Genomic DNA, 60,948 nt, shown 5'->3' on the forward strand with positions numbered 1-60,948 from the left:
GAGGAGATGTATTGCTTTTGGGATCCACCAGCCAACGTTTGGTAACAGCCACAGAGGATCTACCTTCATCCTCACCAGTCCTCCGCCTCTTCCCCCCAGAGAGAACATGATATGATATGAGTCTAGACCTGTACATACGGAAAAGAAAAGGATACCAATAGTGCTCTCTGTCTTTTTTAATCAGTACAACCCGAGTACTTAAGAGGAAAAAGATATGGACAATTTAAGCTCGGGTAACAGTTTTTTTTTTAAAGAACTTCAGAGGGAATTCTACCCTGATTCACTTCTTAGGTTGATCTTCTGCAAAAACAAACTCCTCTACTTTGCCTGCACCCACTTTGTGCCAATAATCAGGGTTTCAATATTAGGTTTCATTTAGGTTCCATCTAGGTTAGCTCAGAGTGCACCAATGACCACACACGCATGCACACGGAAATGTGGTTTGTATTGCAGTAAGAACAGTAAGGTAATTTAATAAACTACAAGTACATTAATGGAGCTGCAACGGGATGCAAATCCCTGTGAAATTAAAACTTCCTGACACCGGCCACCGAGAGTCAAAACGTCTAAAAGTCGCCCAATGTTGAGAACGTTCAGCTGAGCTTGCACGGACAGCGTTGAAGGTTGAATTCAACGCCTCTTTTAATGCAATTGTGGTAAAAGCGGCAAACTAGAGACAACCAATTGCGCTTGATTTGATACCAGTGAGAACTAGAAACAATGTTGTTTTCTAATAAATTCAATCTAAATATAGAAAAAAGTTTTTGGTAGCTCATTGAATAACTTCAACAAGCCACCGGGCCTTGAATAGCAAAAGCAATGCATTGCTCTGGAAAAAAACTACTCAGTTGTGCACTGGTGTAATGGCAGTTGGTGAAAATAATTACCCGATCGAGTATGTCAACTACCGGCCCAACCCTAAACCTGTTTGCAGGCTTTAAGTTTATGGACTCTTTGTATTATCAGAATTAGAAAAGTCTCAAAAAGCTATATTAGTTATGTTCATGCCTATCACGTGTGAACGGAGCCAACAGGACATTTTGCTCGGCTTCACAAGCCCAAACTTGTGAAAACCCAAACGAGTCTTTTCTCAGTGATAGAGCCATTTTTATTGGGAAAATGGGGACGCCATCTTGGAACACAGTAGCCAACTCTCCTAACACCTACATTAAGCCTACCAGTTATTGTAGCCTGAAAGGAAATTAGTAGGACGCTTAAGCATTTGTTTGTATATCTACAATATAACTCCTCTGTTTTTGATTGCCTCAACATATCTTCTGTTACAGACAAATAAGGGCCAAAATCTGCAGTTCCTCAAATGGCCACTTGAGGCTGGCACCGAAAGCGAGTCCCCATAGACTCCAATCTTAAAACGCTAAAACTAACAGCGTTCCAGCCTGGGAACAAAATAGTGTTTTGGTCTCTATAGCTAATTTCCCCATTCATGCACATATACTGTGACGTCACGGAGACTACGTCCATATTTTGATCAGTCTCGGTTTGTTGCCTAAATCCTATAAGCAAGTGTTTTTGCTACGACTGTAGTGGAGCGTAATAGTTTGAAGAACTGGGCTACCAGGTGCGTTAAAAAAGTGACGCCAAGGGGTCGTGACCGAGCGTCAGTATGTGAGGAGTTAGGATGAGAACGTGTTGATATAGCCAGAATCAAACAAGACCGCTGAAATGTTAACGTCACTCAAGGTTATACGTTGATCAAGAAAAAGGTTATCCATCATTTAAATGCATTGTCAGAGATGGCTGAGGGATAATTCTCACATCTAAAAGTTATTAGCTAAACTCATGATCTGCTTAATATTCTGTACGTAACACAACTGTCACTACAGTTTTCTTCGGTGTTGTAAAATTGAGCAGCACTAATAGCAAAAGTCTGGTTTTGCATAATGTCAACCTAAAGTGGCAGAGGACCTCATCAGGACTCTAGTACAATTCTTGCAGATGATGCAGATGGCTAGATTGCAAATGTTCTTTTGTTTTTAGTTATTATCATTTATTTAGTTCATTCGAACACCAATAAAGAAACAACAGTGTAATCTTTGTAAGTTTAGAAAATAAGTCTTGTTTAAGAAACAGGTCAGACTGGTTGAGTCCCTTCTCTGCAAAAAAAGTTGTTGAATTAAGCCCACACCAGGGAGTGGGGAGAATACACAAATAGTCAGTTGAAATATCAGAAATTCATTAAGAACATACGCAAATATGATCATTTCCATACAGCGGATGACACGTAAATGACTTGAGGTGATGGGTTGAAATGGTGACACTGTAAAACGTTTTTTGCGTCGTTTTGATAACTTTATGTGACAATTCTTAGTCCTTAGCCCTGACAAAATGTATATCGGTGTGTTTAAGGCCTCTATTTACATTACAATTGATAGTAGTACATCATTAACATCCGTGTGGCAGACACAATCAGAACATGGGTGAATGCAGAAACTTACATTTTGGTGCTGAATATGTCGACGACAACATCTATTAGCTCATTCATTTGCCTTCAAAGTTACAAAACGCCACAAACAGACTCAGACGGGTGAACATGAAGCTTTTGATGAGCAAAATTACACAATCAATTTTTTAATAAACAAACATTAATTACTCTTAAGCCTGCTGGGAATGTGGGCATATATTTCGTCTCGCTCCCAAACAATTAGAGAAGAGCGTTTTTCTTGCAGCTTCCACCCTCGAGAGGAACGTTGCTGCAATGAACAATCAGCGCTTTGTTGACGTTGTTTAATTAATGCTTTGTAAAGTATCTGCTTACTGGTGTTCTACAGGTTGGATGTAGATAGATGGGGAAGTCACCACTGCAGCTTTACATTTCTATCTTTGTCTCCGTGATGTATCTTTAATGAAATCATTATCATGCAATAATAGTTTTATTTCAGCCACAGAGTCTGAACAGAATGTGCTCTGCTTATGCGCTGCTGATAGAAAATTGAAGTGTAAACTTTCCTCTTTTATTGGTCCTTAATTGGGAAATCAGCCCTCAATATATGTTTAAAGTTTGGCACAAAAGAACACTGACAAAAACACATTCCTTGGGTCACAGTAAGAGGAGTCAATTGATTTTAAATATAACAATATATATTATATACGTATATATTTGATGTATACAACTTTTCTAATATCAACTCATGTTCTAACTACCAGGCAGTCATTGATTAAAATCCATGATATTCAAGGTCAGGTTGTGAAAAATGATCCCGCATTTTTCAAAATCAGAAATTATAATGTTACTATTACAATTCAGCTCCTTCTGAGTTTGAAAGAGATTATTTAGAGACTACGTGAAACTCCTGGAATAAGTTATGGGGTAAAAACCCTGAATGTGCTGGGTTTGAATTACACGTCGAGTGATTTGTGGCTCCTGCATTCAGATTCTTTGAGCTATTTTCAAGGTGTTTTAAAGGGGACATATCACGAAAGACTCACAAACGTGATGTAAGACAATCCAGTCAACGTTTTGTGTTATTGAACAATCCATTAAGATTTAGCTCCCCATCTTATGGCCAATCAGAGCAGACTGGGCTATTTAAGGGAGGGGGCTCTTAAAGAGACAGGCGCTAAAACAAAGCATTTCAGACAGAGGATGAGAAAGGTAAATTCAGACAGACAGTAGGAGAAAAATAACTTGTTTTGTGAACATTAAAATATGTAAACATGTTCTAGTAGAAACCCAAAATAAAAGTTTGAACCTAAAAACCAGCATGACATGTCCCCTTTAAATCATAAAAATCCTGTGTATTCTCTTCGACAAGCACAACTTTATGACAGTAAACATGTATCAGAATCACATATGTTTTACATACAAAACACATGCCAAAAGACAACTTAAATCGTCAAACGTAATAGTCGATGAATCTGACTGCAGTGAAAATCACTGGCTAAGCGCGTCGTCGTCCACAGGTTACGCTGTGCAACTGAAAAAACTGCAATGCCTGGATGTTTCTTTTATTGCTTTACAAAATGTAGCTGATTTGTTTGGAAATAAATAGAGTATTAATATCCCTGCAACACTGCTACTGGCAAAAACAGAGGCCCCTTTTGCTAAAGTCTTTTTTTAAAGAGTAAAATCACTCCAATTTGTATGGTTTAATTAAACTATTAGTTGATTAGTAAAGAAGAAATTTTGTTCTGAAATCTTGCTTCAAAGTTAAGAAAAACAAAACTGTTGTATTTGTTATTGTCTGTGAAAAGAAACAGTAAACGTTGAATCTGAATCGCGTTGCTACATATGTATGTATTCCTCAATTAATGTCGGGTCTCAACCCAACGTACCGTATTTCATTTCTCCGCTTGCTCTGTAGCGTAGAGCTCATGCTTAGTCTTATCAAGTAGGATGCTAAGTTTTAATCAGTCATGCGGATGCTACCAGCTAATGCTACAATCTTAAGGTAACTAGCGAGGATGTCCCCTCCCTCCCTCACAGATTTAACATTAATCAACTAAGTTATTATAGATTAACTTTGGCTCACTCCAAAAGACACTAACAACCATAATATTTACACATAAAAAAAGAAATTAAGAATCATAAAGTGCCCAAATGAAATACATATACTGTTGTTATTCAATAAACTATAAATTTCTCTAGTGTGCACATTGTGTTCCCTTTAAATTCATCCTATTTTTGTGTCCGTTCTTTTTTTTTTTTAATCTGTAAAACCTGACGTCGGTCCAGACAGATCTTTTGTTTGGATGATGCAAAGTACATTTCATGCTTCCTTCCTCTCTCTCTTTTCCTTTTCCTCCCTCTCTTCCTCTCCCCACACTGAGTCGTAGCGCGGCTAATCACCAGGTGCCTCGGCGGTCTGTGGATTAGGGCTGTAATTTAGAATGGAAGGGGCGCTGCTCTGCACAGCTCTGAATGCTGCCGTCAGATGTTGTGAGCGGCTGTTTCTGTTCCTCCCTCACAATAGCTCTATGCCGCAAGGTACAGTAAGTGAGGATGAGGAAGAAGACACTTGCTGGTAGAAATTGGCACAGTACAAACTGTTATTAGACAATCTTTTTTTTTAAAAGAGAGGAGGAATCTTAAAAATCTACTTGTAGACTATTAGCTAAAGAGCATACCGAACTTCAATTAAACCGGGACGAACAGCAGGTTTTCAGCCCTAAACTGTCAGCCGGGCTACTATCCTCAATGCTTTTGGAAACGTCTGTCTCGGTGCTACAACACAGGTACAACATCTGCCCCCTCCTGCACCAACAGGTGGGTGTGAACAAATTTAGAACAATATCGAACGGAATTGAACCGAATGAGGACAAAACACCCTCAACATTTCAGACCCCATTCACACCTGGCTGCTTGATGCCAGTTGTATCCTGATAAGGTTTAACATCACTGCATTTGATAGTAGCATGCATCCAAGGTTAGCCGCTTGGAATTCTAATTGGGATCTACTACGATATATATCGCATGCATAAAATCCAATTAAGTTTGGCTGAAAAACCCGATATCTGTGTCTTCAACGTCATGCACCAAGGCGGGTTTAGATTGACACACAAAAAAATACTTTTATCACATCTGGCTAAAAAGTAATTAGCTCCTGAAGTCAGATAATCAGATTTCAAACTGTATTTGATGGTTCTTCTGTGACTTTACAGCTGCTCGCATGAGCCGGAAATCTCTATTTAGACGCAATTTGCTACGTAGTCAAAAGACAGCCAGGTAAAATGGGGTCTTATGTGGATCACTTTTTTCCAAAAACCCACAAGACTACATGTTTTCTGTCCAACCACACACGACTTTCATTTAATAAAGTGCCTTCCACGAGAGATGACAAAAATAAATCAGTGAAATCCGCTAACGTCGCGATTGATTGTAATGAAATCATACAGGCTCTTGGGGTTGTTGGGAACTCAGAACCTGCTAGTTCTTCTTCTAAACCATTAAATCCACTCAGGGACCAATCAACACCTGGCGCTGCAGCTAAATGTAATTAACCACGGTCTGCAGAAACCCAGCAGTACTCCGGATCCCCAAGATCAAGTAGAGATCTAGATCCTTCCAGAGGATGTAAGGGTCTTTCATTCATGCCTCCACTCGCATACACATAGTACCAAATGGACTGAACATTGAAGGGCCAAAAGTGTGACACAAAAGAACAAAAAACAGCTCCAGTCAGTGTTTCGAAACCAAGATGTCTTGGTTGGTTACAACAAATAAGCTATATATAGCTATAAAGCTATATATATATATATATATAATTACTTTTTAAAAGTCTTCTGTAGTCCTGCTGATCCATTCATGCTCCTGCAAAATGGAAGGCCGATGTCTCAAACCGTCTGAGGGCAGTCTCACTTTCGGGCTCCGGACCAGAAAGACACATAACACTCAGGAGCCGTCCAAGCTCCCTCATTGACGACGCAGAAAGACAACGAGCAGTCCTGGGAATGAGAATCAGATTGTAGGCTCGTGAAGGCGCGTATAGCTGAAGCGAAGCCGAGCGCCGCAGTGTGTTGCGGTCCCAATAGGACGAGATCGATGTCGGCAACCGAGCCCCTCCTTTGAAGTATCCTCATTAAATAGGTTTTTGTTTCCTCATCAAAGAGATCTGAGGAGAGCAACATTTTCCTGTGAGTCTGAGGGGCGGTCAGTTTGCAACAACAAAAGAAAATGTGCTTCCTGAGTCTCGAGGAAAACAGTCTGATACAATATCAAAAGAATAACGGTATATTTCCAGTGAGTGCCAGAATGACCTACTAGGTAATAAAGTAATTTCCCAATCAGGGGAGTGATTCATTCCCAAGTGTGGTCGGACCGACTCAAAGTGCCCTTGAGTAAGATACTTAACACCTACGTACCACCCGGCTGACCCAGGAGCAGGGCTACAGGCTATATAAAAAAAATGTGTCTTCGGGTTTGGTTGAGACAGCAGCGGAATCTTTGTCGCAACAACAAAAAACTTGACATTTTTTTTCTTGAGTCTTAGGATCGCTCACAGCAGGGCCCAATGGTGCTCTCCAGGGACATCTGGGAGGAGTGGCGGATGAGTGGCGCCATCGTCGGGTCCACCATGGAGGAGGTAGGGAAGAGCTTGTACCAGCCAATCACCATCGTGCTGAGGTCCAGCTCCTCCAATAGGATTCGAGCTACGCCCATGAAACATTTGCGGTCCATCCGTCCGTAGTTGCCCCAAACGATCACCTATGGAAGAGACATAGATATGAATTAGCAATCAAAATTATGTATTCATACCATTTTACCAAGACCTTACATTTTTTGCATTAGCATTTGTGTATAGACTGGATAAAATATGTACGTAATCTTCGTGACGTGTGAAGCTCAACGTGGGTGGTTTCGGACGTCGCCATCTTGCAGTGCTGACGCAGCCTAACTCTAAAAATAAACAGCAGAAGAACAAACCTGAGACCACACCCACCTTGAACTTTAGGCCTTGAGACCACACCCACCTTGAACTTTAGGCCTTGAGACCACACCCACCTTGAACTTTAGGCCTTGATGTATCAGAAATGGGTGGAATATATTAATGAAATGTACGTTCTGTACAGTTTCTTATGAAAAAGAATATTTGTTATAGAGAACGAAACGTTTTCTGTACCAGACCGTCAACGTGTTTATTTAACAGGGGGTGTACAGGGATTGACTCGCTTTTGGAGCCATTTTGAGGAGCTGCAGTTTTTTGGCACTCCAGTGTTGGCTTCATTTTTCGCTTGGTTTCATGTCGAAGTAGAGTTATTTTAAATAATAAAGAAAGCGTAATCGGTGCACTTTCTTTCATGCTTAGTTAAAAAACGAGAACAGATGTCAAAATCATCTGCTTGTACACAAAGTGTGCTACAAAAATAATCATTGATATGAGTGACGGATTTAATATTCTACTTGCAACACCTAACAAACATGCTGTGGTTTATCAAGAAACCCAAATGATACCTGGACGTTAACACTATTCCGAGCTATACTGTATGTATACGCTACGAGGGCCAATTCACAAAGAATGGATTGCAGCCGCTGACATCACCATGAATCCGCCCCGTCTCAAGGTCTGATTCACAAAACAATATTGCGCTAATAATATAACCGCGCAAACACGCCCATGTATTTTTGCAGTTGAGTGCAATTTGCCCGCTTTTTGTGTCGGATGCCAGTTATCCACGGCAGAGAGAAAGACTCAAAACTTAATTCAAGGAATTCAAAGTAAACGTGACAGAGAATACGCTTCCTTACCAACCAATGTTGTACTTTACAGTCTATAATACTCAGAACATTTTGTGATAGATATCATATTATCTTAAATAGAAGGTAATCATCAGCAATGTTTTGTCTCCAGGTAAAAATGTACTTCATGTTCCCCTCAGTGTTTCAGAAGAGAAATCAATTCTTTTCAAGGTATTAAGGGCCTAAACATGGCTTCAGAGGCCCTTGATTCGTGCACATAAAGCATCCTGGGGGTGAAGGAGGTCTAGAAAGATTAATTGACGAAGCGATGAGGTTAAGAGGGCGGGGGTTAATTAGCATTAATCCAGATGGTTTGGAAATCTGTTCCGAGGCAAAACTGTCTCTTGACGGTTTCTCTCTGTTATAGCAGCAGGCTGAGGTTTCAATTAGAGTAAATGAAGAGGGACAGTGTGTGTGAGGGAGTGAGACGGAGATGATGGTGGTGTGTGCTTAGAGACCTGTGTGTGTGTGTGTGTTTGGACGTTAGGTGTCCTCTGTCTCCTGACGACCCGATAACATCAGGGCTCATCTCAGACGGCCACACGTCTTGTCAAGCAGCGGGACAAAATAATCAATATCCGTCGGTGCGTCCAATCGTGCGGCCGCCTTGTGTGTCTGAGCGAGCCCGCATACCAATTGGTTTGGATGTGTGTGAGCGTGATTTCCACAGAGACTCAAGAGGCCAAATCTGCTTCAATCTATTCCCTCCATCTTTAAAGAAGGATAATCTATATCTCTTTCTGTCTGCCCGCGATCAGCTCTCCAAACAAGGCCCTGACCTCAACCATTTCAACTCAGGAGAGAGAGACACATCGGGAGAAGAAGAAAATCGATGGCAGAACTACAGAAACTGAGTGTTTAATGTGGACGATGATAAAACACAGTGTCCTAGATCCTCTCCTGGTCCACTTTCTAGAAAGTGGAACTAACACACAAACACACACTGCAGCTGCTGATGGAAAGACAAAAAGGGATTTAACAAACAAAAAAAAACCAGCATGTTGCATTGAAGTGAGGATAAGTGGATACAGACGATGGATGTACTTGAATTGAAAGGAAGAATAAAAGCTCTGAAACACCAGAAAGTGGGACAGCTCAACTCATTTGGAGATACTGATAAAATACACAATATGGTCAAAAGTACTTTAGTCAACTCTTGGTCTGGGGCATAGACTGTATATAATAAGTCATCGTGATGTGGACTGATGTTACGAAGCCTCGAGCTCTACGATTTCTCCGTCGCCATGTTGTTTTTCTTGCAACCGATGAACAGAAGTGACCATATTTGAAATGCGGTGGAGTGACGTAGAGACGCGGTATACGCCTCTGGTAGCTACAGCGACCTGTCAATCACAGTATGCCCCGCCCTAAAGCATCCCCTGCTTTATGGTCTGTTTGACTCTAAATGGACCATAATGTAAACTCATGTTCACAATGTTTACTGAGGTAATAAATCAAGAGAGAAGTAGAGTCATTTTCTCATAGACTTCTATACAACCAGAGGAGTCGCCCCCTGCTGGTCGGGAGAGATAGCTTTAAGACACTTCTGCATCGGCTTCACTCGGCAGAACTGGAGGTTGATGCCTGGTCTGGGGCTGTTTTTCGTAGTTTAATACCTTAGTTCAAATGAAGGGCATAGGATTACATTAGGAGTAGAACAGACTCACTGAGGGGAGGGTTTACAACAACGACCAAAACAAGTAACGTTACGGAGCGTAAATGAGTAAAATTTAACATTTCAATGCTTCATCCACACACTCCAGTCACAGCGTAGGAAAGCACATCGCTATCGCCAAATGACTGATGACTTTGTTTGGTTGTAGAGTAGCTGATGCTGGAAGCTTTGAGATGTAATGACTTCTTCTGTGTGGGGCAACACAGACACAGATGTCAAGATAGTTTGCAGTTGGTCAAAAACTGAGATACAAGAGTCAAAGTTCAACAAGTTGAACATACGAAACCCAGCACAGATTTACCTCATTTTGGGGAGTGAATCTATTGATTACATTTCAATAGATTGCTTTCCACCAGAAATGTTGCTGTTCTAATTGCTGGTGTGACTGAGCCGTAAAGTATTGAATCAGATAGAGATCACTTCAAATGCTCTGCATGTCTCTATCTGAGCCACTCAGTTTTGACACCACAAACTCCCCCTGGTTAGAAAAGACAGAATAATAAATAACGATGGGAAACAGAGAGATAAGAGAAATAAACCCTGGATTTAATGCTTCACCCGGCTCTGATAAAAAAACTCATATTTATGTGGACAGAGAATAAAAAAGCAGCATTAGCTGAAAAATATATCAACTGCTGTCACACGCTGAGGGAAATATTGTAAATATTATGAGCTGTTATTTTTTACATTATTATTTTTCCTATTCTTAGTTGACATTTATTGTTTAAACTCTGATCTACTGCCATTTACTGCATTTTGCAACACTGGTTATTACCTATATAAATATAACCTTTGAGCGAAAGATAACAGTGAATGTTTAAATGACAACCTGATAGAGATCTTTTGCATCTAAATACACTTTAGATGCAAAAGATAAACTGGCATTTAGCTTGCACTGAAGAAAACCCACAAACCAAACCCACAATAGCATATAGAAAGTAAAACTAAACTAAAGCTGCACGCAGCGATGAACGGGCCCTTGCTCAAGAAACTTGCAGCGGATTGGACAAAGTATGTTAAAGTTACAACAACTTCCTGTTTTATGCCAAAATGGCGCTTTTTTTTGACGCCACAGAAAAAGATTTAGCATGAAAATGCGAACTTTTGATACATTTTGATCACAAAGGTCATTAGATTGTTTTGACCAAATACAACTATGACGAAATCTGTAGGAGGAGTTGGTTAAAGTACAGCGCCTGTAAAAGGCTAAAAATGGGCAAAATTTGCACAATAAATTCAAAATGGCCGACTTCTTGTTTTTTGGGGTATACTCTCAGGAGGCTTTTTGGTGTGCCTCCACATGTTACACCTGCCTACTAAATGGCTTGCATGTCGGTGAAACATCAATGAGGGGCTTCATTTTGCCAACTTTTCCTGAAAAGGCGATTCATCAAAGAATTAAGAATTTCTCCAGTTTCTCCAGTCGGGTCCTCGTGTGACTGCTGGTCGGTGCCGATGAAAGTTTGCACGCTAGTCGTCAGAGAAGACGAGATGAGGGAGAAGGAAAAATGAGATGATCGGGGGGACGGTGGCAGAGAGTGCAGAGCGGAGGAGAAGAGAAAGACGGACAGCCAATAATTAGAAAGGAGGCGTTTGGTGACTAATTGCGCGTTGACAGCAGCAGAGCAGCCTTTGGCTGTGGCTGAACACAAAGAGGTTCAAACCTGCAACCTTCAAAGCCCACTGACCTCACCTCTGTTTACACACACACACACACTCACACACCTGTCCCAATGGCATGTGAGTGGCCCATTATAGACAGAATACCAAGAAAAAAACAATTTCAAACACTTGAATGCAAATTACTACCTTCTGCCTCCACCTTCTACGAGCTGTTTACGTCCATTATGTTGCTCTTTTTGTCTGCGCTTACTTTGCTGACGTTTACATTTCACATATTCAATAACTCACACGTCAAATGCTTATAATTAAAGTACATTTATCACACTAAAATATACACTGCAAAATACATAAAGATATACAAGTAAGAACACAGCTGATGTGCATCGGAAGTGAAGTCCCAGAACATGTAAATGCTACTTAACAAATATTCCACTTAATACGTGATCGTCCATTGCAGCAGTGTTTGCAAGTGTGATTAAGTGTTTGAGTTCTTTGGGCTGTGGCTGTTATCTATAGTCCTTTTTTGCCAGCTGATGCAGTATAAAGTGTGAATATAGGACTCTCACCCAGGAGATCGCTGTTGAGAAGAAACTAGAAGTTAAAGTTGACATATATTACGTCAGTCGCTAGTCACATGAGTCGCTCAGTAGTCATGTTAATCATTATTCAGTCAAGTTAAACGCCACTATGCATGTAATGAGTGCATACATTTACACTCCGTCCCAGACACGTCCAAAACCGACGCTACAGCGATACGTAGGGCGTCACAGTTTGAAGCTGAGGGCCGCGAGCAAATATCAGTTTTCAAAGAGTTTGTAGTGAGAATCTGTGCGTGTTGTTGTCATGCACCTACAATACTGTAAAACCTGCACCATCAATCCTTCACATTTAAAGACAATACTCTTTTAAAAAAAACATATATAACATCATGTGCTTTGAGTCAGTCATGGAGTGAGTTGATGAGGGATTCTGAATGAATCTCCAGAGTGGAGGCATTTGGCAATTTGCTTTGGTAAATCAGGAAGTGACAAATTGAAAAAACGCTGCTGATTTCAGCGGTTTTCATTATCCAGTGTGAATGAGTTTGATGAAAGTCGGAGGACAACGACACAGACAGCGGATAATTAAGAGGGAGGCGTTTAGCGGCTAATTACACGACGACAGGAGCAGCAGAGCTGAAGGCCTCTCCACTGAAAACACACCACTGTCTCCAGCTGATTACTGAGGAAACCAGCCATACATACAGGGTATAACATGTGTGCATGTTGGTGCTACGATATCGTATTTACCCATTATATTAAGAAACAATACACCTATTACAACGTATAAGAAAGGACAGTGAATAAATACATTCATTCATTATGTAAAAATAATAAAGGACAAGAGACGGAGGAAACTAAATATGGAGCGAAAGAAAGTAACAAATGATGGGAGGAGACGAAAAAGGCTTGGAGAGAATAAAGGAAGAGAAAGAAAGGAGATAGCAAGTAGAAAAGCAGGGAAGAGAAGAAAGTAGAAATAAAGAAGGCAAGGTGATACAAAAGGAGAGAAAGAAAGTAAGTGAACAAGGAGGGAAGGACAGTGAGAAACAATGACTTAAATACAGTTGAAAGGACAGTAAGGAGAACAGCAGCCAAGGCGCCTGGTAAATATGTTATCAAAAGTGGTATAAACGAGGTACTTTATTTGAACACAAACCATGATCTTAACCAAGAAGTGTGTTGTCTCCACCTGAGCAATCATTTAACAACGTTAACCCTGTGGCGTTGTGCGACACGTGACAAGAGGCCGATATGGAACGTATTTATGAAACTCTGTTTAGTTCAGAAACGTCAACAGTCAACGTGTCCCGGCGTTTACCAAAATGTACAATGCACAACTTCTTTCTGACAGCTCGTTCAAGAGAAAGACTGCAGCAGGAAGTGAGATAATAATCAGTCTCTCTCAGTTCACAGCTGAAGCTCCAACAACTGAAAGAACAAAATTAGCTCAAACAGCCTTCTGGTCCCTCAGTACAGATTGTCACTGTAAATGTCAAGCTCTTCTTCTGCTGCGTCTCCTCTACACCTCCTGAGCTCCTTCTACAGAGTCACAAAAAGACAGCCAGGAGCAATTTCTAACAAACAAGTGTTTACCAATCGGATAAACACTTCCTTTTGATATTTTATGGCAAATACTTGGTGAGATTGGTGTGTGATTGGGGTTATGAATTCACTTTTATCATCTATGAATGGCAACGTTGGCATGTCGGCTCGTCCACCACTTTGATTCAGATTGAAATATCTTAACTATTAGATGGATTGCCATGAAATTACTCAGAAGATTAATCCTAATGACTTTGGTGATCTCCTAACCTTTCCTCTACTGTTGGATGGATTGTCATGAAATTTGGTGCACGCATTCACGGCCCCCTCAGGATGAATTGCAACAATGCTGTGGATCACCGGTTATTTCATCTAGTGGCACCACAAGAACAAAAGATCAGTTTGTCCAGTAGTAATACCTGCAGAGCTAATTCCATTCCCGTCAGCTGTATTTTGTGCTAATTAGCATGCTAACGCTGTAAAACTAAGAAGGTGAACATGGTCATAACCTGCTAAACATTAGCCTGTTAGCTTTGTCATTAATCACATGTTAGCAGGCTGGTGTTAGCATTTAGCTTAAAGCACCACTGACTCCAGTTTCATTGTATTTTGCCGGTTTGTCTTGGTTGTGAATCAGTGGGGCCATGATGGTGTGTCTCACCTGCACCACTTTCCCCTGCGGGCTTTCGGAGAAGACCAGGACCTGGTTGTAGAGAGGATCCAGAGACTTCCTCACTGACTTGGTCTTCTTCTTGGCCACGCAGCTCCCGTTCTCCAGGAGGTAAACTTTGATGTAGGCTGCTGAAACCACAGCAGACAAAAAGGTTAAAGCTGAACTCAAGCGTTAAGCTCTTCAGAATTCTTCTAAATTACTTGATTCAACATAGCATTGATGGACAAGTTTGTCCTCCAACGCTTACACAAAAACAATGTTGAATGTTGGTAAGCTACGTTACGGTATGTTTGCTTGTTTGTCTGCATGGTGCTGAGTCAGAAGTGACACGAGAGGGTGGAACCAGAAGCTGAATAACACAATGTTTTAGGCGACCAAAATGTCAAAAGTAACTTTCATGAACGTAGGACACACTGTGAAAGGGTAGAAATTGTAGGATGAAAATACATTTAATTAAATTTTCACTGAACCACATGACTGTGAAACAACTTGTTAAAGAAGAACTACAGCTTGGCTTTCTAATAATGTCATTTCTATTTATTAATGTCACTATAGGAAACACCAGCCAAAACAATATTTTTGTACATTTCACAAACATTTCCACTTTTTTAGTTTTTCCATTCAGCAAAAGTTGTGGATAGTTTTTCAAATCACCTGTCGAAGCGCGCTGAGCATCGATACAAGAAGGTGAATCGTCACGACCACGACTCGTCCTGCACAATCCAATATTTAAACTGCTGCTGACATTTTTTTTTATTCACTTGACCCATATGAAAAATCTATACCTGATAACAAGATCAAAGAGTCGAAGCGAGGTTGTCCTTGGTATTTATACTATATACGGATTTCCTTCCACCTCTGCAGCTCTCTCCTTCACAACATGTTTTCCTTTCATTCACACTAAATTGCTCTCCACTCGTTTCTCTCTCCTCCGACTCTTGTTTGTGCTTTCCTCTGTTGATTATCCTCTTTTATCTCTCTCTCACGGCTTTTTTTCCCCTCTCAGATTTGTCTTTTGTTTTTTTTCCTATTTGCTGACACTGTATTGTTCTCATGCAATTAGGATCAATGGCTGGTTTAAATTATGCAACCGCAGTGTGTGTGTGGGGGGGGGGGGGCTACAATCAGTTAATGGTTTGTTGTTACACAATCCGACTCGCTGCAAAAATGACGGCAGAGTCATGTCGACATCGTGCCAGGACTGTTTCTAAAAGAGGGAGAGAAAGGTTAACTGGTCTGATTAATTAAGCAGCTGATTTGTTGGCGTGATCAGTTTAGTGCTCGGGTGATTGATTGCTGGGCAGCCGGCTCATATTAGCAGCTCTCCAAGTGCATTTTGATTATGATGTATTTCAGGTGAAACGATGCATGAAAGCTGAGAGTGAGCTGTAGTCTACAAGTGCAGAAAATGAGCCACTGAACCCCCCGTCGCTCATCTTCATCATCGCTCATCATATTCCTGACATTGTGTGGACGGGTTTGAAGCAGCATTTAGAGAAATTAATAAATTCAATTAATAAATGACAGAAATTTCGTTCCTCGTCGAACATTTGCGAAGCTGATATTTTCTCGTGTGAAACCTGGATTTCCTGCTGAAGCAGAGCCCCTCCTGCCTTTGGTGGTGCTGTGTTTCTGGGTGAACCTGTCAATCAGTGGAATGTGAATCACATGCGTGTCCTTGTCCATGTGCAGTAGAACAAGGAACACAGGGACCCACTCATGAAGTCACGGTTTATTATTTATCACCTCTATGACATGAATAAATATGGTTATGGCAGAGCATTCATTTCAATATAACAGACGTAACTAAAGAGCCGGGAAATCAATTATTATAGTTATTATGAAATAAAAATCGACTTATTTAGTCATACTTTGACTCATTTAATACATTTATCTATTTATTCCCTCGTTTATTTACTTCAGGATTTATTTCATAAAATTATTATTTATTTATTAATTTAACATGGAATAAAATGGCGTTCCATAGTCCCACATAGTTCCACAGGGCACCTTTGAATGAATATAGAAAATGAGAAAATAAGCGTTTAAGAGTTTTTCGGGTGGCTTTTTAAACATCGCTCAGGCCGGTATATTTGGAAACATGGCTTCTTGTTTCAGTCAGAAACCAAAGTCAGAGCAGCTTGAAACTGTGTTTCTCTGCAGCGTTAGCAGAGGGAAATGTAGATCTTACTTATTTAGCAGATCACCTCCCTCTACTCATGTGTATTGACTCCCCGAACAGTGAAAACAACATTTTCTCCTTTCCACTCATGCATCTTTCATATTGTCAGGGACGATTACTGTGTTTTCGGGGGATGTATCGCGTTAGGTTTCAAATGTCCGCTGCAGGCTCTTCTGTTTGTGAGTAGTTGATGCTATTGACTGTCTAGTGGAGCGTTCATGTTGTGTGGGACCCTGATGTTCTAAGACATGGCAATCGTTTGATGAACAGGAGTCTTTTTAATGCTTTGGCTCTGAACATCTGCAGTCATATTTAAACAATCTGTAGCGCATGGTCTACAGTGCGTGGTTAGGTGCCTTTGGGACGTGTTAATCTGGGTGCATAGTGGTTTTATTTCGTCTTTCAATTAATAATAGCTGTGTTTTGGGTCTAACAGTATTTTACTTAATCAGGGTGTCATCTCCCATTTCCTTGCTATATAAATGGCAGATTTGGCACATTGGAGAAGGCTAAACGTCAACAAATGTGGATTGAAGCAGAATATCTTGTCACATAAAAACATTTTGTGAATTTTGAAAACGATTACATCTTTCTTGTTCCAATAAATGTTGAATATTGGGACTTTACAATGTTCTTGATTTGTTGGAAATGTTTGGATCTCACAAGTCAGGAGCAATCCTCCGTAGTCACCGATGATACAAAAAGTATACTACTATTAATATTAGTGTAGCTTAATCTTTATCTGCAACTGTGCATTAATTAAATGTTTAAACAGAATAAATAGACATGAGGGGAAAAGAAGCTTCGCAGTATTCAAATGTTGATTTAGAATTAAAATGTTGATTTACTAACTTTATGAATTAAGCTTCGGAGGTTTGAAGGCTTTGAAGGTACAGCCCTGAAATGGTGTTACATTGATGAGTTATATATTCTGTTCACTCCATGGACGCGGGTTCCTGAATTAATGTTGCTGTGGCATATTGTGAGGGGGAGGAAGGGGACGTCTGTTCCTGCCGTCTCCCAATCCTCTGTGCCATCTACAGCTCCTTTTGACCGCATATGAGCTAATGTACGCGTACGAACGAGTGTACGGACGCCGTGAACCCGCCTCTGTAGGCACATCTTACTATCTGAACAATGTGCCCTTTGTGCCAGGTGTAATATAAAGCCCTTGAAGTTTGTGAGGAAAAGTGACATACAACAGCTTGATCAGTCGACAGAGCAGCAGCGGACTAGAGTGGTGTACCTGGAGGTCCCTTTGAACCTGGTTTCATGGTGAGTCCTCTGGCCTGGACGACCTCCACCTCCAGACCGCCGTTCCTCTCCATCAGACCGATCTCTATGTCACCTGGATGGATGGAAACACAGGTGCACTTTAACAATGAGGATGGAGGGGGAGCATGTGCCTATCTTTTCGAAATCATTCAACGTTCTTAAAAAGCTTTTCTATCGTGACTACGTTTTGTGACGTGTTTGGAGTGAAAATAATACTAATTTCTAACTAACTGGATATTGTGTGGCATTTGTGTGGGCGGGTCATCAATTCAAGTAACTTGGATAAAGCTGCACTGGAATTTTCTGAAGGTTTTTCTGAAGTTTTTTTCTGTCTTTCGTTTGCACGGATATGCTTACAAAACCCACTCGTACAAACAAATTTACAAACTTAAGGCAAAATGATTTATTCTGTTCTGCATCATCATGTTTAGCAAATGTTTAGATGTCAGGATCTTTTATCAGCCGATTCCCAACGGCAGGACTGAAAGCATCTTCTTTTTACTCTTTAGTGACATATTTGTGAATGAAACAGATCAATTTGTCAATCTTATTACGCTCATGACTAAATGTCATGACCTCCTCATGAACAGGTGATATTCATCAAGCCGGAACAAGCAATCCTTACGACTTTTGAACGCTCAAACACAGACAAAAAGGTATGAGAGGTTTGGGATAAGAAGATCTTATTGCATGAGGCTCATTAAATACAATAAACGTCCATTGGTACACGAGCCAATCACCAAATCTGAACTAAACCCTTTGCCGTGCATATCATTTCAGTATGTGGACGCATCAATGCATCGAACACAAGTGACGTCTTGTGAAAATAGTTTTCAGCAGACAGTAGAGACTTCTGAGATGGACAGGCAGAGGCCAAATGCAATAACTGCTGACAACGAGACAAGTCATAGACGTCAATTGTCTGGAGAGCTCAGAGCTCAAAGTTATGTTTTATCTTTTTGAACTGTTTTTTTTTTATTTTTCATCTCCATGCGGTGAGATGAGCCTCTTGAATTTGCACCCAAAGTGCTGTCAGAACTTTCCTTCATAATTTCACAATCAGTCTCCATAATTCTCGGCCGATAAAGAAGCAAAAAAGGTTTCAGAGAAATTAAAAAATGCCCCCAAATCACCGAGATGCCGATTTGTACTAGACTTACATTATCGATCACACGACCTCTGTGTTTGGCTGGATATGGTGGGTGTGTGTGTTCATTTGTAAATATTAATAACAATCCACAAATAAAAGATGGCACTTTATTCATTTACGGAACGTGCAAGTCATCGTATTTTCACAGTCTCGCAAATATTTCAGAATAAAAGGCTTGTGTTAAAAAGTGAAGGTACACTCTCCACAGTAAGACGCTAGAGGGCTTTTATTTTTAAACGGAAAAAGGGAAGTGATTAAAAGTACAGATATAGACATTGAAACGGTAGTAATGTTGATGGTATGAGATCATTTTCACTGTCTATTTTTGCTGTGAACCGCCAAAATAAAAGCATGAGGTTCAGCAACGCACACATGCTCACCCAGGCAGTGTTGCTCAGGCGTCACATTGAACTCATTGACCGTTTTAATCCCAAATATCCCATAAATATCCCCGAATGCATTCCTTCGAAAGCGACAGAAGGCAGATGAAGGCCAAGTTCTATTCTCTGATATTATGTAACGTTGGACTGGACAGCAGGTTTGGAGCGGAGCTGGTCCAGTCAGTGTCACTGTTGTCGGGCCAAGGACACTGTCTGGCTGCCAGCGAGGAAACTGACCCACTTACAGTAGCTCACAGCTGTGGAGGACGGGCTGCACATGATATATATCTCCAGTAGGCCTGGATATGAAGAAGTCAGCAGCCCTGCCTCCTAAAAGTGACATTCCCATACAACGAAACTGCACTTTGAATTACATTTTCGAGGGAAACATTTTTTACCCATGATTAGGTTTGTTTTTGACGTATCACAAATAGGTTTCTAATAAAAGTCAGCGTAGGAGAGAGGGCAATTGTGGACTGATGGGTCAGACAAACACCAGACTTTCACCCAGGAAACTGCTGTTCTTGTCCCGTGCAAAACCAAAAGTCCAGGTTTTATTTAAATTTTCGTCAGTAACTTAAATAATGTATCAAACGTACTTATTTCAAGCCAAACCATCATCTTTTTTCTAAACTTAACTGAATAGTTTTGTTGCGTTTTTGTTTTGTTTCAATTAACAAAGTTTACCGTGTGTGTGTAAAACTGTGGGAAAATTTATAAATTTGTAAACTGAGTAAACTAAACTGCAGTGTAGTTGTATGGAAACGTAAATCTGTAGGAGACAGGGTTGGTTGTGGAGAACAGGCTGGATAAGATCAAAACATCCAATATATATGGCCTGGATATGAATAATCAACGATGAGAGAAAAAAACCTGCAGTACGGAACAGCTCTGATTTATGAGGCACTATTTTGCCAATGTGAAATAATTTCAGTCATTTTTTCAGTTTTATGAGGAAATGAGCTGTTCTCATGGGGAGAGTTTCAGAGGCGTTTTACAAAATAGAGGTGATAGTTGTGACCCTCAAATCTGAATCATTCTTCTCAACTTGGAGATAAGAAAGTAAAGAGGGATGGATTAAGTTGTTAGTCTTGCTTTAGCCATCTGAGAGGCTCCGGCGGCTCTGCTTTGCTAAATGGTTGATGACAAATAAACGTCCTCTCTCTCACCCATCGACGTCGTCGCCAGCGTCTGTCGCCCAACAAACTGAGCGGGTCCCATCCCGTCCAGGAAGTCACTGAACTGTGCGTCCGATGCCAGACACATGCCGCTGTAGTTCAGGCTGCAGAGAGAGAGAGTGAAAGGGCTGCTTAAAGTTATGACCGGGCACTTCAATTAGAGAAGGTGAGTCAGAGACTGGGAGATAAAGAAAGCATGAAAGACAGCCGAGACAAAAAAAAACTGCCTGGAGGAAAGAAAATAGAAATACAGGAAGTGATCAGTACTGTTACTCCCAACTCTCAAATTGGCTCCCTGAAATCACCCACAGCCTTTAGAGTTTGACCCCCCTGTGTCCTTACTTTGTGTGTGTATGCAAAGGAATCAGCTCAGAGTGCTTCGGTGGCAGAGCGCCAGGTATACTTCAACTGTGTGTGTGTATGTGTGTGTGTGTGCGTGTGTGGGTGTGCAATGGAAGGACAAATCCACCCCTAACATGTTCTGATGCTGATGCATATCATCAATCTGTGTTTGCTCCACATGCGTCTGAACCCGGCTTCCTGAGAGCAGCTTCTTCCTGCTCTGGAGGTCCGGCCGAACCGTGGTCCACCCACACGGGTGTGCCCACTCACTTTGGCTCGCCAAAGCTCCTCTCAGGGGGTGTGTCTATGATTGATTGATTGGCACTTCTCTGATTAGCGCAGTGAGCAAAAATAACCGTTTTTAACATTTTGACTTGTCACAGTAGGAACAGCACAGGTTTAAATAATGAAATAATGAAGCCTGAATACCATTTAGCTGCTTTGATTACAAGTTTCCGTTTCTTCCGGCAAAGCTTCTACAGAAGTTGCCAACGATAGTGTTTTGAGTTTTGTCCACACCTCTAAAAATGAACGGCTAACACGCGGGTCCTGGAACTGGGCTGGTCGACTGCCACGAATGAGGAAGTTGGACCAGAATATGAGCTGTCTCTTTTAGAAGTGCAAAAACCGATGCCAATTCATCATGTTCAGGTTTGGCCCCGGGCCCTCTAGGGGTCCAAAAGGTTAATCAACCGAAGTGTTCTCCGTTGCTAAGGCTGCCTGGTTGTTGTGGCACCTGATCCAGAACAGTTTTCAGTCCGTCATGAGACAGGAACCAAAGTCTCTTGAATAAATTATCATGATTTATTGTTCATTTTGCGGTTGTGACCGGTAATGGTTGGGATTCCCAGCTGAAGAGGTGACCAACAAGCCCCACAAGTTATCACCACATCACCACACAACCGGGACCACCTACTTTGTACCACTTAGGTGCCCAGCCTGGAAATTAACATATTTGTTTTGTTATAATTAGTATTAGTTAGTGGCATAGCAATCCAATATTTGAAAAATTAAAAAAAAGTTACGAAATCTGGACAATATGATTGGCCAGAAGCAGCCAACTGGTCCCTTACAGCCGTTTCTACGTGGGCATGAGGACATACAGGCAGTATATAACACCATGCTTATATGAGCCTCGAAACTCTGCAAGAAAGAAACGTGAGTCATGAATAACTTGTGCACTGAAAACTCCAGCAAATGATTTTTAGCAAAGTTCAGTACTCGACTGTTTTCGGGGGAAAACAAAGGGTCCGTTCTTCAGCGCTGTTGATGCGGTTCGATGCCGAGCGTGCTGAAGACGCTCAAACGTTTTACTCAAAAGAGTCGAGTTTGATTGAAAAATGTTGTCCTTCAAAGTTGGTGAATTAAAGAATTGTCCATATTGGCGGTATTACCTAATCTCCTGCACTGAATTGTTTTTTTGTCTCGCAGAATAATTCAGTGTAACTGTAGCCTGTTGCTTCATTGATCTGAAATGTTGACATTTTCATAACTGTTACTTGGCGATGCGATTGTTTTATTCTTATTACATGTTTAGTATGTAAACATACGGATTAGCGTAGATTTCACAAAGTACCGATTTATTGTTCCCGCCCCCAAAAAAGTGATGCCCCTCCTTCCCAACAATCCTGCGGCCTGTTGACACTCTGGACCAGGGCTATTGAATTCCCATAGTTTGACTCTGGTGAGTATGTTTATTATTTCTTATGGCAGCTCTCTAATTCTTTCCTTCCTTTTCTTCCTCTCCATCTCTTTAACCTTCATTCTACTTTACAATCTCTATTCATCTCTGCTCCGATGAGAGTGCTTTAGCCGTGCGTTTGAGGAGACGGGTGTATTATATTTTACAGCACGAGTCGCTCCGCAAAGGACCGCGACCTAAATCACCAAACAGCTTTTTTTTGTCGTCGTTAAATGAAGGAAAAAAAAAAAGTATTAAAATATTTACTAGATTGTTGCAACAAAGTCACACAAAGGCACACAGGCTCACATTAAATATCGACTTCAGCCCGAGAGGCCAAACACGGCAGTCTGTCCTCGATATGATTAACACGCAGACCCACTTAGCCTAGATTAGTCATTAATGCAGACGTTAGCGAACATTGAATTATTGCAGGTCTTATTTAATATTTAACGTTAATGAAATCTCATTAGTTTTCCTTTAGTTTGTGCAAATGTGTGTTATTTATGTCAATGCATGTTTATGACTATTCACAGTTCCATTCTGTGTGCTGCAATATGTAAATTATACATGGAATTATTAAATCAAGATATTAGGGAGAAATCCAATGTGTGTGTGTGTGTGTGTGTGTGTGTGTGTGTGTGTGTGTGTGTGTGTGTGTGTGTGTGTGTGAGTGTGTGTGTGCTGACATGCAATAAGTGGAGCAACATTAGCCGAGTGGGTATTACTTGGTGATAAAATCCTGAGCTGTAGATTATATTGGTGTGTGTGAGGCACATCTGAGGGATTACACAGCGGCTTCACAGAAATGTTGGCGCTCAACGTGAAATCGCGTGCTGTTACACACATCCATGGTGCTGTATTATTCGCCATTTATGTTCTTGTCAAAACCTGAAAAAAATGGATGAACGTGTCATTCGTGTGGACCTCGGTCAACTTGAACTGGACCAAGAAGAATACGTGTCAACTTTGTTCGGGTTGTTTGAGTTAAACAGCCAAAGCTGGAAAACCTAAAGTCTATACTTATTTTTCGTTATAGTTGGTCCATTGTACCTTAATAGCAGGACTTACTCGCACTGTACTCTGCAACAACTTTATCCTTTTTGCACCATAATCATGCATTAACATGACATCGTGCATAAATACATCCTAAAGGCAGCCAGCCAAGTGACAAGTCTCCACCCTGCCGAGGCCACGCCCACTGTTGGGGGAAATAATCGTGCTTTCGCGTATGCAGAGAAAAGGGAAGATGCAGATAAAGGTGTTTTTAAAGCAGGTTAACCGAGTCTGAATATAAAGATGCAGGAATATTCACTGCCAGTGTGGTAAATGACTAAACGTCAGTTTGCGAACATTACGGAGCGAAAAAGAAACGGAACAAGTTTGATTTTTCTGAGCTTTTCAACTGATCACGTTGTGTGGAACGGGTTGATTTTAACCTATTTATGTTTTAAAACAACAACACGGAAACCCCGTAGTCCAAATCCATTTGTATTACTCCTCTCAACCTTGACAAAGGGAGCGCCGACCAGATCGTCTCCTCCAGTGCTTTCACAATAAAAGCCCTGGACATTTAATATTCGCATTTATCATTTGTGCGATGCATATTCTTTAAGCTCCCGTTGTGTAGAGGCCTTTAAAAGTACTTTAAGTACCTAAACATGAGCATGAAACCGTAAATCGAGCTTTACCAGGGGTAACAAATTAAATACAGTGGAACTTTTCCAGATGAATGACTCATTAAATCGACGTTCATCAGCATTACGTCTCCTTTAAAACATATTTGCCCTCGCAAAGAAGTAATCTATAAATGTTGCAATGTTCCCATAAACTCTATAGTGCTGCACATCACACAACAGTTGCAGTTTATCTGAGGTTCTTAGCCAAGAGTTAGTTTCCACCAAGAAAGGAATTTAAATTTAAAAAAAGGAAATTCCACTGGAACAACTTAAAACTAATAAAACGTCAACAGTGTCATTTCTGCCCATGTGCTTACAGTATATAGTATTCTCATTGTCCTTACACACACACACACACACACACAACCATTCCTGTTTTGCACCATCAGCACACACAAACACACACACACACACACACACATTTGCCTGGAACCGAATTGCCCGGGCCATAAATCGATAAGCTCATAAGTGTGATTGGATGGCGTTAGCTAACAAAGTGCTTATTCATGGCCGTGCACACACACGGGCACAGCAGCTTTTTCAATCAGCGGACTGAAAACGCAGGCGGACTGGAAGACGAGCGGCGGTTCTCTGCTGCCGATTTAAATAATGTCGCGGTGCAGCTCAGTTTAACGACCGTGGTTTCCCCTCGATGTCGTCGTGCTCGTAGCTTAGAGCGCATAAAGAGATTTACATTTTTATCACTCAGCTCCTCTTGTTTGGCAGAATCAAGAGATCATAAAAAATGATGATGTAACGGCGGCATTATTCAGACATTCTGTAACTTTTAAATTTAGCCGGAGAAGAAAGGCTTTGGTTGAGGCCACGGCCGTGATGCTTCCCGGCGGCAAACCGAAACCGGTTTAAGAAAAACTGTTTTCCTGTAGTTTCAATCCATCCGTCCGTAATCTATAACCGCTTATCTTGTGCAGGGTCACCGGGAATTAACGGAGCGTTTAGCTCGTAGAGAAAGGAGAGCGCTCACACGCTAGATGTTAAAGTTTACGGCTTTACGACACAAATTATTGAGAAAGAAATATAGAATTCACCTCCTCAATGACGAGAGCATTTCTGTTGTTGATATTGTTCTTGTGCACTGACTGAATTCCTTGTATTTCAAGGGATCAAGTTCAGCTTCAAGTTCAGGTAACAATAATGAATCATGATATAATTCTATTACATCGCCTTCTGTTCACAACAACTGTCTCTTACAACTCAATTGAGTGTCTGTGTGGTTGAGTTTAGGTCATAAAAATGTACTTTTTCAGTATTTAATGAAGATATTTCCCCAAAGTTATAACGTGCTGTGGTTTCGACACGCGGATATTGTCCCACAACAAATGAAATGTGTCGTCAGTGAACATTTTGCTGATACATTCAGTATCAATAAGAGAACATTTCTTTGTTATGTTAATAGAAAACGTAACCCCGGCTCCGTTATGTGTTTTTTTCAAAGCATATTTGTGTTTGCAAATAATTTTTTCGAGAGACAAGAGTTTCAATTGCGACTGTGACCGGACGAAGTGTGCGATCGGCTCGTGTTGTGTTTCTGATTTAGCCAACTGGGATAAAGGACGAAGACGAGGAGGAAGACGAGAAGGAAGACGAGTAAACGCGGCGTTGTTTGAACCAAAACAGGCTCAGTGTGAAAACACAGATCATCTCTCTCTGTTCATGGTCATTTTGTTTTTTCTTGTAGTAGTTTTGAGAGTATCTTTTTTACTTTTGGTCATTTTGTGCTTATTTTACATCTATTTCTAGTTATTTTGCATCTGTTTGTGGTGCTTTTACATCTCTTTTCAGTTGTTCTACGTGTCTTTGTGAGTGTTTTGCAATGTATTTTTATTAACTTTACGTATCTTTTTAGTAACTTTGTGTCTCTTTGTGTCTACACAGTCTTTGTGTGCATGTGTTTGGTCGCTCTGGTCTATTTTGTGTAATTTAGCATCTTCTTGTGGTCGTTTTGCATCCCTGTAGTCATTGTGTGTGTGTGTCTTTGTGATAGTTTTATGGTTGTTTTTTATTTCAGTGACATTTTATAGGCCCCCTGACCCCTTGAGTCCCCGGTCGGCCTGTTCAGTAATCCATTTATGAGCGGGGCAGACTGTTGGAAGCTGCTGCAGTACAACGAGAGGTTTTCTAAAGGCACTCTGGTGCTCGGAAACACAACCGCACAGGTGCCGCCAAAATCAACACAAAATGAAAGTTCCTCAGAGCAGCTTCAGACTGAATATAGAGTTTACATGACAGAATAAAGCGGAGAGCGTCGTCATATCTCAGCTCACATATTCCTTCCTGGTTCATTTGGGACGCCGGCTTAACAACGTTTCCATGCAGCAGCTCGTAAACAGAATATTTACATATTCCAAATATAAATGGATTATTAATATGCAAACACATGATGCAATCATCCTCTCTCTGAGTCTCTACCTCGCCTTGTTTTCGTCGCTCCTCTGTGTGTCTTTAAACCCTCCCAGCTCCAATCTGTCGGCCTCCTCTCGTTACGTAACTGCAGGAATTCAAGCTGGTAGCCAGGTTGGCACTGTGTGGGTGTGTGTGTGTGTGTGTGTGTTCAGTAGTAGTACACTAGTATTACTGATGTCACAGGCACTTTTCCACTGAGCTTCACTGTCGCTCTCTGTGTGGCATCCACCGCTGCTGACGGTTTCTGTCTGACGGATGATTGAAACACACATGCAGGAGAAAATCTACGGAGGAAAATAAAATGGATTTCCGGGTGCAACATCCAAAAAAAACAAATGCCAAAGAATCCTCCAAATGTCAGGGTAACTTTGTTCTTAAATGAATGAGACATGCTTCAGACACACAGACAGAGAAGATAGCTAATGGGAGGGAAAACAATGCTGGACAAACATAAGGAAGAGGACATAGAAAGCAGTCAAAATATGCATGAACTGCTGCATGAACTGTTGCATGAACTGCTGCATGAACTGCTGCATGAACTGCTGCATGAACTGCTGCATGAACTGCTGCATGAAGTGTTGCATGAACTGCTGCATGAACTGCTGCATGAACTGCTGCATGAACTGTTGCATGAACTGCTGCATGAACTGCTGCATGAACTGTTGCATGAACTGTTGCATGAACTGTTGCATGAACGGCCTCGATGTTTGAACCACCCATCCATCCTCTCGACGCAGACTTCATTGGACTATGATTGGAAATGTATTTGTGATGCATCAAAAACAAAAATTTTCCCCCGAGCTGTAATTGAAAATGTTTTGTTGAATGGGAATGTCATTTTAGAACACCAGGCTGCCCCTTGATTTCTTTCTTTCTCAACACTATCAGCTCTCCAATAAGAGGCAAAAGTCACCAAAAATAATGATTGTTGGCTCTGGCTTCCTGTCGGACTCGGGGTTGCGTCGTAGCAGGATGAGTTACTTACTTTCCCTCGGAGCCGTAGCTGTTCATGCTGTCCTCTATCGACTCGTGGCTCGCCTGCCGGACGGTCCGACTGGGCATCTCCACAGCCAGACCTGTCTCCGTGCTCCTCTGGATGCCTCCCTTCAACTTCCTGCCCTCTGTGTCCACTGCAGGGAAACAGACGTACAAACACTTCAGCTGCTGGTTTTTACCCACCAAATAAAATAAAAACTGTTTCAAAAATATTGAAAGGAATCTCCAGGTTTGTGTATAAACTGTTTATTCAAAGCTTTTTATGTGTGTGTCCCGCTGTGACCTCAGAAAAAGGACGACGACAGTGATGAGGACTCATTTGAACAAGAACAAGGACGAAAGCACCGTTTCCTCCTCGGAGTGGAGACATTCATCTTGTTGCAAAATTGACCACAAAATCGATGCGCGACACACTTAATGGGACCTTTCCCTGGCGGCAAGGTGTCCTGTGAGTGTGTGTGTGTGTGTGTGTGTGTGTGTTTGAGTGTGTGTGTGTGTGTGTGTGTGTGTGTGTGTGTGTGTGTGCGTGTTCATAGAGGTTGAGTTTATAATGAAGTTCTCCAGTACGAGGTCTTTGACCTTGTTTTCAGGACAGGACGGGAAAGTTGTTTGCCTTTAATAGTGAGGACAGAGACGCACGCACACAAACACTATTTTTGTAAAATGGTAATGCAATCCGTCTCATAATGGAGCTATATGGGTTTAACTGGGAGTCTTCTTACTGAATAAATGCATTAAATTCCTCAAAGTTAGTGGATTAAAGGTATTTGAGCCCCTCCTCCACCTGCAGAGGTGTTTGCGATCCTACGTTACAACTGATCAAATCCAGACGATGTTGTTCTCTCTCTTTGTCCACAGACAGCTTCAATCAGAAAGAAGAAAGAAGTCAGTCACACACACACACACACACACACACACACACACACACACACACCAGCAGCACAGTGGCATGAAGTTAGTTCTGCAGTTATTAAAGGGCGACCTAGAACGGTGCTATTTCTATCGCTCACGTGGGACGTTGGCACATTTGGGTTACTGCTCCTGCTTCTTCACTGGTTCCATATTATCTCCAGTGTCAGTCTGTGGAACAGCAGCACTGTCTACATATTATTTGTGGTAATATTTAATATCCAAAAAGACAACTATTGGTGGACGGAAGGGAAGGTGGAGGGGTCCAACAAACAGGACATCAGGCATTCAACACCGCGTTGTGGTTTTATGGTGGTGGTTTTCTCCAGACTGTTCATCGCTGTTGTTGCCTAAATCTACCTGTTGGTTGTGTTGCCGAAACCTAACTAATCATGGTTTTGTTGCCTAAACCATGATGTTTTTCCTAAATCTAACTTTCATTTTTAACATTACGTCGTCCCAAAGAAAGTCGTTCTGAGCCAAACTAAAAAAATACGGACTATTCTCGTCCCTGTAAAGAAACCAATTGATTGCATTTCATGACTACTTCACGCACTGCCGTGAGACTGTGTTGTGTCTTCATGTGTATGCAGTACACACCAGCATTGAGCGTTTTTATTTACCTGACGCTGTCATTCAGACTGATTTACGCTGAGCTTTAGAGCGACATGAGCCTAAAACTCTGCAGATTACAAGCAATACAAAATTGGGGCAGGATGCACTTTTGATGCTTGTGAGACTCGGTGAGCAACCTGGACAGCCACAAAAAAAAGGTTTAGTTGAAAAACAAAACTCCTGCGTCTGGATTTACAGGCAACCAAATCTGCTTTACTCATCAGCAGCAACATTCAAAGGTCTGCACTAAGTCAGACTTCTCATGAAACATTAAATTCTTCTGTAAAACTCAGCCAAGCCACAGAAACACACGGACGCATTCTTTGTTTGCGACGGGGACACAAATGAAACCGGTAGACACTTCAGACCGTAAAGCTCTCGATGAGCTCACACTGGAAGACAAATGAACAGAATGACAGGCTTCACAGTCTGTGGGCGACTCTACAAGTCTGCACAATTACCACACCGAGGCTCAGACACGTCAGCTTTCTCTGACCGTTAAAGAGAGAAGATAGGCTCTTGAAAGTGACACAAATATAATCACTATTAACTGCTGCAATGCACCTAACATCCAGAGGGGGTGACAGATAAGATAAGACTCACTTTATTGCCCCACAAGGAAATCTGTCTCGGGCTTAAAGCCGCTAACACCCTGCCGTTTTATTTAAATGAATACAATGTTCAAAAAGACAATCATTTCAAATTAAACCAGGTATAATCGAGCCAGATAATAAATGATCAAGTCACAATATATTAGTACCCAATAAAATCAGAACATAACATAATCCAGTGTGGGAATGTAAAGCTGCTTTCAAACAGAAAATGTGACATAAATTGCTTTACATTAAAATACATTGAATCTTTATACAACATTTAGACAAATAACACAAGTTATAATGTAATACAACAATTCCACCAATGAAATGTGTTTGTGTGGAAAGGAAAAGTCGTCTGCTCGGGTAGGAATGTGTTCTTATATGTATGCACTTGTGTGTGAGTGCATGATTGTGTGTTTGTGTGTGTGTGTGTGTGTGTGTGTGTGTGTGTGTGTGTGTCATCTATCTTACAGTTGTTGTTGTGACACCTGGTAAAAAAAAACAATGACTTTGTTTACTCTTATTCCAAAAAAGACAATATTCCTACAAAGCTATTTACATGGCTAATGAACATTAATATTCCACTAATATTCTCCGTTTACATGCAGCTGTATGTACCAATGATGTGCATCCTACAGGCAGAATAATAATAATCATAATAATAATATGATTTTTTCACAGTTTTGACTCATTCATCCATTCATCCATCATTCCTTCAACCACACTTCCTCAAAAAGGTCACCGTTGCCATATTTGCACATATCCAATAACCTGTTGGTATTCAAGTATTTCACAATGTTTAAAAGTAGATGTGTTCCTCCTTCTGACCACAAATGTGGCCTTTTCTTTCGGGGATGCGCCTCTAAATCATCCACGGTTTCTACCCCAGCCATGCCTCACAGAGTCTCACAGTTATCTTGTGCGTCACCAACTGCAGTAAAAACCCAACTGAGATGCGTATTCCGGCTGCGCTGGGTACAACACAGTCCAAACGACATCCTGAAAAATATCGGCATATCACAAATGTCACAAAACTTGCATTGAGAGACATTTTACACGGAGGCATGTTATTTGCCTGTGTGTGTGTGTGTGTGTGTGTGTGTGTGTAACCTGCTGTCACCTCTTGTCACTGGTGGCGTATTGAGGCGGACTGGAGTTACGTAACTAATGTAGCAAGTGGATAATGGCTGCAGACACATGAGCCACTCTGCTTCTCCGCGACCCTTTCATGGCGCTGAGTGGATATTATCTCAGTTCAGTTCAATCCAATTCAACATGCTTCTCCTGTAGCAGAGTGAAAGGCAATCTCCGCAGGCAATCAGGGTAAAAGATTAAAATGCAGAAGATTGGCACTTTCTCTTATTTCCAACATTTCTAACGGGATTCGCTTTCCACATATGAGACCTGCGATGCTTTCCTCTTTTTCTCTGCCTGTGTGCATCTTTGCATCTCGTTCTATCAGCATCTCGTATTCTTCGTTCTGCCGGTCGGTCATTTATTAAAAAACCTGAGAAAACTCAGCTGCTCATGTACCCTTTTGGGACACAGCTAAGACTCACTGTTGCAGCGTATAAGTTATTTTTTAGGCAGATAAAACAGATGTTAGCCCTCAGACACAGAACTGTTTTCTAACTTTAATGACTAATTCAGGTTCAGAGACTCAAAAAACGTTGCAGCCCACGGCCGTCTTAAAAAAGTTCTTATTCAGCGTATCGTCTTTCAATGGTTTTAGAAAATGGTAATTCTTATTTTTTGTCCAGCAACACCAACAATCAGTGGGCCTGCAAAACCTGCTCTTTAGGCAACAAAGCTGTTGGTTCGGTTAAGAAAAAGGTTGTGGTTTGATGAGTAGCCTTTATTTGGTAGTATAATATAATTATGTTTCAGTGACTTACGTAGGTTGCGACAGTTAAAGGGACAGCTCCCCAAAATTTTAAATACAAATATTCCCTCGTACTAAAGCAGCAACCTCCGGTTCTGTCGAATGACGCCAATCTGGAAATGTCTTAAAACCTGCATTCCCTCTAGTGTCCACCAGGGGGCGACTCCTCTGGTTGTATAGAAGTCTATGAGAAAATGACTCTACTTCTCTCTTGATTTATTACCTCAGTAAACATTGTAAACATGAGTTTATGGTCTCAATCTCTAGTTTCAAGTCTTCTTCAATACAGCATGATGTTCATTTAGTTACAGTTTTAAATTGTGTTTAGAACTATTTATTACATTATAGTGAATTTTCTTTCTAATCATAGCATCTTAAAACTATTATGATAACTTATGTTTCTGATTGTATAAAAATGAGACAATCCCCTTGAGAGCAGTCTGCAGCAGCTCCAGGTAAAGACACTGAAACACACATTGTTTAAGTGTTTAAGAAGACAGATGTGAGGACAGCCAGCATCTGCTTGGAAAGCCAGGCTGGACCACTTTACCCCTCTGTGACCAGCTGTTGTTGTTTATCTTGTTTTCCAGATGTTTGGGATCTTAAATCTGGCCCAGTCACACACAAAAAACCTGGTCGCTCAGTGTGTCAGCACGGGATCGTTAAGTATGCTTGACCTGATTTCTCTCCTTCCTTTCAACTCACCCACGAGCCGGTTAGTCCTCTCTCTGAAGATCTAATATGTGCAAAGACTTACTGCATTCCTTCCTATACTGCTGTCAAAAGATGAAAACATTGAAGTCTCACGCGTGTAAATATGAGCGTGTGCACTGAGAAAAGTGAAATCCCACCGGACTCTAAAAACAGCCCACTCTGTCAGTGGCGAATGTGGGGTTCACAGCGTGCGATGCGGAGCGCCCACTGTGATGTAGCACAAAAAAGAGTCTGACGTGACGCACAGAAGTTGTGATGAAGCAATCAGAGAGCCAGGACTCATTAGTTTGTCTCCCAGCAGAGAGATATTAATGAACGCGGAGCAGACACAAAAATAGCTGCTCCCCATTCAGCCGACGGATCCGGCCAACGCGCTGACGGACAGAAAGAGACAGAAAAGGTTTGTCACACTTTGTGGCCTACATGGTTTAAAACACAGATACAGGCTGTACTTACACAGTACAGAATAACAGTGTACAATGTCCGGTGTCCAACCAAAAGTCAACGTTGACTTATTATAAAATAAGAAGGCTAGTAAAGTATCCATTGGAAGTCACTGAAACTTGTACAAGACAAGAATGCTTTGACGTTGTGTTCTTTACTTGACAGATTCAAGTTAATTTGAGATCGCTCTGCTTTTGTAGTTGTGTGTGATTATTTATTCTAGTATTCCTAGCATCTCTGTATTAAGATTCTACTCAACTTGAGGCAAAGTTTGATTGTAATTTGAGACATGTAAAGAGGCCTCCATTAAATAAAGTGGGTACTAAAGTTATTTTAGGCACAAACCAAGATCTTTTCTTTCCTAAACCTTTAACCAAGTGGATTTGTTGCCGAAACCTAAATAGTTTCCGTAATACGCCATTAAGAGGTTGCGGTCATTTCACATACTTCTGTGAGGTCACGTTGACGACACACTACTCCAGAAGGACACGTGTTGAAGCCTGTGATGTGCGGATCCCTCGACTGTAACTGAAGAGTAGAGCCATGTTCACACAGGACGAGTATTACCTGATGATGTCGTCATTTGTAATAACTGAAGAGGTCGTCTGTGATCTTAATCCTGTATGAATCTGCCATGCCGGTCATTTGTCGAGTCAAAACTCCAAAGCAAAGCACTCACCTTATTTTTGCCAAATACGGTGGTGTTTGCATCAGCGTCGCTGTGATTCTTTGTGTTTTTTATTTCTCCACACATGTTATTGTTTTGCCTCTTTCCAGGTCGAGAATGAATCGAGGCTTCGTCAGAAATTCCGTTTGAAAGTTTTGACATTTTGGCTGCAAATTCAGGAGCTCATCTCGCTACACAGCATGGAGCCCCGTCCCATCAGGGGAAGAGGTCTTTGAGTGCTATATAAACATGAATAGGCCTATGTCATATATAATATCCAATTCAAATACCATATAGTATAACATGCTTTATCTAGGCGGATGTTACACAGAGCCTTGACATCATACCAGGAAGTAATTCTGAATCACACGAGGTCTCATGGTGGTACTAGTCCTGTGCGAATGGGGCTTAAGATAAAGTTGTTTCACAGTTTACACAGTAAAGACTCTTCTCTGCTCCTGTAGAAAAGACAGCATTGGTCAACTAGAAAATTTCGCAAGAAATTTTGACCGTGTGGCTTCTACTGCCCGAAGACGTCGCAATATACACACACGCCGATGTTACCGGTAGTGTCGTTCAGGTTCAATTGAGATAGTGCTTCTCTCTTTACTGCATTTTAGATTCATACTCTTGGATTGACAGTCCACAAATGGCTCCCGTCATTTCTGTACTGGACATATACATCTTTGTTTGAGAAGCTAACGCTCCCATCATTTCTGTACGAACCTCATTCTGAGCTACATGTTAAGATACAGTTACTCTATGGGGCTTTTATTTTGAAAGGGTGGGACTGGGTGGGTGAGAGAGGGGGAGAGGAGACATATTCATAATGTTTGACACAAACACAAAGGTTATTAAATGGCAGGCTTCATCACAAGTATTCCAGTTAGGATTGTTCCGTTTTTCGGGATGTTCGGGAAAACCGCTGGGCGAATCTCTTATAAAAGTCATAGCACACCATTTCCAATCGGGCCGCACGTTTGGATATATTTTTCGCGCCGCTGTTGGCAACGCTGTGTGAGGAGAAGTGTGCCAAACTTTCTGGATAAAGAAAGAAATATTATTAAGCCCGCAGGATTACAGTCAGTGTGCTTTGGCACAGGCAGTTTTACTGCCTTTGTGCCACAAAGCCACACTGACTGTAATCCTGAACAAACTCTTAGCTAGCCACACTAAATAACCAGCAGAGTCATTTAGGCAAAATATCAAATAAAATGCTACGAAGACACTTTTTGTTGCATGGGAACGTGATTCTAATATTACAATTTGATTGCAATCTTAAATTGCGACAGCATTTTTGTGGCGTGTTTTAATCCCAGTGCTGGAGGTGATTGTGTATGTGTGCTGTTAGCGTTCTACAATTAGTAAAAATCAAATAAACACGAATCCTCACTTTTGGTGGACATTCGTTTCCTTTTTTGTCTTGTTGGGGAAGCTCGTCTTCTCCGGTCGTATTTTACTGATGAAATCAGCTGCACAACAGATTATGATTCCAAGAGAGTAGGAAGAGAAATCCCATAAACCTTTGAGTCCCCGGCACCATAAACAGATCCTGATTTATGGGGTGTCTGGACTACTTAAGCAATCAATGACATTTTGAATCAATCAACTCATGACTCACACCGTGGTCACATTTACTTGCTGAAGAACATCCCGTCTGAAGTGGGAAATGGAGGAAAGACAACGACTTGTGTTCACAAAGATGTGCAGATTATGTTTAATGGCAAGAATGTACTTTTTTTAAGGATGTGGAGAGATAGAAAATGGTCATTTCTATATTTGTTCCACCTCTCTACATAAACAACAAACCCTACCACAGCCAACGTTTGCTGCAGGATTTTATCCAAACCTCCTGACGGCTCTATAAATACACTCCACTTCTAGCACAGTGACCCAACAATGTCAGTGCTCTCTCCTTGGGATGCCTTTTTTATTTGAAAACTCTCAACTTCACAAACGTCTAAAGGCTCTATTTGCCCCCCCCCCCCCCCCCCCCCCATGCTGTGCTGAGAGCTTGTGACGTATCCCTTCGCCCGCCCACCGTCCCGTACCTCCACACTGAATATGCAACAACAGCGTTTGAAGACAGTCACCTCCTCTGGGTGACGTAGGAAAAGAAGATAAAACATCAGGATGTGCTTTAGCTTGACCTGATTTTGTGTCTTTGGGAGAAGAAGTCTAAAAATCGTTCTGGGGGTGAGGTACAGAATACCTTGAAGGATTTCATCCTCCTTGATATCAATGCACACATTACAGCTACTGCATTCCCCCTGCTTCCATCTATTCGCTCATAATTCTTTCCCCCCGTCATTTCTCTCAATCATCCCTCAATTCCTTGTATCATCATTGGATGAAACCTCTCGTCCATCCTGTTCCCCGAGTCAAGAATGAAGCAACACTTTGCGGGGAGATGGGCAGCTAATGGTGCACGTCCGAACCCCGCCATGTATGAATAAATGGTTAAATCAAATCAAATGGATGTACTGCAATATCCACTGAGTGAAATTGCTCTGTCACCGTCGGCCCGTTCTTTACAGAATGAGAGAGAGAGAATCTGACGTGAGGTGGTTGTCAGAGCAAGATAGAGGAGAGAGAGAGAGAGAGAGAGAGGATCCTGGGAGGCGCCGAAAACAGCAGCGTTTATTTGACTTTCTCGGTGGTGCTGCAGCCGATGACGAGTGATTACCGAGGCTGGAGATGAAGGCTGCTTTTAGAAAACCTCTTGGCATCGCCGCCGACGGGCAAAGTGGAGCGTTGCGGGCCGGAAGACAGAGTCAGAGCTAATTACTTTATTGGTAGATAAGCATTTTTTTTTTTTTAAACCTTTCTCCAAATGAAGGCTTTTACTGAGCACACGGTGCTATTTCTGAACCCCGGGGAGCTACTGTAACAGTTATAACTGCAGGCTTGCAGAGGGAAGCCAGGGGTTAACAGCCCGTTACCCCCCCAAAAAACAAATGCCTTTTCTTCCAAAAACACACACATCTAATTGTTATAAACCTGAAAAATCAAGGTTTATCTGGTTAATCTGCCACAGAAAGTGTCCCCGGCAAATTGGATGGAGTGGATGTTTTCCATCGTCTCCACTTTGGGTAAATGAAGCGTCCTGATGACGTGAGGGAGTTATTGATCGGGGGCCTGCAGCTGGCAATACTCTGGACAAACCATATGCATTGATTGTACACTTCTGTCATAAAATTCTTCATTCGTCATTGGTTCATTAACCTGCTGCACTGAGTTTGACCTGCTGTGTGCTTTAGACACACACACACACACACACACACACACACATGGCACTTGAAGGACACTTTTTCATGGCTCTTACATTTCATACAACATACATTTGGTCCAATAAACCATTAAATGAATGCAGATAAATGAAAATGTCAATCTGCATTACATCTACTGGGATTAGAACATTACAGATTCAGTCTTCCAGTGATTGAATGCTGCACTGTTCAACCTTAACATGCTGATGTTTGCAGCTTTAACATGTTCACCATCTTAGTTTAGTGTATTAGAATGCTAACATTAGCCACGTATCACTAAACACAACGTGTATCTGAGGCTGATGGGGACGTTGTATGTCTGGTCATTTAACTACGTGATGGAGAAGTTCAGGGATCACCAACGTTATTGCTCCATGAATCTTGTGGGTAAAATGATCGTGCAGTTGTTGAGAGATTTCACTCAAACCCATAAATGTCAACATTACAGAGAAAAATCCAGGAGACTAAAAGGGTTGTGGCCAATTTAACGGTAAATGGTAAATGGACTTGTGTCGCACTTTTCTAGTCTTCCAACCACTCACATTGCTTTTTTCACGACATGTCTTTCACACCCGTTCATACGCGGCCTTCGGGAGCATTTTGGGGTTCAGTCTTTTTGCCAAGGACACGTCGACATGGAGTGAAGTAGCTCAGGGATCTAATCGCTCTAAAAGGTTCCTTTACATCGTTGCTGTTCAGCGTGCTCGGAAGTAAGTTGCTGCTGCTGCAACGAATGCACTGCGGAGGAGAGCGTCTGTCTCCACACACAAGTCATCTGTTGTGTTTGATGTTTTGTGCGTTAGAACATATAACCGCCATGAAGCAATCAGAAAATAACTGATTCCTCTCATTCACAGCAGTGAAGTCTTGAGACATTACGCAGCAGTCTTCAGGTGAACATCTGATTTCTGACTCATGCGTGCCGGACAATCTGACGCATATCTTTGACATATCATCAAGTCCTCCCTTGATCCAGGCAGAAGCAAAGCTACATGAATGGTATCCGCTCTGTAATGTATATATATATATATATATATATATATATATATATATATATATATATGTTTATATATATATCTTTTATACTGGCTAAGATATAACGTTTATTTTTACAATCAACACTTGAAATGATGAAGGCACTTGTAAATGAACAGGTAGTACTAAATGTAAAGCATACTTTGGTGTTTCATTTTTACCTCTTTTTTAAGATATAATTACTGTTGACAGACTTCTCCTATCCTTAATGAACTGCGCTGTACAGTAGCTGTCGACCTACACTCTCAGTACAAACAAAACATAAGTAACTCTGCCTTGCTGATGGCGCTAAATTTCAAAAGTCAGATGATCCCCAAACGCGGCAGGATTCATCCTCTGGGCACCATGAATAAGTTGCAACTTGCAGATGCGCACATTACTTAATGCGCTTTTGATCTACTTATGTCACTCTGTATCACTCTTAAGGTGTAGAGTAAAAAATGAAATGTGGCCACAGATTGTGAAGCAGTCATGAATTTGTAACACCGTGAGGACTCAGTCGGCCGTCGCCTTCCCTCCTGAATCCTCCGTCGGGACGTGTTAAGTGTGGCGACAGCAGGAAGGATTTGAGGACGCTGACGTCTGGATCTACATTCATTATTTACTTACACAGGCTTGCATATCTCCAGTGCATATCATTTCCATACAAATTGGATTGTCTTATTAATGTTTTTTTATATATATATATATACACACACACCGGGAGATTGTTGTCTGATTTCTAATGTGTTTTTTTTCTACAAACTTTGAGACATTTGTTTCTCCGCTGATGGAGAGACGACAGAATATAGACGGAGGAACCCCGTTAGAAGTCCGTCAAGACACAAACGAGAAGTAAAAATAACGAGACGGCGCGAGCGACAGGAAGTAGAGAGAGAGAGAAGAGGCACAGACAGAAAGAGATAAAGTGAGAGGCTGACAGCGTCACTAAAGTGTGGGTAATAAAAGTGAGGAAAAAGAGAAAGATCCCATATTTCTGCTCCTCCAAACATTAAATGCTATTGTCGCTGAAGCAATACAACAAACGGATTTCCAAGAGAATTATATGCTTGTATTTATCGTCACTGTAAGACAAACTAGACTGCATGAAATATACTCTCTTCTTGCACTTGATTTAAAGACGTTTGTAAATACGTAGTTTATAACCAAGTAGAGAAGTTAGATCGTACTCTCAGATGCTCTCAATGAATACCCCAACGGCCGACTCAAGGCTTCATAACGGCAGTTAAACCGCAGTCCACAAACCAAAGGGGGAAGTTGACTATGTTGACTTTGTCCACATCTTATATAAAGTCTGTAGAAATTCCTGCAAACAAGCTATTTGTCACTACAGGCACCCAGTTCGTAATACTGCAAATATATAGATATTGCAATACCAGTATAGGCCAGAAGCTCATTCACCGTTGTGTTACCTCCTTTGGATAGTATGGATCCAATAGATAGTGACTTAATAGACAATTATTTAAACAAAACTCTTTGAGATTGACACTTTTAGTACAGAAGTTGTGCGACAAATAAGTCAAAGTTGACTTCTGGTTTCATATCAGACACGAGCAACGGCCTCGTGGGTGAATGTCCGGTGTTTGTGGACTCACCCGTTCACCCCGAGCTCTCCCTTATTCACCGTTATTACAAATAAACATCCAGATACACTGAAGAGTTTTCCGCTCAGATTAATAGATGAATGCGTCTTTGTGACGTACTTTGATGAAATTCATTAATTTTAATACAAATTCCAGTCGTTTGGCTTGTTGCTCGTTCTCTCTCCTCTACTTGGGAGCCGTGACTGGACAGTTTTACTGTGTTGCTGAGAGGAGAACAAATCACTTTAAAGGGCGACCAATTCTGTTGGTGCTTCCAATGAAATAAATTTAACATGATCTTGGCTGGATCTTTGACCAAGAACACACACACACACACACACACACACACACAACCAAGATAAACACTTGTGTTAGCACTCACTCACGCACACAACACAGTCCTCTATCCTCTATTAAAGCTGGCACTGCGGTGGTTTGTTCTCGCCAGAGTCTGTGTTGAGACCGCAGGGCAGAGGGGAGGAATAACTGTTTCCAAAATGGAGGAAGAGGCTCCAGCAAGGACTTTTCAAATTTAAGAAAATGTCTGAGCAAGGACTTTAGGAAATGGAAATGCTGCCGTGAATACTAAACTATGACTCGATGATGTTAGAAATGGGCTCCAGAAGAGCTCCTGATGCCAAGTAGACACCATGTCCTGTTTTACAAGCAATAACCAGAACAACTTCTTTTCAAAGTTAACTTCATCGATTTGTTATGGTTTTAAATGTTCATTGGATCAGATGACAGCATGTCGCGGTGCTGTTTTTGTTGTGAATCTTGATAATTCACTGTGTTGCTCCACTGGACACTTTGTTAACAGGTGTGAGGCTGCAAACAATAGATTCAAACCTGAGTGTGGTGCAACAGACGCAGTAAGAAATCTGAAACATTTTGCAGATTCAAAAGTAACTTTTAGAAGAAATAAAGTTTCAGAATTTCCATCGTCAGAGTTCGTCCGTCCTTTCTGAAACCAATCCGACAGTTTAAGGTTTAGTCGGACAAACTACTTGGTTTGGTTCAGGGAACGATCATGCCTCGGTTTAAAATGACTACTTTATTAAGTTTAGGGACGCTTCATCGTCATTGTCGATTATATCCACTTTGTTGAAGTTCGGGATCGACATGGTCACAGTTACAAGACACTAGCGTTGACCTGTTGGTTTGGTAGGAAACAGGACATCTTGCTGACCCATCCATCCACCCCACCCTCCTCTCTCTGCTGACTTTGTGGCTGTATACTGGTGATTACATACTTTGTAATAATATATTCCCTTTCTTTAAATAGATCTCCCTAAATGCTACATGCTGCTCCTTTGAGGTATCGACTGATAAAACCTCAGTACCAAGTAGTAAATGTATCCAGTCCAACGATGCAATCAATCCTTTTTGTGCCCAGATCGAGAGCGGATTATTTATGTTTTTATTTCCCTCCAGCACCTCTCTCACCATGAGTTCAAATTGAGTTCACGTTGAATGGCGGCGCTTTAGCGTTGGGTCAGAGCGAGTGACGAAGTATATCGAGCGTCCGTTATTGAAAGCTAAGTGGGTACATTGGACGTATTCCCGTAGTTTGCAGAAACCTACAACATTTGTTTCTGGCGACTGGGTTGAATACATCAACCCTGAGCTGAGAGACAATGTGGGGAGAACAACGACAAAGTCAGCGAGTGTATCTTTAAACAAAGATGGCAGATCTTGTGCGCTCGAACGCCCCCCCAAAACACTCATAAGCGCAGCGAGCAACAAACAGCACCTTACCAGATAATAACTGGACGAAGGCGGCAGTCATCTATAAAGTGCTGCATGTGGAGAAAAGTGCCTCTTTTACTGCTCGCCCCTCTCGCAGCTTTATGCCTCCACCATAAAGGCACCTTTACAGCGATCCTGCATGTCCTCACATTGCCTTAATTAACACTGAAGCAGAGGGGGATGTTCTCTGCAGCATGCAGGTGTGATCAGAGATCGTGTCACCCCGTTGCACGTGTTAATGCACTTTCCTGCATGATAACAACACAGAAAATTAAATTAGAGCCGATGTGCACGTTGACGTTGAAATTATTTAGCGACACAGCAAAGAAACGCCCGTGTGATGTGAGCAAATTATAACTATTATATTCATTAAAGAGACCCGATGATCACATCAGATGATTACGCTAACTCAATTTCATTAAAGCTTCTCTCTAATTCCAACTTCAACTTACAAAAAATCTAATTATTAGCATTTCACCAAAGAGGCTTCATTGCTCTGTGATGAAATAGGGATCAGAAGCATTAAGGTCGAGGGGTGTCGCTCTCTTTGATTTCGCAGCACTGCACCAGTGAAACACAAAGTGGGGGGAAAGGTGTGGTTGTGAACCATTATGCAGAGTCTTTGATGCTGTCACGGCTTTTGAGGACAAATCAGTGCATCAAAAAGTGCATACATGTGTGAGAAACTCAGATTTCACACCAGTGGGTTTCTGGAATTCATCCCTGTCTCTTACAAATCACAATTTCACTGGAGAGAAGTATGGCATCCTTGTATTGCACAGATGTGGGAGGGTACTTATTTTACGTGACAATCGTATCTTTTTTGATCCCAGACCACAATCGTTTCCTCAGCCTGACCAAGTCGATTTTGTTGCCCAAACCTTTATTTTTCTGTTAGACCCTATTCACGTAACGAGCGGAAATGGACACGCCGTCCCTGACACGACCGCAGAGAGCGTGGAGCGTCATAGTTCCAATCTTATAGGATCATTGGACAGTGAGAATGTTGAATGCATCCGTGACGATATTAATGCTGTTAGTTCCACATTCCCAGATCTTAGTGCTCACTTTGGTGAGTACAAATGTCACCTTAACCGATAACAATGCCAAAGTAACCCAAGACGATATAATCCATGTATTTTTCCTTCAAGTTTGGTCACTTTTGAGTGTGACTCAGAGAAGCAGAGCAAGAAAGGAGAGAGGAGAGTGTAAGGAGAGATAAGTAGGAGAGATGAAGCCAAGGAGGTGAATGAGAAGCCATGAAAATTAGAGGCGATGAGCGGTGAAGGCTGAAGAGGAGAGGCTGATGAAAAGACGAATGACACGGGGAGAGGAGACATAGGAGAGGAGGGGAGAGGAAAAAGAAGGAGGAGAGGGAAGATTCGAGGAGGAAGGGAGGAAAGTTAACAAAGGCGTGAAGAAGACGAGGAGCGGAAGACACAAATAGAGGCAGAGGGAGAAGATGAAAAATGACAAGAGGATATGAAGAAAGATCCTCTCTTAACTAATATTTCTATTTCATTACAAACTGACATTCATATCAGAACAATTTGCAAGCAGCCCGAGCAGGAAGGGAGGCTTTAACCTGTCACCGGGGACAATGGGAGGGGGCTGTCGAAGCTCGGCAGATCAACACGTTCAAAATTGCCTCTCGGTGATTTTCCTGTCATTACCACACAAAGCACGGATGTTAACCGGCTGCGGCATCAAGAATGAAATCACACTCTCATTCATTATGTAAGGGTATGTTTGAGGAGCTCGTCTCGTGTGGCTTTGTCTCCGTTCGAAAGCCCCGCATGACAACTCCACTTCCTGCTCTCAGTCTGGCACAAAGCAGCCTGTCAGGACAGCCGGGGCCCGTTACCGGCGCACCATTCAGACTCGCGTCTTCTGACCACGCTTTCGTTTTTTCCACCTCCCTCCATCCTTGTATCCTCCTCCATCTTATTCCTTGTCTCCATCTCCTCCTACGGAACATCTGTTTGGATCTCCATGTGCCCTCGTTATCACCATAGAAGAAGAAATGTCGAGTGTGAGCAAGTAAAGTGCAGAGAAAATGTGTGATGTGTATCGCATGCTCTTCAATTGGTGGCACATGTTGCTGTTATTTAAATACTAGTTTCTGGTCCGGTTCATAACCTGTATAAAAGAAGTGGATGTCGTTGTTTTGACGTCACCCACTGGTTTGTGGACAGACGTTTTGAAACCTTGAGTTTAGCATTTTGGCCGTCGCCATCTTGTTTTTTTTTTGGAACCAGTATACAAAAGTGATCATATTTGGACTGCAGAGGAGTGACGTAGAGATGACGTATCTGGTAGTGAAAGTGACCTGTCAGTAACCGTGTAGCCCCGCCCTAAAGCATCCCCTGCTTTATGGTCTGTTTGACTCTAAATGGACCATCATGTACTAAATGAACATCATGCTGTATTGAAGAAGACTTGAAACTAGAGATTGAGACCATAAACTCATGTTTACAATGTTTACTGAGGTAATAAATCAAGAGAGAAGTAGAGTCATTTTCTCATAGACTTCTATACAACCAGAGGAGTCGCCCCCTGGTGGACACTAGAGAGAATGTTTTAAGACACTTCTGCATTGTCTTCACCCGGCAGAACCGGAGCGTTCTTCACCGCCTGTGAGCACCGCTACCTGGTGCTAATTTTCTACATTCTGGCGTGAAAACACTAGATTTGAAACGACAACCACAACCGTTGTTAGTGCATCCGGAATACAACACGCCAAAGAACACGTTCTCTGCCGCCTCATGGCTCCGTATAACAAACGAACACCTGCTGCCTTCACCTCCTCCTCGCTCCCTATAGAATAGACCTCGTTTGCTGGCAGTCCATTTTGTACTACTGACTTTTCTGGGTCATCTCTCCAACTTAGAGGCTCACCAGAGACCTCGCTCCTCCTCTCGCCCCCCCCCCCCCCCCCTCCCTCTTTCTCCTTCCGTTCTTTCCCCTCTATAACTCATATATAACTCATATCTGTGACATCGGCTTCATGCATCTTTCTGCCTTTATTCTTTTGGTACGAAACATTAATGCAGCCACATTTGCAGAACTCCTGCGGGCGGAAATCTTTTCGCCGTGTTTTTCATTAAAAACACGACTTTGAGTTATAAGATTGACTTGAAACTGTGTGTATGCGTTTCCTTTGTCTCCTTCTTTGTCCTCCGTGTGACTTGACAGCAGGGATGAAGACGCAGAATTTGAGTGATGATGCAATGAAGGGAAGGAGGGGGGGATGATTGAGAAAAGGAAAAAGACGTGGGATGCAAGAGGAAGGAGAGATAAAAGACAAGAGTAACGAGCATTTTAATTCCTCAGTTCTCACCTCCTCCATTTCACCTTTCTTCTCCTCCTATCCTAGCTTCCTCTTTCCATGCACTCTTCATCCCCTCTTTCTTTACTCCCTCCACCTTTGCTCCAGCATCCATCTCTCCCTCCGTCCTCCTGTCTCTTCCTCTCTATTTGCTGTCCTCTCATGCTATAGTTTCCCTCCCTTCACTCTCCGTCCATACCTCCTCTGATGAAGCCTAATGTTCCCGATCCTCCCGCGATACGTGACATCTCACTACTTTACCAGCTATAACTATATCTGATGCGTGCTCATGCTTCACACTGTCACTCATAAGCTCCTGCAGAGTCATTCTGGGACTAATATCTGTATCATGCACACCGACATAAACACTCAGAAACGGAAACATACACCTATAAAATATAACCTTACCTTTAGCATAAAAGGTATCCTAGTTCTAATCTTCACTATAAACCCAAGTTTGTGTCCTAAATCAGCCGCTTAAGGAAGTGAGGGGCCGAAAAAAAAAAGAAGAAATCCTCATTCCTAATTTTTCCCTTTTTGTGAGAACATTTGCTTCTTACAAGCAGAGAATTACAGCAGCACACACTCACACGAAGAAGTATAGACTCAATTAGTCTCCCTGAGCAGCAGCAGCAGCACCTCCTGATTAATGGGAAGATCAGAATGAACAAGAACAAGCCTGAGAGGAAAACCAAATCCTCCCGAAAACATTTAAACCATTACTTGTTCAAAAACAGCTCTTGGCGTCGTACCTTTGCTGTCTGAGGCTATTTTCTTCAGTGCGCAGTAGTTTTGCTTCATGTCGAAAAGTAATTTATGAAGATGTGCAAACAAACACAGGAGTTGAGACCAGTGTCCTAAATTGTTTTGTTTTTTTAAGTTACATTCGTGGCATTTGTGAAGGCTTTTTGCCGTTACGTTGTTTCAGACATTTTTTTAATTAGTTGGCGTACTTCTTTTAAGCACAAACATAATGTTTATCTCAACAGTTTTGTTTCCATTAAACTTACTGTGGTTTTGCTGCCTAAACACAATTGTTTCAAGTCAACAACATGGCGTTAAAAGACACGTGGAATGCTGTTATTTACGTGTCTTCCGGTGAGATCAAGTTGCACACGAATGCATGCAATAAACTATGCATCTCCAACGTTTCCTCATACGACGGGTCATTTTGGGGGATTTGTTTGTTTGTCCTGCAACACAAGCGTTCAGGGCGCCTGCGGTGTTTCTGCAAAAAACAAACAGCGAAACTGTCTATAAGAAGTAAACGTAGTCATCATGACGTCACCCATCGGTTCGTGGACTGATGTTATGAAGCCTTTGGAGATTTTGCCGTCGCCATCTTGGATTACGGATGTCGCCATGTTGGGTTCTTTAGGAACCAATGAGAGAAAGTGACCTTATTAGTGACGTAGACGTGTACAGCGACCTGTCAATCACCGTGTAGCCCCGCCCCTAAAGCATCCCCTGCTTTATGGTCTGTTTGACTCTAAATGGACCATCATGTACTAAATGAACATCATGCTGTATTGAAGAAGACTTGACACTAGAGATTGAGACCATAAACTCATGTTTACAATGTTTACTGAGGTAATAAATCAAGAGAGAAGTAGAGTCATTTTCTCATAGACTTCTATACAACCAGAGGAGTTTCATTACTGTAAACATTATGACTTTTAGGGAGATTTCTCCTTTAAGACAGATGGATGTTTGGACGTTGCTTTGTATCAGACAGGTGATGAGACAGAAATGATTTTTCATGTTTTACATTTAATGTGGAGAATCAGATCAGCTGTCATTCTGTCACCCAGAGTTGTGAAATCTGACACCTGCACTGCTTGATTACACATACATAAGGAGAGAGTGTGTGTGTGTGTGTGTGTGTGTGTGTTCTTTCTGCTGATCGTCTGAAGAGATGTGAGAACAGAAAGGAAAAACAGCAAACTGTAATTGAGGTCAGGGACAGAGAGACGTGAGCGGAAGCTGTGATTAATGTTATATTTGTTCTGCTGAGGAGACAGTGAAGAGTGAAATAACGTTGACATGAATCTCTACAGTATATGAACGCGTTGCTATTCGCTATTATTACTGAATTGGAGCCCGTTTATAAGGGCAAAGTAGGTTTATTAGTTCCACCTTGCTAGAAGCAATGCAGTCTAATAATAAAGGAGACAAATCATCCTGCATTTATAGAAGATTCTATATAATGTGTCGATCTTTATGTTTTCTGAATGTACCTCCTATTTAATTTTTATTTGCATGATGAACTTGTTTCACACAAGACTTTACTTTTTTTTTTATCCCTCATCTGCTTTTTGAAAACATTTTGTTTATATGATTTAGTTTCCTAGTTCAGGTATTCTTGTTTTCTGATATATTTTAATATTATTCTATTTTTTTAAATGGCAAAGTAGCACATTAAGCTGAACAAATAAATAAATCAACGTTGGCTTCTCGTTTTCACACGAGGCACGAACGGCAGAGAAAGAGGTGTTTGTGTTCGACGCGCACTGTGTGGGTTCCAGCAGGTTAAACACTTCCTGGTTCATGATTACAGGGATTACATGTAATGTTTGTGGGATGTCTACAAATAACAGAACAATCATTGTGTAAGTATAGCTCCAAAGGTCGTATGAGGACATCCTCCATCGTATGGCGATAAAGCCAAATGTTCCGGTCTTCAAAGTCAGCCACGAACAGTTATTCAAAGTGATTTCACGCATAAACAGCAGCCCCTTGTTTATCCTATTTGTATTACTTCACTTGATGCTCTGCAACCGTGAGAACACGCTTCCTGTCCTGTCAGTGAAAGTGACAAACTGAAGTGAAAGAGTGAAACAAAAAAGAGCAGAAGGAGTGGAAATAAAGGAGAGGAGAAAAAGGTGATTGAAAGGCAATTTAAGGTGGAAAGGCAGTTAACCTGCAAACAGGATTGTTAAGACCGCGGAGCGAAAAGGGTCGACAGAGAGACAGTGAGACCGAAAAGTGGAGAGAGAGAGAATTAACCTGCAATCAGGCCTCTATTTAGCTGCAGTCAGCCACAATCAGCCGCCATATTAACATTTAATTAGACTGAGAGCCACAAACCGCAGCCTGCCGCTCCGCTCTGATTACCACACATACTGCTTTCATAAGCGTGTGTGTGTGAGTGTGTGTGTGTGTGTGAGTGTGTGAGTGTGTGTGTGAGTGTCTAGGGACTTGTGTAGGAACCCAGAATCCTAAATGTGTGTGTCGAGTAAGACCTATATATGTGAATGCACGAGTGTTCATCCTGGTGTGTTTGTGTTAGCGTGAGGCTCAGTATTCATGTGTTACGTACACACTGGTGTACAACCGTGTGTGTTGTTCAGGGACGTCCAGAGGAACAGGAGCGCGTCGGGCCGGTTGAAATCTGTCCCCAGGTGTAAAGAAAATGATTCACACCTTCATACAGGTGATGTTCCCAGCATGCCGCCCTTCATCAGGCTGTTTCTGTTTGGTTAGCGTCAGTAAACACACACACAGCAGGCAGGTGATGATGTGAATGAGCTTTGGGGAGGCGATCTTTCTCTGTGTGTCCTAATAACTGTGTGCTCTGAGGAACTTTTAACTGGTCTCAATTTAATACTGAAGCATCTCTACGATCTTCATAAGTAAAACGAGACCAGCAGATAGTTCGTCATTCTTGATGCTCGTAATCGGTGCCACCGGGTCCCGCCTACACCGAGGGTGATTCTAGACGAACCATGCAGTGGAAAAGGGGGATGAAGGCCTTTTCGCACCGGGGAGTTGGCGATTTAACGACTCAAAAACGCGAATTACCTCCCTGTGAATATTATAGGTGTAGGGCTTTTATTGTGAAAGGAAGGAGTAGATCTGCTCTGCGCTGCCGTCGATGAGGTTGAAAGACTGCTCGCACTGCGCCGTTTGATTATGAATCTCACTGAGAACCTGATATGAAGAGGGCAGAAGAGAGCACCGGCAGCTTGTAATAAAGTCAAAGTATGCCAAAGACTCCCAGGGCACCGGGGGAAGGACAAGTCGTATACAAATCTGTGAAAGCTGAAGTTTATGGAGTTGTTGACCTGTGGTTTAGGAGCACCTTAACTCTGAGGACATTGACTCAATGTTTGGGGGGGGATTAGCTCCACTGGCACAGGTATGATATTGACTTTAACCCGAGTGATTAAAGGCGATCTCAGTCGACTGCACAGCAGTTATCTGTGTTTGTTACAGGGCACGCGCCCCCGTGAGACCACAGGACAAATAAGTCGATTCCACTGTCTGAAAAACAGATCAAAACCATAACCAGTCGTTTCTCCTCTTAAAGTCTTCACTCTTCCAACTCGGCGTCTTACTGAGAATCAGACTGCACCAAAGCAATTAGTTGCCCACATTTGTGTTGTGTTGCTGTAAAGAGGTGTGCAAGATGTTTCTCGGAAATGAGCTGCCCCTCTCAGAGCTTTGAGTGGAACGGTTTTGGTTATTTTTCAAGTGTTTTGATTGAAAATGACTGTGATTTGCTGTGTAAATAAATCTGTGTTTTCAGCCAAGCAGAATATTTGGTGGAGTCCCAGCTGTTCCAACAAGGTCCGACTGTGTGAAAGAAAAAATCACCAGATTACTGCTGACCGTGCTGCGGCCGTTTGTTCTCTCTTGTGTGTTTTTATATCGTTATTATGGAATTGTTGGTGATGCAGATTTCCTATATACCAGAGTTTGACTGTCAGGGGGCAATAGTTTGCTGTTTATCACCTGCTGCCTTCAAGTTCCTGTTAAATCCAGTGCAACCAGTAGGCCTACTTCTAGGCTGGAATAACACTTTAAATGTGTCGTGACGTCCCCTTTCTGGTTTGTGGTTGTGAAGCCTCGAGTTTGGCGATTTCGCCAAACTTAGATTATAGGCGACGCCATCTTGGCTTTTTTGCAGCCGATGAACGTAAATTACCTTATTTAAAGTGCAGAGGAGTGACGTAGAGATGCTGTATACAGCTCTAGTCGTGGCAGCGACCTGTCAATCACAGTGTAGCCCCGCCCTAAAGCATCCCCTCCTTTATGGTCTGTTTGACTCTAAATGGACCATCATTTACTAAATGAACATCATGCTGTATTGAAGAAGACTTGAAACTAGAGATTGAGACCATAAACTCATGTTTACAATGTTTACTGAGGTAATAAATCAAGAGAGAAGTAGAGTCATTTTCTCATAGACTTCTATACAAACAGAGGAGTCGCCCCCTGCTGGTCAGTGGAGATAATGCAAGTTTGAAGACACTGCAGCATTGACTTCACTCAGCAGAACTGGAGGTTTCCGTTTATCGAATGCAAGGCTTCAACCCGGCAGTCCACAAACCAATGGGTGACGTCCCGATGACCACGTCTACTTCTTATGAGACGAAAGCAACAAGGGAATGTTTGTGACTTGGCTGCAATGTTGAAAACAGTCAAGCCCAAAACCAACCAACGCCCACCGGCCGAAGCAATTTTACAGCTAATCCATACATTTAAATATGTTTCTGAAACCTTTGAGGCGAGAAGAAGCGAACGCAGTAAAATAATCTTGATTCATATTTGATCAACGCTGCTTAGTTTGACAATTTGATCAGCGTTCACGAGCTGATTGACAGCTTCGTTAGAGACTCTGATTGGTCGTTTCTCTTCCAAATGCCATCAGGAGCTCACAGATTATCTACCTCACGTACTACTGTCGGAATAATTTGACAGTTTGAGCAAATATGACCAAAACTATTTTGTATTAAAGTTACCAACTGTAGCTTTAACAGTAAAAACCTGCACGTACACATTCCTACCAAACGTTTTTCCAGAGGTCCTTTTTTATAAACATGCTGTAAACTTTTCTCTTTGACTTTAATCGGTACGGGAGAGACAATCCAGTTCTGCAGGGGTTTTTTCCCAGACATGATTAGTGTGACATGAAATCCGAAGTAATGTAATGTAGCAATAATACCAGTTCAGAGCAAAATGAATTACATCATCTGATGCACCCGATTGGAGGAAATACTTGATCCTACCGGCAATCTCATCACGGAGAACCTGACATAACCACACAGGTGTGCACAGGCTCCGTCTCACACACACACACACCCACACACACAAACACACACACCCACACACATGCACATGCCTACATACATGACACATACCAAAAACATATAAATCTTAGTTTCAGTTTACTTTAGTTTTAAGTGACTCATCTGATTAAATTCACTGAGGTGATACAATTCTGAACAGAAATACAATAAATCTGTTATTTTTAATAATCTCAAAGCCAAATTTAAATTACACGTGTGATGCTTCTGAAATATTCAAAAAGCAAAGTGTCCAGACAAAAACCCACACTTGGAATCCAGTATATAATAAGGGACTGAAATGCACTGAATGGGTTTAGTTTTGACATATAATATTATTCTACGCAATTTAAGCGATTCAAATTTAGATTTTCTGAAAAGAAAAACAATTAGTTGTTCCATCTTATTTCCTATTGCTCCTTAATAAAGCTAAAATACTTTTTTATCTGATTACTCTATTTAATCGATGGAATATTTGATAAAATACTCGACTACTAAAATAAACGATATAATAACCGCTTGCTTCCGCATTAAATGTCAGAAACTGTTTTTATGTTTATATAAAAACCACCGGATCACATCGGGTCGAACGTTTGACAATTTAACAAATAACGTGAAATAAAAATGTGAATTTGTGATATTAAAAACTAAAGTAAACATAAACAATGTTTTTGCCGAACATACGCATGTTGAAAGGCGTTTTAATGAATGAGACTGTCCTCTGACAAATTTACAAAACACACAAACCCAGTTTTCCTGCAGACAGGTGACAAATAACTTGTGCCTTTGTGTGCTATGTTTTATGTATGACTCCATCAATCTCACTGTGTGTGTGTGTGTGTCACCACTCACCCCCATCATCCTCGTCGAAGGAGTTCATGCAGGGGAAGTAGATGGCGAGGGCCTCGAACGACGCCGAGAGGCTGATGCGGCTCTGCGACCGCTCCATGTAGAGGCCCGCCGTCGGGCCCGGGTCGGCCGGCTTGGCCAAGCGCGGCTGGGCATTCTTCACGCGGAGTACGGCTCGCGGCGTCTTGGACGGCTGTCAGCTGCCCCCCACGGCAGATCCACCTCACCCCGAAAAGAGTCAAGCAAGATCCCTCCAAAAAAGAGGCTCGCACCGGAAGACAAAAGGAAGAAATCGGTGCAAAAACGTACTTGGCGGAAGAAGTTAACGTAAAAAAAACAACAAATGATTTTCTTTGCACGTTTAGGCGAAATGCAACCTCCAGTGATGCAAATACATCCTTCTTTGAGTACGATATGTCGGTTTTTGATGATGTTTAGTGTTCTGATAAATGATATCTGTTTTTTAAATGTTTTTGTAGTTTAACTGAGCATCTATCTGTGCGTAGAAGAGATGCAACTCTGACTTCCTGTCATTTGTTCTCTACTTTTTGGATTCTTGTTTTGCTTCCGTTCTCAGGAAGGTGCCGGTGCACCTCCCATCCGCTCCCTCGTTGTCCTCAGAAGTCCAAGTGATGGTCTTCAGGACTTATGGACGTCTTACCTGCCTCCTCACACTGATAAGAACCCGATCTCGCTCTTTTTCCGCCTCACAGCAAAACTCCTTGAACTCTGGATGTCAGTCTGACATCCTCCTCCTCCTGTTTGTGCATTCTACAGCTCGCGTGCCAGTTCTTCCTCTTCTTCAATGAAGGACCAGGAGGATGGGAGGAGACGCTGGTGGTAGGCGGCGACGTTGACGAAACGTGTTGCTCTCCGACTGAATCAAAGCTCTCTGTTTCTGTCGCTCATCGTTTCCTCGCCGGAGCTCAAAAGCATTTCTTATTTCGCACGGACAAAACTGACTTTGGAAAAAACAACAGGAGGCATCAGCTGCAGGAGCTGCTGCTGCACATCTGCCTCGTTTTCCGAAGCCCAGAAGAGAGCATCAGTTGCAGCAACAATTGCAACTGGGGGCAATCTGTTGCTTCTGCGTTGATTCGAGCTGCACTACAGTTGACTGTTGTGCCGCTCTTAATGTCGCTGTCACAGCGAGGTGCGCTTGTCCTCTTCCCCTCCGCCTTGTCGCTCCCGCTCCTGTGCCGATGCTCCACCGACTGTCTGCTCCTGAGACGGGAAAGGACAGAGAGAGAGAGAGAGAGAGAGGGAGAGAGGGAGAGAAAGCAAGAGATGATGAGAGAGAGAGAGAGAGAGAGAGAGGCTGTTCTGTTGAACAGCTTGTGTCTGACTGGATTCATTCACTGCCGAGCTGCATGTAGAGAGAGAGAGAGAGAGAGAGAGAGAGAGAGAGAGGGGAGAGAGAGAGAGAGCGAAGGGGGAAACAGAGGGGATGGAGAGCAGACTGTTGCTGGCAGCTCGGCCAATCGAAATGTGGATGAGGGAATATGGGCGTGGCTTTGGGACAGTGCAGGCAATGCAGGGCAGGACAAGTTTAAATGTTTCTCTCTCTCTCTCTCTCTCTCTCTCTCTCTCATTGACTACGTTTCCACACGCACTGATAATTCACTATCATTCTGAATTTTATGTGGTTAATGTAAACATCATATTCTGTTTGGACATTTCATTTTCCGACTAAGACATGTGGGATATGCCGATATTATTCTGGTTTTAGGAGCATTCTTTGGACATGTGTACAGCTCATTAGAAATATGCGTCTCAATTGTTTTTTTTACGGCACTTTTCGACACACGGCCTCTTTCCTGTTTACCACCAGCTCTGTTTGTACACAAACCAGCTAGCCAACAGTTTACAAAGCTGGAGTAGAGACGCATGGCCACAAGAGAAGCTGACATTTCTGGGTTGGAAGGAGAAGCCCGCCTATTTCTAAACGTAATGAAGGAGTTGATAACAGTATTTCGGATATGAGCAAATATCATAACACCGACCTTATCGAGAGGGAATGAAAGATGGAGACCGTGTTCACACGGTCAAAGATCATCAGAAATAAATGAATCAAAGCCAGAGAGAAAGAGAAGTGTTCACATGATGAACGAAACCTTTCTCTATATTAGTTTGAAGCTGAATAGTTGGACACTTGGTCATGCACTACCAACTCTGACCGCCTTAACACCGTCACAGCAGGCGGACAAACCAGCTCTTTATGTCCACAGTGAAAGCAAACGTCTCTGACAGTGAAGCTGCAATCACTGCAGATTTAGTTCATAAGTTCTCAAACAGCAGGAGATGTGTGTGGTTGCATGTGAACGCTACTCTCCACAAGGGGAATGAAATATCTGTGTCTTGTCTATTACATTTCATCATTGTCAAATGAAAACCATATATTTCCAACATTTTACATTTTTCCATCGAGGCAAAACAATCACATTAGCTTGGTTAAAAAATGAATTGTCACAAGGCTTCTTCTTCTTAGCTCATGAAAACTCTTTTAAATCAGTGACGGATGTCAAAAATAATAAGCAAAAATTTGCTAAAGGAGAGCCTTTAGTTCTGGCTGGTGAAAAATTACTGAACACTCGACTTGTAAAGACTGACGGATTGGTAATCATCGACCGGTTGACGACGACTCTGTAGAATAATTTTATCTTTCATGAGTGTCTGACTTTGTTCTCTCTCTTTCTCTCTCACCATTTATTCTCAACCTCCTCCCTCTTTCTCACCTCCTCTTTCCTTCCTCCCCTTGTGTCTCCGTGATGTGCACACTCTCTCTCTCTCTCTGTTCTTCTACATCTTGTTTTCTTGTGAGGCAGAGAGCGAAGGAGGGAGGAGTCGTGTTCCGTGTAATCAACGGCTCTTCACAGGGCTCCATTCGTCTCTCTGCTTCCATCGATGGGAGCCATAGGGGACACACGAGCACACGATAATCAAAACAAACACACTGCACAGCTCCAGACATTCAAAAAAAACTCAACGTATAGGGAAAGGCTACCTTATATACTGTGCTAACACACGTGTAACAAGGATAAAGCACTGTGTGCATGGAACTGGTGGTACCTGGGGACTTCTGTAATCCTTTATTATCACAGAAGTCTTCTTTGATCTTTACACCGTGTGAATCCGTCATGTCTGTAAATAAATCGCAAATTGCCAAATTCAGAGCTCATGTTATAAAATGTAGTCCTGTGTGAATCGGCATCTCGTGATGCCGGGCTGGTCGTATTTATTTATTTTACGAGCATCGTCTTCACTCGACAACCTCTGGTTCTGCCGAGTGAAGCCGATGCGGAAGTGTCTTAAAACCTGCGTTCTCTCTACTGACCAGCAGGGGGCGACTCCGATTTATTCCCTCAGTAAATATTGTAAACATGAGTTTATGGTCTCAATCTCTAGTTTCAAGTCTTCTTCAATACAGCATGATGTTCATTTAGTAAATGATGGTCCATTTAGAGTCAAACAGACCATAAAGCAGGGGACGCTTTAGGGGCGGGGCTTACTGTGATTGACAGGTCTCTACCAGAGACATATACGGCGTCTCTACGTGACTCCTCCGCAGTCCAAATATGGTCACTTCTGTTCATTGGTTGCAAAAAAAAAAACATGGCGACGGCCGTAGTCCAAGATGGCGACGGCAAAGTCGCCAAACTCAAGGTTTCTGTGGAGAATTACAGTATTAAGAAGTAGAAGTAGTAGAATTTGTAGCACCCTTAGTGGTGAATAGAAGTGTCACAATAATAAAATGTAAAATATGTAAGAGTCACAAAATATTTGCTGAAGAATGAATTATGTTTGTAATATGTTTACATGAAGGATATTATATGTTACAGTATATTGACATATTGAATGTATTGAAATCATGAATGCATAAACACTGGAGGATTTAAACACTGTAAAGAATAGCCATCAGGGAAAGTTAGGGTATTCAAGGCAAGGCTTTTCAGAGACATCAAAGGGGACACAGAGGTGCTGGACAAATGGCCAAGGAAGGAGGAGGAGAACCGGAGACAACTGATGAGGAAGCAGACGGCCATATAACAGAGAGGACTCCTGGGAAAAACCATGCGGTCCCAGGTCAGAGGTGATGTCAGAGGTGATGTCACAAGGAACCAGCCACTGAGATGAGCAACGGATCGATAGAGGTGGGGTCAGATCAATCGGAAACCAATCACTGACCCCGGATGACGACCTTTATGTTTTGCGACAGCGTGGGACGCTTTCCGCCCATCAAAGAACATAAAAAGAATGTTTGAGAGAGAAAGTTTCAGTTCTCGGCAATATTCGTTTTTCAGAACCCGGCCAGGTCGGACCTGTGAGTGAAATTGCACGTGGACTCTGTTCTCGAGAACATTACCATGCATGGTGTATTTCAGATTGCATTTGTAAAACATTAGGTTGCAATTGAGTGCATCAGTTTGCATTGTTTACCTTCGTGGTTGCAGTTGTATCTGCTATCTTTTTATTAAATACTATTTTTGACTTTTAAGTGGATCCAGTTCGTTTTTGATTAGTCTCCGTTGCTGGAAGTCAGCAGCGGCGAAAGTTTGCAGCCTACCTCCTCTCGTGAAGTTCCAGCCTCAACAAGTTTCAAAACGTCAGTCCAGAAACCAACGGGGGACGTCACGATGACTACGTCCACTTCTTATATGCAGTCTATGGTATTAAGTAATAAACCAAGGTACTCGAAGAATCAGGAAATTGTCTGTCGGAATACAAATGTACAAATGTTTGTGCCAATCCATCCTGTAAATGTGGAACTATTTCAGTCACAGTGTTGACTGGCCGACAGCCACTGAGCCACGCTGCGACCGTGGAGAAGAAATGTCAAAGTCAAAGCCAATGTTAATAATTTATTGATTTAACAATATGTTGATTTAAGGGAAAAGGAAATGCCGTCAGCACACTGAAATATCCAAGATCCCAAGTTGTAATTGGTGTTATTCAACCTGCAAGACGTTTTGTGTTGCCATTGGGAACATAAGTGTCAGTTAGTGACTCACTTGTTCTGAGAGGATAGTTTCTCTAAAATAGGATCTCATCCTTCCTCTTTGTCCCCGTGCCTTCAATCTCGGCTTGCTACCCTTCACAATAATAATCCTGCTTTGTCTGACTGAATTATGATCAAATTATTTTTGGCAATAGTTCAAGCTATGACGCACAATACTACGTCGCAGAGACGTCACCGCTGTCATTGTCAGCTCACTTTTTGTACATTCAGCAAATACAAAAAGATTTCTTTTCAAAGTTAGAAATTTCAAGCAGCAAATGAATCCTGTAATTGGTGATGAACAACCTTATCACCCCGGCGCAGACATATAATAATCCCCTGCAGTAAAACAGTAAAACTTTTACCCGCTGGCCTTTTCTTTTTTACATGGCGGTTGTCCTATTCGGGGTCCCATGTTTTGTGTATCTTGCAGTCGGCAGCCTGCTTCTTTACACTGCGATGCTTCCGTCCTTGTGTGCTCTGCTGAGTGCACCGTGGCCAGTGAAGTGCACCGGCATCGTGTTGACAAGCCTTCGCCCGCTCGCTGCGAGCACGCTGTCCAAGCAAGCCTTATCGCAGGAGCATTGACCTTTTACAACAAGTACCTGCTTCAGTCTCTGTCTCCGCCTTTTTCATGTCACCGCCGCCTGTCTCGCTGCCTCCCCTGCCTTTTCCCTCCATCTGCTCCCCTGTCAGACTATCTGTCTTCTGTTTTTGCATCTCCATTTGCCGTCATCAGCAGTCTGCTTGCGTTTCCTTTCCAGTTTAATTGTCTAGCTGCCAGTCCGTATACTGTTTGGCCCTTATTGTCCTTCTGAATCTGATTTCTCGTCCGTTAGCCTTTGTTTCTACCAGGCGGCAACCTCCGGTTCTGGAAAGTGAAGCCAATGCAGAAGTGTCTTAAACTTGCATTCTCTCTAATGACCATCAGGGGGCGACTCCTCTGGTTGTATAGAAGTCTATGAGAAAATGACAGAAATTATAAAATAGTCGTTTCTGTGCTGGACTTTACGGGGGTGTAGCCGCTAGTACTGAGGCTTCACGGCAAACAAACAGATGATTTTCAACCAGAAAACCGGTGTTTGTGTCCCAAAATGTTCTTGAGTTACCGTGAGGTTAGTTACGTTCACGTATTTTAGTTGAGTTCTTGCTGAGCTTACGTTCTTGTTTTTAGCCCAACAATGATGTTTTTCCTAAACCAAAAAAGAAAGTTTTGTTCTCTTAACCAAACTCTAGATTTTTTTCTGTGGTGGTGGCACATCATTTTACACAATACTCGCCAACACCTCTGCTAAGAGGCCTTAGTCATTTCAAGTATTTCTGTGGGATCACGTTAAAATTCACTCCCCTGCCGGAGCTCAGCCTGCCAGCTGCTGTCAATCAAGCACAGTTACACACACAGAGGAGCATTATTGAACATTCACTTTAAATAATAAAAAAAAGTATTAACAATAAATGTCAAGAACCATGCTGTGCAGTCCCTGTGTTTCACAAATTTTCTTTGTCAAACAAGAGGGAACAAACATCAAAAACACAAATTGCTGTTTCATTTCTCTACAACAGTTCCCAGAGGTCACCATGTGACATCTATGTTCTGAGATTCTTTGTTGATTAAGTTGAGTTTGTGTGTGTATTTTTAGCCATGATGACTCAGCAATAACTCTCACTGTTTCACCTGTCTATGCAAAACAAAACCTTCCCCGGATTTGATATGAAAACAGAAATTACAACAACGAAAACAAGAGAAGCATTTCTATTTTTGGACAAACACATTTTGGCACAAAATCAAACAGACGTGACACCAGGTTCTAAGAACAGTAGGTCAAAACATTGTTTTGTTTTATTAACTGGAGGTAGAGAGCAGCAAAACTGACATTTATTTTTATGAAAATGTCACAGTATTACTTCAGGTTAAGAGCTCCTGCAGGCAGATAAAACGACAAAATATGTGCCCTTCAGTGAGATCAGCATTTACTTAATATGACGCTAAAATCAAAAGGGCGACATTGTGCCTTACAACTGTTACAAATCACTGTTGAAAAATATATAAATGTTATGTTGGTGTCAACACTAAGGTTGAGATAAGGTTTGGTTTTGCCATGCAAAGGACTTGGTTTACAGAAAGACCCTCGTTGGGGTCAAAGTTACTACTTTGTGAGGGTTAGGAGAACTTTCTCATCATGATGACGGTAAGATCAGGTAACCACCACCGTCAGGGTTAAAACACAGCCTTTATATAAGAAGTGGACGTAGTCGTCGTGATGTCACCCATTGGTTTCTGGACTGCCGTTTTGAAGCCTCGAGCTTGATATTTTGGCCGTCGCCATCTTGGCTTTTTGCAACTAGCGAACGGAAGTGACCATATTTGGACTGAGGTGGAGAGACTTAGAGACGCCGTATACGTCTCTGGTACTGTCAATCACAAGGTAGCCCTGCCCTGAAGCATCCCCTGCTTTATGGTCCATTTCCTCGTAGACTTCTATACTACTGGACTTATTTTTGCAACTGTAGGTAGTCGCCCCCTGATGGCCATTAGAAAGAATACAAATTTAAGACACTTCCACATTTGCTTCACTTTTCCGAACCAGATGTTGCCGCCTGGGTTGAAAGGAACCAACATTGACTGTCAAACGAATAGCCAGTTAAGGACCCTTGTTTTGTTGTCCCATCCATGAGCTCAGACCTCCGTCCTCTGCGAACTTTGTGGTCCTAAAAACAACATCACACGACTTCCTCCTTTGCTATCTATCAATAACAGTCATAGTTCTTACTTCCTCACCTCAACGTTGTCATTTTTGTCGGTTTTGCTGAAACGGCTGATGCTGTCTTTGTTCTTTGGAGGACTTCCTCACTAAATCGTATCACATTCTGCTTCCTTGTTGTTACATGCCCCCAAACTGCTGGCTGTGATGTGTAAATGCTTTAACGCATGCTTTACCTCTGTTTCCTCTTTATCGTGTCATTGTGTCTGTTAGGTTTTGTTTATATTGGTTTAGGTTAGAGGGAAGAGCCCAGATCCTACAACCCTTTGTGCGTTGGTCTGGGTTTACTTCCCTTCTTTTTGTTAATTTTGACCGGCCCATCCTTGTTTTGTTGGTAAATTTGAGTTGACTTGCTTTGTTGGATTACATTTAATAAATTGAATCTTGACTTTTTGGATTATGTTCGCCTTCTTTTGCAACAAATGTCTCGGGGGGGTCGTAACACTCAAAACATGGTGCTGCTAGTGGTGTAACGGACCATTGTTGATTCGTGATTCGTACCAATCCACCCTCGCGGTTCAGCACGCATGTGAACCACAGAATAATTACACAGTTTAACGTTAACCATCACAGTGTGAAATAAAGTTTTACTGTTGATTGTTATCCGCCAATATTCAATAGAATATGCGATCAGGGCTTCGGCATTGATGGTTTTCTAGTCGCCGATCTCTGATAATGCTTCATTGTTAACAACAAATGGGGCGGTGAGACCAATATGAATCATCAATGATCGGTAATTAGTATCGGTGGCACAAAAAACGTGATCAGGAAATTTTAAAAGTTATATTTGCTCCCTTTTTTCTTTTGTGCTGATCCGTGACTCTGATCCGTGACTCTGATCCGTGATACGAACCGAACCGTGAGTTTCATGATCCGTTGCACCACTAGTGTCTCATACTCGTAGGCTAACATAGCCAAGCAGAGATGAGGATGCTACAGAGGTTTGTGAACGGTCATGCTGGGAGATAGAACCCTAAGATTAACCTTTAACATTTAAGGTCAATGCCAAATTAGAGAGACCCATCTAGACTGGAACCAGATGATTCAAGTTTTTAAAGTTGTTGTCTTGAGCCCAAACCGACGCTGACTCAAGTGACATCAGTTGAGGACATTTATCGGATTTCATGCAGCGTCCTGAACAAACAAACGACCTATTCAACCTTTTAACAAATGCAGGAGTTCCTCTTTAAAAAGCCAAATCCTAAACCTGTATGATTACGCTCTTAAAAGTGGTTTGTTTTTCTGTCTGCTACAACAGTGTTGAGGTTATTTCACATTTCTGTCCACCAGAGATAGAGAGCTTCTAATGAGAAGATAAGAGGTAAAGTTACTGCAGATACCACCTGAATCAAGAACTACAACTGAACCTTGACCTGGACGGTGCGTTCAGGACATAAAGGTCACGTCTGCGCCGCCGGCTTGAGTTGCCTGGCCCGAAACCAAACCAGGGCGTTGCCAAGGCAACTGCCAGTTGCAGCAGCAAACGTCAGTATCAGCTGACGCTGATGTGAGATGACAAGACCACCCAGAGAGGAGGAGGAGGAGGAGGGTGAATGGAAAGAAGAGGAAAAAGAAATAATTAAGGAGCACACTGAGGACGTGAAGACGCTTCCCTGATGGCGTGTATTTTAAAAGTGACACAAACTGGTGGAACGAGATGGAAATACAGAGTTAGACAGAAGAGCAGAGATGAAAGGATAACAGGGAGGGGTCTCGTCAGTTTGCAAATCGTTTTTTTTTTTTTAAATCACTCAAACTCTAAGCTCACACACACACACACACACACACAGCCATGTAGTCCACTGAGATTACGCAATTGAATGTGTGTTATTCTATCATAATCCCGCCTCGCTGGGTATTAACATTGAAACTTCTATGAGGAGAGTAGAGCAGGTCTGAAGAGTTATTCTTATTCTACGTCTCATCTTCGTCCTCACCTTCCTGTC

The 60,948-nt window shown here is 42.0% G+C and overlaps 1 protein-coding gene across 1 annotated transcript; it reads right to left on the reverse strand.

The window, feature by feature from the left end:
• Positions 1-6,943: 6,943 nt before the first annotated feature.
• On the reverse strand, positions 6,944-51,344 carry rims4 (regulating synaptic membrane exocytosis 4; the record flags this gene model as incomplete). The annotated part of the gene is made up of 6 exons (XM_079186081.1): positions 6,944-7,162; positions 14,238-14,377; positions 17,678-17,779; positions 20,406-20,518; positions 27,526-27,661; positions 51,248-51,344. 6 exons carry the CDS (start codon positions 51,342-51,344, stop codon positions 6,944-6,946), a joined length of 807 nt encoding a protein of 268 aa, XP_079042207.1.
• Positions 51,345-60,948: the final 9,604 nt, after the last annotated feature.

This window comes from Pholis gunnellus (genome assembly GCF_910591455.1).
Source record: "Pholis gunnellus genome assembly, chromosome: 3".
NCBI classification, from domain to species: Eukaryota; Metazoa; Chordata; class Actinopteri; order Perciformes; family Pholidae; genus Pholis; species Pholis gunnellus.